This window comes from Bubalus kerabau, chromosome 16 (genome assembly GCF_029407905.1).
Source record: "Bubalus kerabau isolate K-KA32 ecotype Philippines breed swamp buffalo chromosome 16, PCC_UOA_SB_1v2, whole genome shotgun sequence".
Lineage (NCBI taxonomy): Eukaryota > Metazoa > Chordata > Mammalia > Artiodactyla > Bovidae > Bubalus > Bubalus kerabau.
Window position 1 is genome coordinate 58,748,829 of NC_073639.1, and position 70,894 is coordinate 58,819,722.

The 70,894-nt window shown below is 46.3% G+C and overlaps 2 protein-coding genes across 4 annotated transcripts; one reads left to right on the plus strand and one right to left on the minus strand.

Annotated features, from left to right (window-relative positions):
* Window positions 1–18,658: 18,658 nt before the first annotated feature.
* CCDC63 (coiled-coil domain containing 63) lies at window positions 18,659–56,867 on the plus strand. Its single transcript, XM_055550119.1, has 12 exons — window positions 18,659–18,784; window positions 26,666–26,763; window positions 27,162–27,328; window positions 30,751–30,940; window positions 36,133–36,252; window positions 36,890–37,071; window positions 38,880–39,061; window positions 40,234–40,454; window positions 45,199–45,273; window positions 49,762–49,954; window positions 54,142–54,345; window positions 56,734–56,867. The coding sequence occupies exons 2-12, from the start codon at window positions 26,755–26,757 to the stop codon at window positions 56,865–56,867; spliced, it is 1,677 nt and encodes a 558-aa protein (XP_055406094.1). The 5' UTR covers window positions 18,659–18,784; window positions 26,666–26,754.
* Window positions 56,868–58,166: 1,299 nt separating this feature from the next.
* MYL2 (myosin light chain 2) lies at window positions 58,167–66,221 on the minus strand. 3 transcript variants are annotated; one of them, XM_055550117.1, is made up of 8 exons: window positions 66,144–66,221; window positions 64,753–64,842; window positions 62,345–62,494; window positions 61,228–61,366; window positions 60,292–60,370; window positions 60,138–60,186; window positions 58,374–58,491; window positions 58,167–58,256 (listed from the first exon to the last, which is right to left on the minus strand). In XM_055550117.1, exons 1-7 carry the CDS (start codon window positions 66,144–66,146, stop codon window positions 58,393–58,395), a joined length of 609 nt encoding a protein of 202 aa, XP_055406092.1. In that variant the 5' UTR covers window positions 66,147–66,221; the 3' UTR covers window positions 58,167–58,256; window positions 58,374–58,392. The 3 variants fall into 3 exon arrangements, with proteins under 3 accessions (XP_055406092.1, XP_055406091.1, XP_055406093.1); XM_055550116.1 differs by having other exon boundaries at window positions 58,167–58,491; window positions 66,144–66,219; XM_055550118.1 differs by having other exon boundaries at window positions 58,167–58,491; window positions 61,228–61,332; window positions 62,419–62,494; window positions 66,144–66,210.
* Window positions 66,222–70,894: the final 4,673 nt, after the last annotated feature.

Consider the following 70,894-nt stretch of genomic DNA (forward strand, 5'->3'; position numbering starts at 1 on the left):
GCCAAAAAGCAGAAACAACCCCAATGGCCATTGACTGATGAAAGAACAAACAAAATGCAGTCTATCCGTACAATGGAATATCATTCAGTCGTAAAGAAGAATGAAGTACTTACTGATACACATCACAAGATGAATGGACCTTGAATACATTATGCTAAGTGAAAGAAGCCAGGTACGGAAACCACACACTGTATGATTCCATTTATGTGACATCTTTAGAATAGGCAAATCCATAGAGACAGAAAGCAGATGAGTGGTTGCCAGGGGCTAGGGGAAGAGGGTATGAGTAGTGACCGCTAATGGGTATGGCGTTTCTTTCTGGATGATATAAATGTTGTAAAATTGATTGTGGTATCGGTTATCCAACTCTATGGATATACTGAAAAGCATTGAATTGAACACTTTAAAAGGGTGAATTGTGAGATATAGGAATTATATGCCAATAAATCTGTTTTTCTGTTGTTGTTTTTTCACGTTAGTAGTGCCAAGGTTGAGAGACACCGAACTCGTAGGTAAATAAGCTGACAGAAGAAAGTGGGAGGATCAGGTTAAGGGACCATGAAGGGGAGGCTAAGTAGTTTGAATTTTATTAACACTGATGGGTAACAAGATTACTGGACTCACCCCTGTATATCCATCCATAGTTCAAGATTCTTTGAGCACCTACCATGTGCTGGGCATTTTCATGTACATCAGCCCATGTAATCCTCATGATGAATTTGGAGTTAGGTCTGCATATCATCGGGGTTCCCTGGTGGCTCAGACAGTAAAGAATTTGTCTGCAATGCAGGAAACCCAGGTTTGAACCCTAGGTCGGGAAGATCCCCAGGAGAAGGGAATGACTACCCACTTCAGTATTTTTGCCTGGAGAATTCCAGGACAGAGCAGCCTGGCAGGCTACAGTTCATAGGGTCACAGAGTCGGACATGGCTGAGTGACTTTCACTTTTGCTTCACTTCTGCATCCCATTGTTGAGATGCATAATCTGAGGCCCAGAGAGGTCACTGACTTGATCAAGACTGCACAACTGGTAAATTGTAGAACTGGAGTCCGAATGCATTTGGATTTGCCCTTGACCCCATGGGCTTTCCACTGCTGTGTGCTGACTCTCAGTGAGCCATCTGCCTTGGCACTCTCCTGCCTCAGTGCTGGTTGTAGCCTGTGGTCCTGGCGATGCCCCAGGAGGCCCTCCCCAGAGTGCTGACGTTCGTCCCTCTGCCCAGGCTGCAGCTGGCATCTGGATAGGGGTTGGTTGCTTAGCAACATGGGTGCAGATTTTGCCCTGAGCCAAGGGAAGCATTTCCTCAGTCTTGGCTGCAGGAACTTCAAGGAGAACAACCCTAGGAGGGCCTGAGGGAGTGGGGTGTGGAGAAAGCAGGAACAACTATGTCCCCCAGAGGGTCTGGAGATGGAGACCCTCCTTAAGGGGAAGACTCAGCTTCAGGGATAGTGAAAGAGAACTAGGAAACCTGCGTCAATCATGATGATGTTCTTAGGGCCACAGCTACGTTTTGTGAGCACTACCTGTGTTCCAGGCACGCTGCTAAGTGCTTTACAGTCTATGATCCTTTCCAAACCCCATGCAATAGGTTACTATTATTATGCCCCTTGTGCAAACGAGGATCCAGGGCTCATGGAGGTTAATTGACTTGTCATGCAGCCAGAAAGTGGGGAAGCTGGGATTTGAACCCAGGATATCTCAGACACCCCAGCTCAGCTGCCATTACAGCCCTGGCTGTGCACTTGTTGGAGAAAATCCACCATGGGACTCCCCAAGGCCCTGGGGAGCCTGCCCCACTCTGTCACTCTGCTTGCTCCAAACATGCCATCCTGGCTTCATTTCCTCAAACACCCCAATCTCCTTTCAGCCACAGGGACTTTGTACATGCTATTCCTTCTGCCTAGGATGCCCTTCCACCAACTCTTTTCACTTCCTTACTCCAGTTTATCCTTCTGGTCTCCAATGGAACATCACTATAGTCATTCATCCATTGATCCAAACCTAGTAAATGAGTAACTCTGAAGGCTGGGTAAACATTAGTAAACAAAATGTACATGACCCCAGCCTTCTTGGAGTTTCCAAGCTAGTGGAAGAGACAGTAAATGAATAAACAAGCTACAATTGCAGGGAAACATTCCCTGACTGCTCTGTCCTTTGGCAAGAAAAATTATCAATTAATTGTATGATTATTTATTTAATGCTGATGTCCCCTCCTAGGCTGTGGATTCACAGAGCCCAAGGACTGTAAAGCTGTACTGTGATAGTCAGCTCCATTATTAGCCCATTTTACAGATGAGGAGACTGAGGCACAGAGAGTATGAGCAACTTGCCTAAGGTCACAGAGCTGGTAACTGATGGAGCCAGGATTTGATCCCTTGGCTCCATGTTTTCGGTAAGTAGGTTATGAGCAGGTTAGGAAGAAGGAAGAAAAGAAAGAAAGAGAAAGAGAAAAAGAAAGAAAGGGAGGGAGAGAGAGAGAAAGGAAGAAAGAGAAACAGAAACAAAGAAAAAAAAAGAAGGAAGAGAAAGAGAGGCAGGGAGGAAGGGAGAAAGAAAAGTTGAGAGAAAGGTGGAAGTGAAGAAGAGAGAGAAGGGAGAAAGGGAGTAAAGGAGGAAGAAAGAAAACAAATAAAAAGAGACTCCATCGATGGTCTGGTTGTGCCTTCCATGGACAGACAGGTCCCACAGGAAGTTGTGACCTGTTCAGAGCCAGACCCAGCCACGTGGGTCCAATCTTTCCTGCAGCTGTGTGGCAGCCCAGAGTTGCACAACAGGCTGGGAAGATCATTGCTGCTCACCTACTTGCTTTGGGAGATGGGGAGGGAGCAGGAGAAGACAGCTTTAAATGTCAGAGGGAACTTTTGGGATCAGCATTTCAACCTCAGCTTCTCTGCTGGGAAATGGGGGTCTCAAGAGTAAGATCTCACAGCTCCTGAATCCAGCCTAGGGATCTGCCCCAGTATTCTAGAGAGTATATTCTCATAAGTCTGTGTGCCAATAACCTGGGCTTTCTGGAGTCTTCTGTGGTCTCTTATCAAGGAAAGATTCTGGCCAGAGAGCACTTGAGAACAGTTTATACAAGCCTGTGGCCTCAGAACAGAGCCAATATCTTTTTATATAAAATAAGTTTGACATTATTGATTTCATACCAGGTGCCAAGCAGTATGCCAAGAATTTTACGTGGCTCCACACCTCCAATGATACATAGCGAAGACCTTGTTTCTGACACGATTTTGTTCCCCTTCTTACCAGCAGTGTGACCTTGGGCAAGGCTCTTCATTTTTCTGAGCTTCCATTTCCATTTGACATTAGAAACATGAAGGTATTAAACTTTCCTGAGTTCTTAATATAGGAAAACTTATAACTATTTTGGGGCAGGAAGTGGGCAGAGCTGATTAAGACTCTACTACTGCTCTCAAGGAGATTATAATCTCTAGGAGGAATAGCAAATGGGTTTTTTTCTTGACAATGCTTGAATCAGCTGGTAGTGGCTGCCTGCCTGGACTGCAGGCATCCTGGATCTGCAGGAAAAGAGTTCCAGGATCGATTAGTGATGTCTGCCGCAGGATCCAATGTGAGGAACTCATTATTTGCTGTGTTTGGAGTCGGAGATGCCAAAGGCGGAGTTTGGAATGGCCTTTGACGTGCCAGAGGTGGACTACTAAGAACAAAGTGAGGGTCTGCACGAAACTCTGCTGGGGTCGGGGAAGGAGAGATGGGAGACAACCATTTGCACTTCAGAGAAAATTCTGTTGGAGATGATAGAGGTGCCCAGAGGGGAACGAGGTGGACTGTAACTGTGAATAAAGTGTGTGGTGCAGCTACCCAGGCTGGAGGTCTTACAAAGTCTAAAGAGGGCGCAGGCTCTGGATGAAAAGAAATCTGAATTCAAATCCTGACTCAGCCACTTCTTTAATGTGTGACTTACCTCTCTGAACCTCGGTGTCCTCTTCTGTGAAATGGGGGGATTATTGGGTTGATTGCTGAGTGCTTGTTCTTGGCATAGTGACTGCTGGCAAGAGTAATCCAGGGAGGTAGTATTGCCAGTGCTGCTCCTTTCTGAGCTCCAGGGTTAGCGTTCCCTCCATAGCCTGTGAATATTGTCACCCTCTGGTATGATAATGTGAGAGACTGTCTCCCCGTGCTGTGCCACCTGGCTGCCTGGGTGAAGGAACAGAGGCCCAGAGAGGATAAGTCGCTTGTCCAGATCACACAGCTAGGACGTAGCAGAGGTGGGATTTGAGTTCAGGTCTGTCTTGACTCCACAACTCAAGCCTGTGACCAGCATGACCTCCTGCCCACGACCGATTTGCCAGACCTGGAAAACAGTTCGGCATCTATGATGGTTGCTGAAGTTGTGTAACTTTCCCACATGGATTTTCCTGCAGGGATCAATAGCAAATGAACTCATTTTCATGCCTGTGAAAATCCTGAGCACGGTGCCTGGTGCCCAGTGAAAGTAACTCTGAGCAGTGAGCTTGAGGGCTGCTGGGAGATTGAATCCCACTCTGAAACTAAGTGTGAGAAGAGCAACCCTGAAAGAAAGAGAGTGGCAGTTGAAGGTCCAGTGAGAAGGAAGCAGATGAGTCCTGGGGCCTGGGGAAACAGACCTGGGGATGAGAGCCCTGCTCAGTTCTCAAAAGGGCTACTGGTGTATCCATCTGCAGGGGCATCAATCAATTAAGGTCCCCCAGGGGACACAGGGCAACTGATGAGCATTAATAAAAGGCTTGTAACAGCTGTGAGCAGGAGAAAAGGAACCAGCAATGGGTGGGGCTGGCAGGAGCAGAGAGCTCAGGGCCTGAGGGGAAAGGTTGTTCTGGAATCTGGTGAGAGCTGTAGCTTTGAGAAGGAGCCAGGCTGTAGGCAGATGCAGCCTGCATCCAGACAGAATGAGGGCAGCGCCCCCCACCTCAACCTCACAGACTAAGAGGGGTCAAGGGATAAACCTGCAAAGGGAAATTGGGACGCCCTTACCACAAGGAGGCAGGAAAACTCGACAGACGTTCATCACGTGACCCTGACCAGGATGATCTCTGAACATTCGGGCAGCTGTCAAACTCTTTAATTTAATGACCATTGACTCAATCAGCTTTTATTTTCTGGGACATTAAATAACATGGAATCTGGTGGAGCTTTCGAATGATGCAGATTCAGGGCGGGTAGCTGGGGGGATTGAGAATGAGGGTTGAAGAGCTGCGTGTTTATCTACAGCCAGCCTCCGTGTTCAAGCTGAAGAGTTTCCCAGAAGGTGAGGAACATACCATCCCCAAAGCCCCTGCTGTTATTAATCAGCAAATGTCTCAGGAGCAGGTGTGCATGGGTGAATTTTGGGGTCACAGCAGGTAATTGGGCCTGGCCAGGCTGTAGCAGGTGACCCGACTGTCCGCCTGATCCTGAGCCACTGGCTAAGGAGATTAATCTAAATCTAAATCTCTTGGAGGAGAGAATGTTTTTCGAGAAACCCTGGGACCCAGAAAATGAAAGCTGGACTTAGAGACCTCAGACTCTTTCCCTTGGATCATTTAGAAAAGCTGCCACTGTGGTTGAGACCCCCCAGGGATGTGGGGCTGGAAAACAGAACTCAAAGGGGTCCGGGAGGAATGGAGATAGAAAACCAGGGAGACAGAAAATCCGGGGAGCTCATGCCCTTCTCAGGAGGGCAGTTAAGACCCAGTGCTAGTTGACGGTCACTGAATGGAGCCAGACTGGCTGGATTTGGATCCTGGCTCTGCCTCCTATGCACTGTGTGACATTGGGGAAGTCACTTCCTCTCTCTGTGACTCAGTTTCCTCATTGGTGAAATTGGACAATAATAAAAACTCACTTCTTAGAGATGTTCTGAATGAATGAACATTTGTAAATGCCTAGAACAGTGCCTGGTTTGTAGTGAAAAGCTCTGTATATTAAATGTGTGCTAAATAAACAGGTAAATTAGAATATAGGTCCTTTGTTGTCATGTCTTCCAATCTTTCAAGGGAACTAAATCTGGAAATCCAAGTTTTAATAATCATATCAATGGCAAACACTCAGGCAGTTTAGAAACACCTTAAATGTTGACTTAATGTTGTAAGGTAGATACTGTCATTATCTCCTTTTTATCAATGGGGAAACTGAGGGGCCAGATGATTTGCCCTAAAGGTACATACTAGAAAAGATTAGAATTGGAATGTAGGGTGACCAACTGTCCTTGTTTTAGTACTAGAAGGCCCACATCCCAGGAAACTCTACAGTCTGGGAGAACCAGGACTGTTGATGATCCTAGCTTCAAACCTGGTCAGTCCTAGCTCTAATATTCTGCTCTTAGAACCCATAACTCTATTTTCTTTTGCATGAATGCTCCTGATTTTTAAATTCTGGCCACTGTGGGCCAAACAATTTGCAGTTGATGAAAGAATCTGATATTCCTTTGCATCAAATTTCCTGCTTGTTGTAGAGAAATGCCTGTTTCTTCATCTGTAGAATGGAAAAAGAAAAATACAGATCTCATAGGGTTGTGGTGAGAATTCCTTAAGTACAAATGAGTTCATGTACTTAAGGCACTCAGAACAATGCCTAGTATGACAAAAATGATATATATACATCTTTGCATGTATTACTGTTGTTGTTAAACAGATAATCATCAAGATCCTCTCAGACTTCCTGAGTCTGAATCTCCTGGCTTGAGGTCTGGGCATCTGTGGTTGTTGTTGCTGTTGTTTTTAACACCAAGTTCCTTAGGCAACCGGGTTTGGGAGTCGGGAATCCTGGGTCAAGTCTAAGGAGTACAAAAGTGCACTGTGTGACCTTGAACAAGTTTCTTCACCTCCCTTTCCTTTGTAGAGAACCAGGAGTTCTGTCTCACTCAGTGGGTTAATGTTTAGAGGTTTAGAGGCTTCTCAGTTCAATTGCTCAGAAATGTCTGACTCTTTGTGACCCCATGGACTTCAGCCTGCCAGGCTTCCCTGTCCATCACCAACTCCCAAAGCCTACTCAAACTTGTGTCCATTGCGTCGGTGATGCCATCCAACCATCTCATCCTCTTTCATCCCCTTCTCCTCCCACCTTCAATCTTTCCCAGCATCAGGGTCTTTTCCAATGAGTCAGTTCTTCACATCAGGTGGCCAAAGTATTGGAGTTTCAGCTTCAGCATCAGTCCTTCCAATGGATATTCAGGACTGATTTCCTTTAGGATTGACAGGTTGGATCTCCTTGCAGTCAAGGGACTCTCATGAGTCTTCTCCAACACCACAGTTCAAAAGCATCAATTCTTCGGTGCTCAGTTTTATTTTTTCCTTTTAATTTATCTTTTATTGAAGGATAATTGCTTTACAGAATTTTGCTGTTTTCTGTCAAACCTCAACATGAATCAGCCATTAGTTCAGTTCAGTCGCTCAGTCGTGTCCGACTCTATGCGACCCCATGAATCGCAGCATGCCAGGCCTCCCTGTCCATCACCAACTCCCGGAGTTCACTCAAACTCACGTCCATCGAGTCAGTGATGCCATCCAGCCATCTCATCCTCTGTTGTCCCCTTTTGAAGCTCCTTCTCATCTCCCTCCCCATCCCACCCCTATAGGTTGATACAGAGCCCCTGATTGAGTTTCCTGAGCCATGCAGCAAATTCCTGCTGGCTATTTTACATATGGTAATGTGTGAAGAAGGAAATGGCAACCCACTCCAGTGTTCTTGCCTGGAGAATCCCAGGGATGGGGGAGCCTCGTGGGCTGCCGTCTGTGGGGTCACACAGAGTCGTACACAACTGAAGCGACTTAGCAGCAGCAGCAGTAATGTGAGTTTCCATGTTACTCTCTCCATGCATCTCACCCTCTCCTCTCCTCTCCCCATGTCCATAAGTCTATTCTCTATGTCTGTTTCTCCATTGCTACCCTGTAAGTAAATTCTTCAGTACCATTTTTCTAGATTCCATATATATGTGTTAGAATACAGTGTTTATCTTTCTCTTTCTGACTCACTTCACTGGGTATAATAGGTTCTAGGTTCATCCACCTCGTTAGAACTGACTCAAATGCGTTCCTTTCTATGGCTGAGTAATATTCCATTGTGTATATATACCACAACTTCTTTATCCATTCATCTGTCGATGGACATCTAGGTTGCTTCCACATTCTAGCTATTGTAAATAGTACTGCAATGAACAATGTGCCTCTTTCAATTTTTGTTTCCTCAGGGAATATGCCTAGGAGTGGGATTGCTGGGTCATATGGTGGTTTTATTCCTAGTTTTCTAAGGAATCTCCATAACGTCTTCCATAGTGGCTGTATCAATTTACATTCCCACCAACAGTGCAAGAGTGTTCCTTTTCTCCACACCCTTTCCAGCATTTATTGTTTGTAGACTTTTTGATGAGGGGCATTCTGACCGGTGTGAGGTGATATCTTGTAGTTTTGATTTGCATTTCTCTAATAATGAGCGATGCTGAGCATCTTTTCATGTGTTTGTTAGCCATCTGTGTGTCTTCTTTGGATAAATGTCTGTTTAGGTTTTTTTCCCCCACTCTTTGATTGGGTTGTTTGTTTTTCTGGTATTGAGTTGTATGCCGCTACTGCTGCTGCTAAGTCGCTTCAGTAGTGTCCAAGTCTATGCGACCCCATAGACAGCAGCCCACCAGGCTCCCCCGTCCCTGGGATTCTCCAGTCAAGAACACTGGAGTGGGTTGTCATTTCCTTCTCCAATGCATGAAGGTGAAAAGTGAAAGTGAAGTTGCTCAGTCGTGTCCGACTCTTAGCGACCCCATGGACTGCAGCCTACCAGGCTCCTCCGTCCATGGGATTTTCCAGGCAAGAGTACTGGAGTGGGGTGCCACTGCCTTCTCTGTTGAGTTGTACGAGCTGCTTGTATATTTTGGAAATTAATCCTTTGTCAGTTGTTTCATTTGCTGCTATTTTCTTCCATTCTGAGGGTTATCTTTTCACCTTGCTTATAGTTTCCTTTGTGGTGCAAAAGCTTTTAAGTTTAATTAGGTCCCACTTGTTTACTTTTGTTTTTATTTCCATTATTCTAGGAAGTGGGTCATAGAAGATCTTGCTTTGATTTGTGTCATTGAGTGTTCTGCCTATGTTTTCCTCTAAGAGTTTTATAGTTTCTGGTCTTACATTTAGGTCTTTAATCCATTTTGAGTTTATCTTTGTGTATGGTGTTAGGAAGTTGTTCTAAGTGATTCTTTTACATGTAGCTGTTCAGTTTCCCCAGCACCACTTATTGAAGAGACTGTCTTTGCCCCCATTGTATATTCTTGCCTCCTTTGTCAAAAATAAGGTACCCATAGGTGCATGGGTTTATTTCTGGGCTTTCTGTCTTGTTCCATTGGCCTGTATTTCTGTTTTTGTGCAAGTACCATACTGTCTTGACTGTAGCTCTGTAGTATAACCTGAAGTCAGGAAGCTTGATTCCTCCAGCTCCATTCTTCTTTCTCAAGACTGCTTTGGCTATTCGGGGTCTTTTGTGTTTCCATATGAATTGTGAAATGTTTTGTTCTAGTTCTGTGAAAAAAGCCATTGGTAATTTGATAGGGATTTCATTAAATCTGTAGATTGCATTTGGTAGTAGCTCAGCTTTCTTTTGGAGAAGGCAATGGCACCCCACTCCAGTACTCTTGCCTGGGAAATCTCATGGACAGAGGAGCCTGGGAGGCTGCAGTCCATGGGTCGTGAAGAGTCGGACATGACTGAGCGACTTCACTTTCACTTTTCACTTTCATGCATTGGAGAAGGAAATGGCAACCCACTCCAGTGTTCTTGCCTGGAGAATACCAGGGATGGGGGAGCCTGATGGGCTGCCGTCTATGGGGTCGCATAGAGTCGGACACGACTGATGCGACTTAGCAGCAGCAGCAGCAGCAGCAGCTTTCTTTATAGTCCAACTCTCACATCCATACATGAATACTGGAAAAATCATAGCTTTGACTAAGCAAACCATTGTTGGTAAAACCATGTCTCTGCTTTTTAATATGCTGTCTAGGTTGGTCATAGTTTTCTTCCAAGGAACAAGTGTCTTTTAATTTCATGGCTGCAGTTACCATCTGCAGTGATTTTAGAGCCCCCCAAAATAAAGCCTGTCACTGTTTCCATTGTTTCCCCATCTATTTGCCATGAAGTCATGGTACTGGATGCCATGATCTTTGTTTTTTGAATGTTGAGTTTTAAGCCAACTTTTTCACTCTCCTCTTTCACTTTCATCAAGAGGCTCTTTAGTTCTTGACTTTCTGCTATAAGGATGATGCCATCTGCGTATCTGAGGTTATTGATATTTCTCCCAGAAATCTTGATTCCAGCTTGTGCTTCATCCAGTCTGGCATTTCACATGATGTACTCTGCTTATAAGTTAAATAAGCAGGATGACAATATACAGCCTTGAGGCTTCTAGAACCTCTTAGTAAGGGTAGACATTTGATATGAGGCAGGTGAGAAGGTAAAGAAGTAAGAAGGGAAGCCTTCTTCACATTGCACTTGGAGGGAATTTAGGATTCAGGCTTGGGCGCTAGGCTACAGGATAATCAGGATGGACTAGGCTCTGCTGAGTAACAAAGAGCCCCATGAACTCAGTGGCTTAAAACAAGTGTTTATTTGTCACTCTCACTCCACATGTTAGTTATTAAGCTGCTGTCTCTCAGCTCCAAATTTCCCCTCCCATACTTTGCTTTGTGATGCTGGGGCTGAAACCAGCCACATTCCTTCCTGGTAGGTTCTGCCAATAGGGGGCAGGCTGGAGGAAAGAGAAGTGACTTTTGCTCCTTCCTTCTATTGTCTGTTCAGGTCAAGGTCACCCAAGCAACACTTCTGCATCCTGGCAGTGGCTACTGGTTCCAGTCTCTGGTTTTATACATACACCCCTAGAACCAGCCTCCTTATGTCTCCACAGATGCTAGGCATTGCCCACTCGAAGGTCTGAGTCCCAGCCCCGAGGAGGCCTCTCTTCCAAGGCTCTGGGTTCTGACACTCCAATCTACCCTTTGTCTGCCAGCCCCAGGGAGAGTATCTGCTTCCTGCAGTTAGCATCTCTGTGTTGTCTAGTTGCACTCCTTTGCTTTTTTTTGTCCTTCAACATCCATTCTAATTCTGTTAAAATGACTGCTATGGTTTCTGTTTCTCTGTCAGCCACCCTGACCCACATACTCCATGCCTACTCTGAGACCCAGAGTAAGGGAGCAGCCCACCTGGAAGTTGTCGGGTGTTGTGGCAGAGGGGAGAGAGCCTGGTGAACCACACACCAGCTCTTAAAGCTTCTGCCCAGAAGTAATGCGTCACTTCTGTCCAGATTTCATTGGCCAAAGTAAGTCACATGACCACGCCTGAGTTCAACGCGGGATGGGCAGTGAATATTTATGGCCAGTAGTACAATCTACTGGTGTGTCCTTGGAAAGACCCAGAAACTATACTCTGCTCTCCTTCCCCACAGTCAACCCTCATCAGGTCCCTAATTAGATTTTCTTGAATAATAGTAACCAGCAAGTTATTGTGCATTTACTACGTGCTAGCCTAAGGCATGATTTCCAGAGAGTCCATGGGTAGGTATAGTTATTACTCCTGTTTCTCAGAAGAGAAACTGAGGCTCGGAGAGGGGATGGGACTTGCCTCACATTATAGAGCTGTAAGAGGCAAAGCTGAGATTTGCACTTGATCCTGTCAGATTGAAGCCTAAATTTATCATCTGTGTAACCCTGTGGGGTGGCCTTTCTTGCTCCTTTCCAGAAACCCAAGGTGGGGCAGATAAGGAAAAGCAGATATTTAAACTGGCTCAGCCCCTTCTACTGGGAGACCCCGTCTCCCACTCAAAGTTGCAGGCTCTCTGGAGGGCAGCCCAGTTCTGGAGCTCAGCAATCTGGGAAAAAAAACCCCAGATTCTGCCCCAGGAGCCCACTTCTCTGGCCGGTCCTACTGCTGACTTTGGCATTTGGTTTTCACCTTCTAGTTGCCTCACCCTGCACCCCAGTCAGCCCTAGGCTGGCTCAGGATCTGCCCAGAGAGCATTCCCAGTAGGAGAGACAATGCCCAGGGTCTGGGAGCCCATGACCCTGAGCTTACCCAGGGCTGTGTCACCCTTGACATTAAGGGGACACTGGGCTGTGCTTGGAGAAAAGCCACTTGAGTCTTGTTCCAGCAGATTTCCCTAATTAGAATATAAGCCCTTAGAGGGCTGAACTGTGTCTTTTATATCTTCTGTACAATATTATTGCATTCAGCTGGCAAATGAGCCAGGCTGGCAGATCCAAGAAAGCTTCACTCACATGTCTAGGGCCTTGGTGCTCTTCTGTGTGACCTCTTCATGTGGCTAGCTTGGGCTGCCTCACAGCATGGTGGTCTCTGAGTAACTAAGTGTCTTTCACACCTTCTGGGACAAAAGTGGAGGCTGCCAGGCCTTCTTAAGGCCTATGCCTAGAACTGGCACAGTATCACTCTGTGGCATTCTATGGATCAAATCAAGTCACAAACCCAGCTCCCATTCAAGGGGAGCTGTTATCCCACTAAAAGTAAGAAAAGGAAGGAAGGAGGACTTCCCTGGTGGTCCACTGGTTAGGAATCCACCTGCCAATGCAAGAGACGAGAGTTCGATCCCTGGTCCGGGATGATTCCACATGCATGCCTTTGGGCAACTAAGCCCGTGTACCACAACTACTGAGCACCATAAGTAGAGAGTAGCTTCTGCTCACTGCAACTAGAGAAAGTCAACGAAGACACAGCACAGCCAAAAATAAATAAATAAAAATTTGTAAAAAAAAAAAAAAAGAAATGGAAAGAAGGAGAAAGAGTAGACATAGGGGAAGTAAACGTCAGTGTCTCGCACAGTGAAGCTTCAGTTTCCCCGTGAAGAAGAGACCAGACAGAGGACATGTTTCCTTAGAGCGGCTGAGAGACATGCTGGGCGCGTATGCTGCTGGGGCACCAGCGTAATGTAGTGGCATCCAGTGCCCTCTTCCCCTTTCTGTCTCTCTCCTAGCTCAGCATGCCTCCTACCTGTTCAGTGCCTCGCCCACGGGGGTGGGACCATGGCAGGGAAAGGATGAGAGCACATATGGGAAGCAGGGAGAGCCCAGTTATTCACTTTTTCAAAAAGATAGAAAGGTTTGGCACGGCTCCTGGTGCCAAATTGAAATTAATGCTGGCTTCACTCCCGGGCTGGTTCCCATCCTCTCTGGAGGGCAGAGTTTCTGCAGCATTGAATCCAGGAAGGTCACTTGCTTGTCACAGGGGATGGGGCGGGCGGCCTGCAACAGAGTCCTGCAAGAAAACAGACCAGTTCAGATGCTCAAGGGGCTTTAAAGAAGGGACTACTGTCAGAGTGTTCAGGGTTAGGGGATCGGAGAAGGGAGGTAGAAACTCTGAGAGATTAGCATCAGAGGGAAACCATTACTACAGAAAGGCAGGAAAAAACCAGACAAGGAACTAGTGTGGTCACCACCTCCCCCTACCCCAAAATCCTCCTGTTGTTCTTTGTAGAGAGCTGTTTTATTGAAGTGTTTATGTATGTATGTATGTGTGTGTGTGCTCAGTCATGTCTGACTCTTTGCAACCCTTGGATTGTAGCCCGCCAAGCTCCTCTTTCTGTGGGATTTTTCAGGCAAGAATACTGGAGTGGGTTGCCATTTCCTCCTCCAGGGGATCTTCCCAACCAGAGATCGATTGAACCCAAATCTCCTGTGTCTCCTGCATTGCAGGCGGATTCTTTACCCGCTAAGCCATCAGGGAAGCCCATTGAAGTGCAGCATACATATATATTGGGGCTTCCGTGATAGCTCAGTTGGTAAAGAATCGGCCTACAATGCAGGAGACCCCGATTCGATTCCTGGGTCAGGAAGATCTGATGGAGAAGGGATAGGCTACCCACTCCAGTATTCTTGGGCTTCCCTTGTGGCTTAGCTGGTAAAGACTCTGCCTGCAATGCGGGAGACGTGGGTTTGATCCCTGGGTTGGGAAGATCCCCTGGAGATGGGAAAGACTACCCACTCCAGTATTCTGGCCTGGAGAATTCCATGGACTGTATAGTCCATAGGGTTGCAAAAATTCAGACACGACTGAGTGACTTTCACAGAACTTCCCTGATAGCTCAGGTGGTAAAGAATCTGCCTGTAATGCAGGAGATCTCAGTTCAGTCCCTGGGTTGGGAAGATCCCTTGGAGAAGGGAAAGGCTACCCTCTCCAGTATTCTGGCCTGGAGAATTCTATGGGCTGTATAGTCCATGGGGTCACAAAGACTTGGACAAGATTGAGCAACTTTCACTTTCATATATATATAAAAGGGACATGTCAGAAGTGCACAGCTTGATGAATTTTCACAAGGTTCCATGTAACCAGATCAAGAAACAGATTTTTCCCAGCACTCCAGAAGCCTCTTGAGTCCCCTCCAGTTATCACTGCTCCAACTCTCTTTCACCAAAGAGCCTGGATTCTGACCCCAAAAGCACAGGTTCATTCTCCTGTGGAGATAATGTTACAATGAGCATCTTTGTGTCTATGGATTTTTCTTTAATTTTTTTTTTTTTTTTTTTTGCCATTGGCTTATTTTCTTAGGATGAATCTCCAGGTTTAGGTTTCCTGGGTTGAAGAGTATAAACATGTTTATCACTCTTGCTGTATGAGACTGCATTACTTTCTGTAGGGTGTACAGATTCCTTATCTCAGAAGTCTGCCACTGAGATAATAATCAGCAACTCTGGCTTCAGTGAAAGGGAGGCCAGGAGTGGGGCAGTTCTGGATGCCATTAGAGAATAATTTGAAGCTTTTAAATACCAATAATGCCCAATCTCTTGGTAGATGATGTTTCTGACTGCAAATGACAGCAGCTGGTATGTGCAGACATGGAGATTATTACAGGCAATTAGGCAGTCCGTGGAGTCTCGGGTGGGTTTACAGCTCTGCAGCAGGAATATAGTTCAGATCCCTCTGCCCCTGGGCCCGGCACTTCAGCTCACACCTCTATGCAGTGGAGGTTCAGCTAGCATTTGGATCTGTCCCAAACCTCCCAGTGGACTCTCCCTCACATCTCACTGGCTGCCCCCAAGATTTCAGTGGGCTCACCTTCTGTATGTTCAGTGTTCTATACTCAATTCTGGAATACAAATCAGGATTTTATCAGCAAGGAAGACGTGAGGGAAGGGCTTTGTGTGTAGTCAGCCTCTGAGCAGTGCATGTGTGTGCATGCGTGTGCGCCCAGGTGCACGTGCACGCACACGCTGAGTCACTTCAGTCACGTCCAACTCTTTGCGAGAAGTACATACACTTGGGAAAAACTGGCTGCCCCAGCCCTGACTTCACACAGTCTTCTGGCTCTGGCACTCCATACCTATTCATCAGTCTTTTGTTTCCCAGGGACTTTTTTGGGTCTAAATTCTGTCTAACTTGGGCGAGGGATTCTTGTCCAGTCCGTCACAGCAGAAGGCAGGGCTGGGTGACGCCACATGCCACTAACAAGGCCATTAGGCAGCTCAGCAGTGCTGGGCTGGAGGGGGTACCCTTTGCTGAGTTACCCAGAGACAAATGAAAGCATTACCAAGGGCACCAGTAAAGCGGGGACACCCAAAAGTACTTTTCCCCAAAACGACTCATCATTTTATTTAAAAAAGCATCATGGCAGATGTCAGAATCCTATCAGACTACTTGACCCTTATCTTATGGATTAGTACTGTTTTTATTTTCAATGCTGTGGGATGAAATATTTTACAGTCTTTTCAGGCTTTAAAATTCTCAACTTGGCCCTGGCAGGTTCAGAGAGGTCAACTGACTTTCCTAAGAGCACACCACACTTCAGTGGCAGAGCTAGGACTAGAATCTGGATATCATAACCCCTGGTCCAGAGTTCTGTCCACTATACGACTGTGCCCTCACCTGTTTCGAGAATCCTTTTCACAGGCTGTGGAAGGGCAGTTGTGTCACCTGATGGCGGCTCCCTGGCCACAGCAGTGGACAGCAAATCCAGACTGGGTTTGGATTTGGGTTCTCTTTTCTGGGAAGCTGAAATTAAGAAGACCTTGATTTCTTTTAATGTGGACTTTAAAATGGGAATTCATGAGAAGCAAGCTGAGGGGAGGAAAAATTTGTCTTTAAAAATAAGACCAAGTTGAGAGATCAGGTGATTCAAAAGAGAGAGAGAGAGAGCTGGAGAGAGGAGCTATTTTGATTTCTGACAGCTTTCTAGTTCTTGATTCTTGTTCCTCGTGGGGATCTGCCTTTGGTTTATATGCAATAACCATGATATTCATATAATTTAGTATACTTTTGGCTAGAAGAAATAGAAATCCGGATTGGCTTAAACAATAAAAAAAAATGTGTTAACTTCTTTAACAAGAAGTGTGGCTCTTCCCTGGTGGTCCAGTGGTTAAGACTTTGAGCTCCCAGGACAGGGGGCACAGGTTTGATCCTTGGTTAGGGAACTAAGATCACACATGCCTTGTGGGATGTCAGAAAAAAAAAAAAACCCCACCAAAAACAAGAAGTGTGGAACCAAGGTAGATTTCAGGTATGGTATGATTGGAGTTCCAGTTATACTGTTCTGCAATTCTCTTTAGGCTCCCCCCTGTATAACGTGTTGGCTTTGATCTCACATTTCCTTCCCTTATGCTTACAGGAGGGCTGCCAGCAACAGCAGGGCAACATGCTTCCTTGTTCCCATCTGTGGAGCTAGAAAAAAAGCATCTCCTCTCCAGCCGTGGCCTGTAAGTTCTTCCTTTCTGTCTGACTCGGCCACTGTCAGTTATGCGCCAATTCCTGGGCCAATTGCAATCTCCAGGAGAATGCTATGCACAAACTGGCTTAAAATTAGCTTCCAGGTCCAATTATTGGCAAGGAGGATGGGATAGCTGTGATGGGCTAAGAGTAATTGAGAGTGATCCTGGAGATGTGTGTGAAAATCAATTTCTCCTGGCCACATAGGCTGAATGGGAGAGGGATGGTTACCTGAACAAATTGGGATCTTTTTGGAGGGAGAAAGGGGAACAGATGCTGGAGAGAAAAAAAAATCATTTTGAGTTATTTCAGGTGGGTTTCTGATCCCTTGTCAAAGAGTCATTTGGACAATCAGCTTCCTGGTCCTTGGCCAAATGCCTTTTGCCTAGCCCCTCTGCAGCCTGATTCTAATTTCCTCCTCCATTCTGTAGATGCTGCTTTCGCCAACACTTCTCACCGCTGGCTCATCATTTTGGCAAGTTGGCATCTCACTCTGCTCCAAGCCCCACTGACGGAGCTGAAGATCCCTTTAGCAGAATTGATTCTGGCATGTTCTAATTTAAAAAGCCTTGCACTTCTCTGCATGGAGGCTGCTGAAATCTGTGCCCATAAAGGCAGAGAGAGTAAATTCTTCTGAGGAAAGCCTATTTTTAACAAGTCCTGAACCTAATTGAACTTAATCATTTTTCAGTCGTTGACACTTGAAATTATGAGTCATTGGGCTATATATGGAGCCGAGGGCTAGAGCAGCCCTTTAAATATCAGAGAGATGGTAGATACCAGCTACCAGAACTTCTCAGGCTTGGAGCTGTGGATTCAATCAGAATTGTGATGAAGCATGAGTCTCTAGAGACAGCTCTGGGTTCAAATCCTGGATCCTCCACTAACTGTAAAAGTCACTCTGTTTCTGGGAGCCTCAGATTCCTCATCTGTAAAATGAGACTGGTAACACTTGTCCCCAAACACATTGTGTGAGTCATCAAGGCCTAACATGAAGCTGCTTATGATCTTTATTTATTCTACTTCTTATTCATGTTTTCTTGCAGAAATGTCAGTGTGTTTGATTTTGACATGTTGCCCAAATCTCATTTGTGATATACACTGTCCACTAACTTCCCTCACGGTTACATGGTTGCCAGCAACATCAGAGGCAACATGCTTCCTTGTGCACCAAAGCACCTTTCTGAAACCCGAAACACAGTAACTTCTAAAACACATCTTGTCCCAAGAGTTTAGGGATAAGAGAATGGAGAGCTAAGTGAGACTGAGCTACCATTCATTCAAGTGGCTGGAGGTAAGGTGGAAATCACAGGCATCAAAATTACGCTAGAAAACCAGTAATCGGTTCCCTTCAGCAATGTGGCTGCTTCTTGAGTTTAGCCTCAGAGGAAGTGGTTGGCTTGTATTTCAGGGCTATTTGTATGAAGAAATGTTTATCTTTAAACAATCAAACGCAGTTAGGCCCGTGAAAAATGCTGACCACCTATGGTGCTAGTCATAGGTAAACAGGATCAGACTGGGGTGCCCCATGTTAAGCTCACAGAGGATGAGGGTGGGTGCTCCTGAAGAAAATTCACGGACAAATTCCCGTGCACCTGTGGGTATTTGTTTTCAAAGCAGGAAGATCTGGGTTCCTTTGCGTTTGTGTATGTAAAGTATGCACCCAGTAGGACTGCTGTAAGGACGTCGAATGTGAGGCGGGAGAAGATTCGTGTGAATAAGAGAGCACATTGGAGCTTGAATGGCGGTGTGAGTGGCCAAGTCACGGAAGGATAGCGGTCACTGAGTCAAGCAGTGCTGTGAGGGTTCAATTAGTCTGTAAGGGGTGTCTCCGAGGAGAGTGTCGCTACCCTTCTTGCCCTCCCCAAAAATCCCCTTTCTCTGATCGGCTGTTCTGCTTCTCACTTAAGGGTACTGCACCCTCCCAGCACCTTCCAGGGGAGAACGTCCGTCTGTGCGAGTCACAAAGGCGCCGTTCCAGGGGTCCGAGAACGCCCGGACCTGGGGCTGGGGGTCGGCGCGGCCCGGCGCAGCGGTGCAGCTAGCAGTTCTCCCAGCGCCGTCGGACACGCACCAGCGGCCGACGTCGGACACGCGGTGGGAGCCGTCCTGAGCGCCGCCGCTGGTGAGTTTCTCCGCGCTTGCAGCCGCGCCTGCTGCGTCACAGCGCTCCCTGCTGGGGAAATCAGATACCTGGTGGCTGCCCCTGGCCCCCGACTTCAGAGGTTTAGCTGCCCCTAAACTAAAAAAATATCCTGGCCCCCCTCAATTAAACGTAAATAAATTACAGTGTGTAAAATAACTCCAAGAAAGCCCAAGAAACTTTCACTCCCCCCCGAAACTGTTCCAATTTTTAAAAATTTGTGTTCTGCACCCCGCTTAGTGCTGCAAGCATATGTTTTAACATTCCACCAGGTTATGCATCCTTGACTTAATTTTGGTAGGATCCTTCTCTCTCAGACTTGGCATTTATAATCCACATAGTAGACTGTCCGAGGGGCCCTGCAGAGCCCTTCCGGGGTGGGGGGTGTCAGGGCAGATTGTTAAAATTCAGCAACAGAGGAGGAGTCTGCCCCCTCTACCTCAGCTAATTAAATATTAGACAATAAAGTCTCCACCCACTAGGAGACGTCATTCATTCCAATAGTATTTGCTAAGAGCTAATCATGTGCCCAGGATTACAGATACTGTAGTGGGTAGACTGAGGTCCAAGGAGCTGGAGGCACTTTCATGATGCTCCTTGACCCAGACCTCTGGATTTGCTAACACTTTCCATTGCATGGGCAGCTTTGAGATTCCTCCCAAGAACTGCATTCTCAAATTCTTGCTGGCTCCCAATACAGGAAATGTGGGAATTGAGGGGAGGAGGAGTTAGGCAATGGGGAGGAATAGAGCCAGTAGCCAGGAGAGAGAGAGAGCACGACCCACATTCACATTTAAAAACACTGCCTGCTAACCAGAACTGAAGGCAGGTTGAATTTGCCCCTTGGGCCTTGAGTTTGAGAACCCTGACCAAGAGGGTGGTGTGCCAGGGGCCAGGACACCCTGCAGGGCTCTCTGAAGTCCAAGCTGTGTGAATGAGGGTGGATTTCTTCCCAGGGAACAGAATGGGCCCAGCCCAGAGGGCACAGAAAGGTCTGTGTTGGCGTCTAGAAGCTGGAGAAAAGCCAGTGTCCGAGGAGGAGCCTGGTTCTCTGTGTGTGTGTGTGTGTGTGTGTGTGTGTTTGTGTGTGTGTGTGTATGTGTGTATGTGTATCAGCAAAAAGGTAGAAGTTGATGGAGTCTCCAGTTCTTGGGGGAAAACACACAACACAGCCAATTAGCTCAAGGGCAAGATAAACTGATACTTAAAAATCGTGATTCACAGACAAGTACCTTCATCAGGCAGCTATTATGTGCTAGGCTCTGCGCAAAGAGCTTTATATACATTATTTTGTACTGAGCATGTGGATGAGTATCTCCATTTGACAGATGAGGAGACTGAAGATCAAAGAGAGAAATCACATTGTCCGTGAATGTCAGATATCTTTTAGTCATACTTTTAGAAAGGTGCATTACAGATCCACTTAGGATCAAAAGTCTTTAGATATAGAAAAGCTCCTGGACCATATGAAATTGGAGCTGTACAAAATTCTATAATTTAACGAGGTCCTAAACTGAAACCATACTCACAAAAAACTAGTCAATCTAATCACACTAGGACCACAGCCTTGTCTAACTCAATGAAACTAAGCCATGCCCATGGGGCAACCCAAGATGGGCGGGTCATGGTGGAGAGATCTGACAGAATGTGGTCCACTGGAGAAAGGAATGGCAAACCACTTCAGTATTCTTGCCTTGAGAACCCCATGAACAGTATGAAAAGGCAAAATGATAGGATACTGAAAGAGGAACTCCCCAGGTCAGTAGGTGCCCAATATGCTACTGGAGATCAGTGGAGAAATAACTCCAGAAAGAATCAAGGGATGGAGCCAAAGCAAAAAGAATACCCAGCTGTGGATGTGACTGGTGATAGAAGCAAGGTCTGATGCTGTAAAGAGCAATATTGCATAGGAACCTGGAATGTCAGGTCCATGAATCAAGGCAAATTGGAAGTGGTCAAACAAGAGATGGCAAGAGTGAATGTTGACATTCTAGGAATCAGCGAACTGAAATGGACTGGAATGGGTGAATTTAACTCAGATGACCATTATATCTACCCTTGTGGGCAGGAATCCCTCAGAAGAAATGGAATAGCCATCATGGTCAACAAGAGAGTCGGAAATGCAGTACTTGGATGCAATCTCAAAAACAACAGAATGATCTCTGTTCGTTTCCAAGGCAAACCATTCAATATCACAGTAATCCAAGTCTATGCCCCAACCAGTAACACTGAAGAAGCTGAAGTTGAACGGTTCTATGAAGACCTACAAGACCTTTTAGAACTAACACCCAAAAAAGATGTCCTTTTCATTATCGGGGACTGGAATGCAAAAGTAGGAAGTCAAGAAACACCTGGAGTAACAGGCAAATTTGGCCTTGGAATACGAAATGAAGCAGGGCAAAGACTAATAGAGTTTTGCCAAGAAAATGTGCTGGTCATAACAAACACCCTCTTCAAACAACACAAGAGAAGACTCTATACATGGACATCACCAGATGGTCAACACCAAAATCAGATTGATTATATTCTTTGCAGCTAAAGATGGAGAAGCTCTATACAGTCAACGAAAACAAGACCAGGAGCTGACTGTGGTTCAGACCATGAACTCCTTATTGCCAAATTCAGACTTAAATTGAAGAAAGTAGGGAAAACCACTAGGCCATTCAGGTATGACCTAAATCAAATCCCTTATGATTATACAGTGGAAGTGAGAAATAGATTTAAGGGCCTAGATCTGATAGATAGAGTGCCTGATGAGCTATGGAATGAGGTTCGTGACATTGTACAGGAGACAGGGATCAAGACCATCCCCGTGGAAAAGAAATGCAAAAAAGCAAAATGGCTGTCTGGGGAGGCCTTACAAATAACTGTGAAAAGAAGAGAAGTGAAAAGCAAAGGACAAAAGGAAAGATATAAACATCTGAATGCAGAGTTCCAAAGAATAGCAAGAAAAGATAAGAAAGCCTTCTTCAGCGATCAATGCAAAGAAATAGAGGAAAACAACAGAATGGGAAAGACTAGAGATCTCTTCAAGAAAATGAGAGATACCAAGGGAACATTTCATGCAAAGATGGGCTCGATAAAGGACAGAAATGGTATGCACCTAACAGAAGCAGAAGATATTAAGAAGAGATGGCAAGAATACACGGAAGAACTGTACAAAAAAGATCTTCACAAAAAAAAAAAAAAAAAAAGATCTTCACGACCCAGATAATCATGATGGTGTGATCACTGACCTAGAGCCAGACATCCTGGAATGTGAAGTCAAGTGGGCCTTAGAAAGCATCACTATGAACAAAGCTAGTGGAGGTGATGGAATTCCAGTTGAGCTATTCCAAATCCTGAAAGATGATGCTGTGAAAGTGCTGCACTCAATATGCCAGCAAATTTGGAAAACTCAGCAGGGGCCACAGGACTGGAAAAGGTCAGTTTTCATTCCAATTCCAAAGAAAGGCAATACCAAAGAATGCTCAATCTACCGCACAATTGCACTCATCTCACACGCTAGTAATGCTCAAAATTCTCCAAGCCAGGCTTCAGCAATATGTGAACTGTGAACTTCCTGATGTTCAAGCTGGTTTTAGAAAAGGCAGAGGAACCAGAGATCAAATTGCCAACATCCGCTGGATCATGGAAAAAGCAAGAGAGTTCCAGAAAAACATCTATTTCTGCTTTATTGACTATGCCAAAGCCTTTGACTGTGTGGATCACAATAAACTGTGGAAAATTCTTCAAGAGATGGGAATACCAGACCATCTGACCTGCCTCTTGAGACACCTATATGCAGGTCAAGAAGCAACAGTTAGAACTGGACATGGAACAACAGACTGGTTCCAAATAGGAAAAGGAGTACGTCAAGGCTGTATATCGTCACCCTGTTTATTTAACTTATATGCAGAGTACATCATGAGAAACGCTGGACTGGAAGAAACACAAGCTTTAATCAAGATTGCTGGGAGAAATATCAATAACCTCAGATATGCAGATGACACCACCCTTATGGCAGAAAGTGAAGAGGAACTAAAAAACCTCTTGATGAAAGTGAAAGTGGAGAGTGAAAAAGTTGGCTTAAAGCTCAACATTCAGAAAACTAAGATCATGGCATCTGGTCCCATCACTTCATGGGAAATAGATGGGGAAACAGTGGAAACAGCGTCAGACTTTATTTTGGGGGGCTCCAAAATCACTGCAGATGGTGACTGCAGCCATGAAATTAAAAGACGCTTACTCCTTGGAAGGAAAGTTATGACCAACCTAGACAGCATATTCAAAAGCAGAGACATTACTTTGCCGACAAAGTTTTGTCTAGTCAAGGCTGTGGTTTTTCCTGTGGTCATGTATGGATGTGAGAGTTGGACTGTGAAGAAGGCTGAGCGCCGAAGAATTGATGCTTTTGAACTGTGGTGTTGGAGAAGACTCTTGAGAGTCCCTTGGACTGCAAGGAGATCCAACCAGTCCATTCTGAAGGAGATCAGCCCTGGGATTTCTTTGGAAGGAATGATGCTAAAGCTGAAACTCTAGTACTTTGGCCACCTCATGCGAAGAGTTGACTCATTGGAAAAGACTCTGATGCTGGGAGGGATTTGGGGGCAAGAGGAGAAGGGGACAACAGAGGATGAGATGGCTGGATGGCATCACCGACTCAATGGACATGAGTCTGAGTGAAGTCTGGGAGTTGGTGATGGACAGGGAGGCCTGGCGTGCTGCAATTCATGGGGTCGCGAGGATCAGACATGACTGAGCGACTGATCTGATCTAAAGTCAGTATCCTTTGGCCAAATCTTTTCAGTCTATAAATCCTGCTATAGCCTCTAGGCCTACCTTGAGGGCTCTTCCAGAAATAACCAAGCTATAGAACTTTAGTCTTTACTCTACTTCCCTGTATGTGGAAAATTTCCAGAAATAGATATTTTCCTTCAGCTGTGATTTACCAAAATTCAGTTAGTCTCCAAACCCTCTAGAAACCCCCTAGAACATATTAGGGAAATGTCAAAGGTCCTATAGTCTCAGTCACTACTGTCCTGTCACCCAGCAGCTAGAGAATCATTTTCAAGGTAGCGGGTCATGTAAGGCAGGAATGCTGTCAGCTGCATTGAAGAAAATACTCGATAAGCGTACCTTAAACAGTAGTGACACTTAACTATTTCACTTAACAAGAAGCCAAGAGGTAGGCTGTTCTAAGAATGGGGCAGTGGCAAACAGTGTCAGTGAGGACCTAAATTTCCACCCATATTTCTTCTTCTCTCTCTTTAGTGTGACAGTGATATTTCTCCTCATGGTCACAGGATGGTTGCTCCAGCACCAACTATCATTCTTTCACAATAATTTCCAAAAGCAAAAGAAAGGGGAATATGGACAAGCTCTTTTTGTCATAAAGGAATAGGAATAGACTTTTTCTGAAGTCTCATTGGCCAGATCTGGGTCACATGCTCATCCTTTGACCAATCATTGACAAAGGGAAATAGGGTTACTAGGATTAGTGGGAACCAATCATGATTCATCCTCTAGAACTGGGCATATTGAGGAGGGACAAAATGAGTCCTGTTAAGAAGAACTTAGGCTGTCCTAAGAGTCATGCTAGCTATAGCATGTTATAGATAGCTTCTCTAACCAAGATATTGCCACATTTCATTGGCTTAACATAATAGAAATTAATTTCTTTTTTTGGTAACAGTCCAATGAGGATGTTCATGGTTGGCAGGTGACTTCTTCCACAAGTTGGTTTAGGGGACCTGTCTTGTGGCTCTGCCCATCTGTGGTTGCACTTCCCATAAATGTCAGAGTGGAGGAGAGAAGATGGAAATGTCACATCCACTTCTTAAAGTCATGGTCTGGAAGGGACACATCTCTGTGCTCACATCCCATGGGTGAGAATTCATAGGCCTGCATGGATTCAGGAGGAGTTGGGAAGTATAAGCCCTGGTCAGGCAGCTACCGTGGCAACAATTCTTCATGAAGGAGAAGTGGTTGTTGGGAGACAATTGCCTCATCTCTTAAAGGCTGATCTTCTTACACCCCTGCTTTTAAGGAACATACTGGCTTTTCCAAACCTCTTGGCTATTCCCAGTGGGTGCTGCGATCTATACTAGAGCACACACCTGTCTCTGAACACTCCTTTTATTAACTTGCTGCTCAGCCTTTGCCCAGGCAGTTCTCTTTACCCCCAATGTCTTCCCCACTTTTCTTCTCTGCATGGTGAACTCCTATTAATCCTTCAAAACCCAAATTGAAAATCATCTTCTTTGTGCACCTTTTCCCACTATTTTACCTAGGGCAGGGTTCATAGCACCTTGAAGATTGACTTACACCTGAATTCCCTACAATGTTTAGCACACAGTAGCCTCTTAGTTTTGGAGAAGGAAATGGCAACCCACTCCACTGTCCTTGCCTGGAGAATCCCAGGGATGGGAGAGCCTGGTGGGCTGCCATCTATGGGGTCACACAGAGTTGGACATGACTGAGGTGACTTAGCAGCAGCAGCAGCCGCCTCTTAGTTTGTGTGCTGAAGAGATTTAGTTACTTCAGGCATGAGAACTCATTTGGTTGCAAGCAACAGAAAACTCATCTTGGATTACTTTAAGTGAATATGCTGATTCATGTAATTGGACATGACCCAGAGTATCTTCAGGCTTGGCTATATCCAGGGCCTCAGATGATTCCCCCAAGGTTAAATTTCTCCTGAGTTTGTCTTCTGTCCTCCAAGATAGCTTTATTCTTAGGCTCCCTGAAGAGGCAAGATGGTTGCCGGCCACTTGCAACCTCATTCACATAGGTTAAAGTGCAGTGGGAAACAGAATTTCTCTCTTCCTGAATGTGCAAGCTTAAATTCCACCATTTACTCTGCTTGGGGTCATGGACTTATCATGGAATTGATCACTCAGGCCAGGGCCCTGAGATTATGCAGATTGGCCAGAGTTCTGACACTATGACTGGCCCATCCAGAGTCACAGGTTCCAATCCGGAAATGACCAGGAGTGAGGGAGGGTGTGGCTTCCTACTGGAAATTCCAGGTATTGCTACAGGAGACAGAGGAATGCTGGATGCCCCATAAGCCCACATAAATATTTTTTATGCTGAACCGTCATCATATGAAAAGACCCATATCACACCATATCATAACACCTATCATTTACTGCGTTCTTACTTTGTGCCTGTTTAGTGCCTTACATGCTGAACAACCTGAAATGGCTTCTAGAATTTCTCCTATTTCCCAGATGAGGAAACCAAGGCCCAGAAAACGGAAATGACTTGTCCAAATTAATAAGTGGCCATGGAGGAATTTTTGCTGAGATTCGATGGTTGATACAGCAATGCTTTAAACCACTGCACCGTAGGACCCTTCAGTGGGTGGCGGAGCTCAGAGTTTCTAGTTTAGGAATTTAGTTCCTAAAGTCTGGAAGTTGGGGTGCAGTGGATCTTACAGCCCTATGGGCTCATAGTATTAGCATTGTTCCCGCCTCTGAATACCTAATGCCTCTCAGTACCACTGGCTCCTGCTTTTAAAAGCAAGGGGGGTTGTCCTCACAGCTGAAGCTGGGTGAATTTCGATGTAACCCCATCAGAGGACACACTGCCTTGATGCCATTTTGCCCCTCTTCTTTGGGAACACAGGGAGCAAGAGGGTAACCAACATGCCAGAACCATCTGCCTGGCTCCTAATAATAAATTGTGAGAGGAACAGGTTTCAGGAAAACATTGTTTAAAAAAAAAAAAAAAAAAAAAAGCCTCTTCTCACACCCGGGCAGCCATCTGTCGTGTCCTCCTCTGGTGCCAAACTGTGGGAGGAGGGAGAGGGTGCTGCTGGGTCCAGCACCACCAGCAGGGGTGGCTCACAAGTTTTCTTTGTTTTGCCACTGTGGACAGGGCATTGCAGAGACAGAAAGGAGCACTTGCTGGCTTTGAGCTCCCTTGGGTACGGTGTCTGAACAGAGGAAAAGCACAATTCCTTCAAGATGCCAACGGTGGGTAATAATAGCTCCTATATATAGAGGGTTTACTGTGGGGTTAGGCATTGTGCTGTCCACTAAATACATATTAGCTTATGGAATCTTGACAGCAAATCTGTGTGCACCCATTTTATAGATGAAAGACTGGAGACTTAGAGATGTTAAGTGACTCACCCAAGGTCACACAGCAAGACCACCTCTTCAGTATGTAATAATGAGGCCCAGCCTCCTCTCCACCCCAGCAACCCAGGGCAGGTTTTCCATGTAACACACAAGCAGTTGACATCACCCAAGGGTGGTCTTTCAACTCTAGCTCTGCCCCAAGCACCCTTCTTGCCCTCCATCCTTGAGTTGAAATGTGGGCTTTTCTAGTCACCTAATCGGTTGCTTAATACCCACCCTGTATCACCCAGAAGAAGCACAGGAGAAAAGACCCTGAAAGTCCACAGGAACCTTCAGAGAAGACCAAAGAGCAGCTGGTTGAGGGGGAGCTTCGGAAGCTGAGGCAGCAGTTCCGGAAGATGGTGGACAGTCGGAAGTCCTTTAACTTCCGCTCCCAGCAGAAGATCATGAACCAGTGGTAAGTGATGGTCAGAGAAAATTTGGGGTTTTGGTTTCATGGGGCTTGCCTTCTGATGTGGCCTCTGGGGCATGGACCCATTTGGGATAGCTTCAGTGGGGAAAGGAGATATATTCTCAGAGTTCAGGGTGTCTTGGGGACCCCAAGGGGAGCAGAGCACCCATGTTTCAGGGAAGGACCCAAACTAGAAGCCATATCTGGTTCCTGTTTCTTTCAACACGTGGGTTTTGTTTTTCCTTCTCTTAAATCTTGGCTGTGGCTGGTGGGAGCTGGCTTCCTCCAATTCTTGAGCTACCAAGAGCCACAAAGAGAGACTGTCCTTAATCAATTCCAGAATTCTGAGAATCCATCCCAGAATTCTCAGGAGAGGGAGAATCTGATTGTCTCAGCTTGGGTCTGGTGTCTGCTTCTGGCCCAATCACCTGTGGTCTGGGGGGTTGAACTATAGGATGGAAAATAGCTATGGGTATCCCCAGCGGTTCTAGCAGTGAAGGTGGGGAGTTCCCAGAGAAGGGGAAATCACCCGGCAGTGGATACCCCACAGGACGTTTCCTGCTTGTGTGGCCTTTTGGGATCTTCAAGACTGAATATTTGAAATTGAGTTGCCCGAGAAATTATGTATAGTTTTCCTTGGGCAACAGAAAGGTGTTCTCAGGGATTGAAGAAACACACGTTAAACAGGCATTCTTCGATTCCGTCCAAGGAAAGGTGATTCCTTAACTACGTCTAAAATGTTTATACAGAAAGTAACTGCCTGTTGTTAGAAAGAAAATTTGACTGTTAGATGATGTGTGAAGTTCCGAGGCTAGAGGAGTTCTTTAGATTTTCCATGGATTGGCTTACTCAGAGCCACTGCTAGTCAATATGCGATCACTATGTGAATTAGAAAAAGGCAGCCTTTTCTCAAGATTCTTTACTGCCATCTGTTGGAAACATCATTGTTATGAAGAGATTTTGTTAAAACATGACCAAAGATGCTTACTCCTGGGAAGGAAAGTTATGACCAACCTAGACAGCATATTGAATAGCAGAGACATTACTTTGCCAACAAAGGTCTGTCTAGTCAAGGCTATGGTTTTTCCTGTGGTCATGTATGGATGTGAGAGTTGGACTATAAAGAAAGCTGAGCACCGAAGAATTGATGCTTTTGAACTGTGGTGTTGGAGAAGACTCTTAAGAGTCCCTTGGACTGCAAGGAGATCCAACCAGTCCATCCTAAAGGAAATCAGTCCTGAATATTCATTGGAAGGACTGATGTTGAAGCTGAAACTCCAATACTTTGGCCACCTGATGTGAAGAGCTGACTCATTTGAAAAGACTCTGATGCTGGGAGGGACTGGGGGCAGGAGGAGAAGGGGACGACAGAGGATGAGATGGTTGGATGACATCACCGATTCAATGGACATGGGTTTGGGTGGACTCCGGGAGTTGGTGATGGACAGGGAGGCCTGGTGTGCTTCGGTTCATGGGATCACAAAGAGTTGAACATGACTGAATGACTGAGCTGAACTGTCTCTCAGAAAAGTACAATAAATCAGCAAATTGGTGATACGTTTTCAAGTAGATGGTGCTCCCTTGGGCTGTGCAGTCCACAGCCTGCACTTCTGTGCCTGGAGATCTTGAATCACAGTCTGTCCTTGGTGTGGGCATCAGGGAATGCCTGCTTCCTGGTGTGTCTTCAGTTTTTCTTGAATCTTTCTTACTCTTCTGCCTCCTACTCTACCCTACCCCAGCCCATTTGATCTGGTTTCACTGTGATGGAACTGAAGCGGGGGAGGGGAGTGAAAGAGTAGACATAAACACCCCAAAATAGAAGGAAAACTGGGTTGAGGTAAGTGAGGTAGTTAGGGTACAATATTTAAGGAAGTGCTTTTCCCCAGTGCTGACCTTGCACCTATACCACCCTGAGAGTGACGATCTCCTTAATTTTTGAAGCACCTCACTCCCCTCAATGCAGGCCCAGCCCTGCCTAAAGATGGACAAACCTTCCTTTTGCTTTTTTTTCTGACCTCACTACACCCTGAAAGCCTGTCTTTGATGGATTATCCTGCTCTCTCTCTTTTTTCTCTGTACCTTTACAAAGACCCCTCCCATGAGGGGCTTAAGAGGGGCAGAGAAGTCCCCAGGGTCAGGTTTAGAAGACAAGATGCTCTAGAACTAGGTGTTCTCTCTGGTGGTCCCTAGTAGCATGTGGCCATTTACATTGGTAATTAGTTACAGTTAATAGAATTAGAAATTCAGTTCTTCAGTTTCACCAGCCACATTTCAGGTGCTCAGTAGCCACATGTGCCTGGTGGATGCTATCAGATAGAGCAACTAGAGAACATTTCCATCACTGCAGAATAATCTACTGGACAGTGCTGCTTTAGAGCAGTAGTGGCTAATGAGCCAAGTCTTACTGGCTGCCTGTTTTTATGAAGTTTTATTGGCACATAGCCACACCTACTCATTTTTGCGTTTCATATGGTTGCTCTGTTGAGTAGATGCAACAGAGGTCCTCTGGCCCACAAAACCTAAAATATTTGCTTTTTATCATTAATAGAAAAGTCTTTGCAGACCTTTTGCCTTTGAATGTTCTTTACTGTTCTAGAGTGGTGCTTCCAAAACTTTAAAGTGCATAGAAGTCACCTGAGGATCTTGTTGCAAAGCAGATTCTGATTCAGTAGGTCCTGGGTTGGGACCTGAAATGCTGCATTTCTCCAAGCTTCCAAAGGACACTGAGGCAGCAAGCCTGCAAATCACACTGAACAGCAGGAAAAGGCTGCAAGGACTTTGCAAGAAATTCGGCCTCTGTGCCATTTCACGTTGTTCAATTGCTGTGCAGTCTCCTGAGCCTTCTTTTCTTTTCAAAGTCTCCATTTGCCCACGTCCTTGGCCCCCTTTCTTCTCCGGAGTAGACAAGGAAGAGAAAGAAGACTCATGTCAGCCAATTTCGTAAATCATTAGCCCCCGAGTAGAGGAGCTGGTGGGGGTTAGAGGTTCCTGTGCAGCTCTGTGTTGATACACAGTTGAAAGATCCTGTCTGATGGGTTTGCCTGTCATTACCAGAGATAATTGGCTAGAAAGCTGGAAAAGAAGGTCTGCAACATCAGACAGATGCCAGTGAGCTGCTGGTAAAAGAAAACTTGGGGGCTCCCACCATGTCTAGGTAATGGGTTTTGACAGGCACAGCTGCAAATTGTTCTGAGGGAAAAAAAAAAGGTATCACTCAGAGAAGGACGAAGAGCAGTGGAAGTTGCAGTGAACTGGGTCAGAGGTGATGTAAGTTCAGGATCTGGACTAGAGACCTTGTGTGAGTTCCTTCCAACTCTCTGGGTTGGGAAGTACCTCTCTGAGTCTCCTTTCAGGGTCAAGGGGCCTGGAGTGTCCTATCCAGGCAAAGCCAGGGGTTCAGAGTTAATCATGTGCTGCTTTCCCAACAGCAAGGAAATCAAGACCCTGCAGGAGGAGCAGGATGAGATCACCCTGCTTTTGAATCTCATCAAGTCCTCCAGGAACCTGGATCTCAATGAGAAAAACTACTTGGAACTGCGTTTCCTGCTGCAAACTAAGGAGGACTACGAGGCCCTGATTAAATCAATGAAACTGCTGTTGGCTGAACTGGATGAAAAGGTGTGGTCTTTCTCTTAAAGGGTTAACCAGAACACTGAGCAAGGGGAAGGTGTACTCCCCACCACACGCTGCACTGCTGGCTTTTCTAAACCTGTCTCTGCCACCATTGTAACCCCAATCTCTCAGTTCTGTTGATCCATTTCCCCACTGTGGTCTCCAGTGCCTCCCTATTACACTTAGAATAAATGCCCAAATCCTTACTGCATCAGTCAGGAGAGGTTAGGTATGCTGCAGTAACACACACTCCCTCTCCCCAACTCAGTGGTTTAAAACCACAAAGGCTTCTTTTTCGTACATGATTTATGGTCTATTGTGGATTGGCTAGGGGCTCTTAAATCCTCTCATCCTGGGGCCAGGCTGATGGGTTAGCCCCCATCTTGGACATTGCCAGGGGTTGTGGTAGAGAAAAATGAGATCCTGAGGGTCTCACCCTGGCAATTGAGTGCCCCAGTGTGTCACGTCTGCTCATGACCCATTGACTCAAGACAGTCTACAAAACCCATAAATACCCCCAGAGCCCATACTCATCCAAAAATAGTCAACTCTACCCATTCACAAAAGGGCCTAGGAAGTACAGTCCTCATGGATCCAGAAAACAAAGAGCTAGAGACATTTGCTGGACAGCATTCATCCCTTACTGTGGTTTGAAAGTCCCTATGTGATCTAGCCCCTGCCTACCCCTCTAGGCTCATCCCATGTTATTCCTTCCTTAAGTCTTCTCACTCCAGCTGCAAAAGACTTTCTCTTTCCCCCCCGCAAATAATGCTGTCTTTTCTCACTTCAGGGCCTTTGCATATGCGGCCCCCAAATGCCTCACCCTAGTTGCTTATCTTTTTCTCAGCTTGCTGCTGCTGCTGCTGCTGCTGCTAAGTCGCTTTAGTCGTGTCCGACTCTGTGCGACCCCAGAGATGGCAGCCCACAAGGCTCCCCTGTCCCTGGGATTCTCCAGGCAAGAACACTGGAGTGGGTTGCCATTTCCTCCTCCAATGCATGAAAGTGAAAAGTAAAAGTGAAGTTGCTCAGTCGTGTCTGACTCTTCACAACTCCATGGACTGCAGCCTACCAGGCTCCTCCATCCATGGGGTTTTCCAGGCAAGAGTACTGGAGTAGGTTGCCATTTGCCTTCTCCGTTTCTCAGCCTAAAGGTGACTTTCTCAGGTCTCAGGGAGGCCTTCTCTATGGCCTCTTTCCAGTTTAAAGTATATCCCCCTGGTATTAGTTTCCTGGACAGGAACAAATAGCACACTCAGTGGGGGTACTCAGAGAAGTAGGGCACTCTGGAACCTGGAGTAAATACCCCCACCTCCCTTGTCCTCTGTGCTCCATCTGCACTGGCTGCCTTTATGGACCCACACTGCTGTGTCTCATCTCTGCCTTTGCACATGCTGTTCCCTCTGCCTGGAGTGCTGGGCCCCATCCTCTCTGCTTGTGGGAGTCTTATTCATCCTTTAGGTCTCAGCTCAAATGCTGTTTATGCAGGATAGTTGTCCCTTCATTTTTCTCTGCTATGTGCCCCTTCTGTGTGTGTCCAAATTATCTTCTGTCTCCCCTCTTCTAGGACTCAACATGCTTCCTGGGTTGTTTCCAGTCCTAGACTGTAGGTTCCCTGAGGGCAGGGGCCACTCTGTCTTGGATACTGTCATACCCCTGTTGTCTGGCATCAAGCAGCGGTTTGATAAACATTGATGAATGAGTGAATGAATGAATATATGAATGTATGAGAAAAAGGCAATAAACGTGAACAAAGAGGGAACTTCCCTGGTGGTCCAGTGATTAAGACTTTGCTTTCCAACGCAGATGGTGCAGGTTAGATCCCTGGTTGGGGAGCTAAAATCCCACATGCCTTGCGGTCAAAAAACTAAAACATTAAAAAAAAAATCATAATATTGTAACAAATTCAATACAGACTTTAAAAATGCTGCACATCAAAGGAAAAAAAATGCTTTAAAAAGTGAACAAAGAAAAATTGAAAAAAGAAACAGGGATGTGGATTCTCAGAAACATTAGAAAAGGCAATTTAGTTTGCTAATCCTCCAAAGAGTATGGCACTCACTGCCCAGCACAAAAACCCTCTTGGTCTAATTCCATCCCAGCTCCCAGGATCCCCTCCTGCTGTGTCCACCACACAGTGTCCAGAACTTTGTCCTTTCAAGGGGTCACTGGAGGCAAGGATACCACTGGGCCCTGCTTGGCCTCACAGAATAATTAATAAGCTGATGCCTTCCTGCTGGGCATCTCATGTAGCAGGGCATTTCCCCTTCACCTACAGGCTTGGGTAATGTCTCCCATTGGGCTGAAGCCTAATTACTTTCATAATCACAAAAGCAGTGTCTGACATAAAGGTGCCAAAGGGAATACAGCTCTGAATTTAGTCACAAGAGCTGATGCCATAACTTCTTTGGCAAGGAGCTGGAACCTGAGGACTCTAGGGGTCAGCTCAGGCAGGGATAGGCAGCCCTTCAGAGCTGCAGAGGCCACACCTGATATATGGGGGAGGACGCTACCCTCCCATAAATCAAAACAAGTCATTTGTTTTATATCAGAAGAGAGCTGGAGTGGGTTTGTGTTGAAGATGTTGCCTTGTGCATAGAACAGGAAAGGAGAGCCAAGTGGAAAAGGAACCTGGCTTGACTTGAACCTGACTTTGTCAGCACTGATGAAGCAATTTGATTTTGCTCTGAGGGAATTTGTGGGGGAGGGAGACAGTGTGTTCCAGCTAAAGTCCAAAACCTGGCTGATGTCAATCATAAGCAGCATTTCTATACCTTGCCAGTTTTGTGTGAGATCCACTTTTCCTTTGTGTGAGATCCAATCTTTCCTAGCATCAAGGTCTTTTCCATTGTCAGCTCTTTGCATCAGGTGGCCAAGTATTGGAGCTTCAGCTTCAGTATCTGTCCTTCTAATAAATATTCAGGGTTGATTTCCTTTAGGTTGACTGGTTTGATCTCCTTGCTGTACAAGGGACTCTCAAGAGTCTTCTCCAGCACCACGGTTTGAAAGTCTCAGTTCTTCAGCGCTCAGCCTTCCTTATGGTCTAACATCCATACACGACTACTGGAAAAACCATAGCTTTGACTAGACAGACTTTGGTTGGCAAAATGATGTCTCTGCTTTTGAGTATAATATCTAGATTTTTCATAGCTTTTCTTCGAAGGAGCAAATGTCTTAGGAATAGATTCTACCCTTCATCCATATTTCTTCCTCTGTTTTCCTCCATGGAACATAACTGTGAAGGCTGGTGCTGTGGCAGCCATGTTTTGAGGGAGAAGTCAGGTAAATTATACAGATCTTGTCCTTACATCCTTCTGTTACTGAACCTAAGCCATCAATGTATTATGAGAGAAAGATAAACCATAATTTGTTTAAACCACTATTTAGCCAGGCTTTCTGTAATTTGTTGTTGCATGTGTTCCTAATTGATACAAGCTGCTACCCCTTAAGGGAGACTGCTGAGATCTGTGCCCATAAAAGCAGAGGAAGTTCTTCTGAGGAAAGCATATTTTTAACAAGTCCTGAGCCTAAATGAACTTAATCATTTTCTAGTCATTGACACTTGAAATTATGAATCACTCAACTGCCAGCACCTCTTTTTAACAGCAAATATTTTATAATACCTCCTTTAAAATCCTGAAGTAAAATTTATAGATGATATAATCCTTTACCCTTCTTCTTTTAAATCAATATGATGCTATAACTATAATATAAAGGAAACATAAAGGAAAGCTATTTATACTAAAATTATATGTATTTCGATATGTTCATATTTTGGCCTGACTTATCTAGAACAGGGCTGGCAAATTGCTGCACAGAGGGCCTGATAGTAAATATTCTGGCTTTACAGGCCACGTGGTCTGTGCTGCAGCTATTCCATTCTGCCTTCATAGCCTGAAAACAGCCATAGACAATGCAAAGAATGGGCATGGCTGTGTGCCAGTAAGACTTTATGAGAACAGGCAGTGGGCCAGATTCCACACTGCACACTGATCTGGGCTTGTTGTATCCACAACTCAAAGAAGATGATCCATGGGAATTCCCTGGCCGTCCAGTGGTTAGCAGTTGCTGTGTTCACTGCAGTGGCCCAGGTTCAATCCATGGTCAGGGAACTAAGAGGCCCACAAGCCTCACAGCATGGCCAAACACAAACCACAAGATGATCCAGGTTGTGCTGGTGTCAAGATTTCCAAAATGATGGCCAACTCTTGGTTAAGTTCCAGAAAAATCAATGAACATTCTCTTGATTTATACAGTGACTCCATTCCTGGATACTTGTCTATTAAAACTGAATGAAAGGACTTCCCTGGGGGTCCAGTGGTAAAGAATTCATCTGCCAATGCAGGAGACGTGGGCTTCACCCCTGGCTGGAAAAGATCCCACCTGCTGCGGAGCAGCTAAGCCCATGCTCCTCAACTGTTGAGCCTGTGCTCTACAGCCCAGGAGCCCCAACCACTGAAGCATGTGCACTCTAGAGCCTGTGCTCTGCAGCAACAGAAGTCACAGCAATGAGAAGCCTGTGCACCGCAACTAGAGAGTAGCCCCTGCTTTCTGCAACTAGAGAAAGCCCATGCACAGCAACAAAGACCCAGCACAGCCAAAAATTAAAAAAAAAAAAGAATGAAAAATGTTGTGTGTGTATATGTAAAAGACAATTTGATTCTAGGTACAGAAGATTATAGAGAGGATTTTCACCTGCCTGACATCCAAGGCACACTGGACAGTCACAAGGGATGGGGGTCAATTTTTTGGATGTCTGGTGCTGTCTTACATGTTGCAGGGTGTCTGACACCTCATGACCTGCTCTTTAAGGGTCGCTAGCATCCCCATTATTGTAAAAGTCAGAAAAAGAAACAAACAAAAAACCTGCCAACCAAACAAAAACAAGGTTACAGAAGGCTTCTTGAGAGAATCAATGCCATTTCTCCAGGAAAACAGTGGCTTTAGGGTCAGGTGAAATTTTTGCCCATATGTGAGTGAAATTTACATGCACAAGTGAGAATAAAAACTCTTAGTTGCTCATTTTGTCCCAAACTGACTAAGATTGAGTCCACACCCAAGAGAGAAATTAAAATTCTATTCATAGGAAAAGAAATAACATGGTAGTTTTTGTTTTAGCATGCTTGAGTTAGTGAACTATTGCATTTGTCCCCATACAGATGTTAACACAGCTGGGTTTTCCCTCTCTCTCTTTTTTTCAGATTGTTCAGATGGAGAAAAAAATTGTAAACCAAAGACAGATCTTCACAAAAATACAGGAGGCCAATAACCCCCGGAAATTGCAAAAACAGATCCACATTTTGGAAACCCGTTTGAATCTTGTACGTAAGGTGTCTTCTGGGGGAATTCTCTGGCTGTCCAATGGTTAGGACTCCCTGCTTCCACTGCAGGGGGCACAGGTTTGATCCCTGGTTGAGAAACTAAGGGGTTTCCCTATGGTTCAGTGGTAAAGAATCCACCTATAGTGCAGGAGACATGCGTTCGATCCCTAGGTCGGGAAGATTCCCTGGAGAAGTAACTTTCCAACCCACCCCAGTATTTCCCAGTATTCTTGCCTGGGAAATCCCATGGACAGAGGAGCCTGGTGGACTGTAGTCCATAAGGTTGCACAGAGTTGGACACAACAGCACGTGTGCATGAATGCACCTGGAACACATGGGGAATTAAGATCCCACATGGTGCAATGCGGCCAAACAAAATCTCTGCAAACAGCTCTCCCTCCCTTTGGAGAAGGAAAGAATGATGTCCGTGAAGCCATTAGCAGGCATACATTTCATTGGTTGAGTCAGGAGAAGGTGAACCATGGTGTATACACAGGCCAGGCAGTGCTCCAACCGTGGTTCTGTGGGCCTGGGGTGGGAGGCGCGGGGAAGACACTTCAACGCTCCGGCTGCCTTCTGGAAGCTTGTCTCGCGCCCCAGGAGTGGGCCTCGTTTCGAAGCGCAGCCCTCCTCGCAGGTCACTGTACACTTTGACCAGATGCTGACCACCAACGCGAAGCTCCGGAAGGAGATCGAGGACCTGAGGCACGAGAAGGCTGCTTACGACAACGTCTACCAGCATCTTCGTCGGCGCCTGTTGACGCAGAAGAAAACAATGAATGTGGCTATTGAGCAGTCTGCACAGGCCTACGAGCAGAGGTAGGCTGGGGGAGAGACTCTTGGGGGCAGAGATGTCTCAGCCACCTGTTGGGCTTCTTACCCCTCTACCCGCTGTGCTTATGCGTTGAGGAACCTGAAACCATCATCATCGTAAGTCCGAGCCCTGGTTGTGTGTCTGCCAAGCATGATGCTAGATGCTCTGGGTAGTATTTCAACCCTCACCACAACCCTAGGAGTTATTATCCCCATTTGGGATAATGGAATGGAGGCTTAGAGATGTCAAAATGCTTACCTGAGATCCAGGTAAGTGGCAGATGTGGTGGAGCTGAGATTTAAACCCCTATTCTGTATAATCTCCACCAGGTGTCCCTGCCTGTAGTCCTAGGGATCCCTCTCAGTCTGGACTGTTTTCCAGCTTCACCCCCGGAGGGGCAAAAGGCATGCAGTTCACATGTGAAGAGTGCAGGTTTTGGAGCCAGAGAGCTCTGGGTTTGAATCCTGGCTGCATCACCACTAATTTATTGTAGGACTTCTTTGGGTGGAAGTGAAGATTAAATAATATTAGTATAAGGAATTCCCTGGTGGTCCAGTGGCTAAGACTTCACACTCCCAATGCAGGGAGCCAGGTTCAATCCCTGGCCAGGGAACTAGATCCCATATGCCGAGACTAAGAGTTTGCTTGCTGCAGCTAAGAGGATCCTGCATGCCACAATGAAGATCGAAGATCCTACATGTGGCAACTAAGACCTGGTGCAGCCCAAATAAATAAATATTAAAACATATGAGTATATAAGGGAGTGGCTGGGGCGTAGTATTCTACTTGACAAGGGGTGATGATAATGGTAATAGTGATAATGGTGATGTTTGATGATGCTGATGGTGGTGATGCTGATGGTGTTGGGAGTGGTGATAGGGGTGATGGTGGGGGTGATGGTGGTGCTGATGGTGGTGGTGGTGGTGGCGATGGTGATGGTGGTGATGATGGTGTTGGGAGTGGTGATAGGGGTGATGGTGATGCTGATGGTGGTGCTGATGGTGGTGGTGGTGGTGGCGATGGTGATGGTGGTGATGATGGTGTTGGGAGTGGTGAACGGGGTGATGGTGGGGGTGATGGTGGTGCTGATGGTGGTGGTGGTGGTGGTGGCGATGGTGATGGTGGTGATGATGGTGTTGGGAGTGGTGATAGGGGTGATGGTGGTGCTGATGGTGGTGGTGGTGGTGGTGGCGATGGTGATGGTGGTGATGCTGACGGTGTTGGGAGTGGTGATAGGGGTGATGGTGATGCTGATGGTGCTGATGGTGGTGGTGGTGGTGGTGGCGATGGTGATGGTGGTGATGATGGTGTTGGGAGTGGTGATAGGGGTGATGGTGATGCTGATGGTGCTGATGGTGGTGGTGGTGGTGGTGGCGATGGTGATGGTGGTGATGCTGACGGTGTTGGGAGTGGTGATAGGGGTGATGGTGATGCTGATGGTGCTGATGGTGGTGGTGGTGGTGGTGGCGATGGTGGTGATGCTGATGGTGTTGGGAGTGGTGATAGGGGTGATGGTGATGCTGATGGTGGTGCTGATGGTGGTGGTTGTGGCGATGGTGATGGTGGTGATGATGCTAAGGATGGTGACAGAGATGATGATAGAAAATCATTTCCTGAGGGTGGTCTAGAGTTGTGAGCTCCTGTCACTCAGGTGAGGAAGGTGGTTCCTCTACTCCCAGGAATCTCCATGATTAAAAGAAGGGATGATCACTGCCCAGGAATGAAGTCCATCTGGACTGGTAGGGAGAAGTGGGGGAGAAGGAAGGAGCCTCTGGACACTCAGACTCTGTTGTGCTCCCCTCCCCCCACCCAGGCTGGAGGCCATGGCTCGAATGGCTGCCATGAAGGACCGCCAGCAGAAGGACATCTCTCAGTACAACCTGGAGATCCGAGAGCTGGAGCGTGTCTACGATCATGAAACCAAACTCAAATCCTTCTTGCTCATCAAGCTGAATGATCGTCTTGAATTCGAGGAGCAGTCCAAAAAGGAAGAAGGTATCTCTCTTTCTCCACTGAAATACCTCTTTCTCTCAACTGAAGGTGCCCAAGTCTCCTTGTAGCAAGGTTGCCAAATTTAGCAAAGAAAAATACAAGACACCATTAAATTTAAGTTGCAGATAAACAAAGAATAAAATTTTAGTCCCATGCAATATTTGAAAGATACTTACACTAAAGAATTATTTGTGGTTTATCAACAACTGGGACATATTTATACTTTTAAAAATACACTGTTTGTCTGAAATTCAAATTTAGCTAGATGAGTTGGATTTTATCCACCATCCCTAACTACAGGATATGTCCTCACCTTGTGGCTCTGCTTCCATTATTTAGAGGAGGAACTTGTTTTATTGGAGGTTGCCACAGCCCTATCCATGTTTGGAGATTCTGAAGGAGGACTCACAAGACTCAGCACATCATTGCAAACATGGCTATGATGTAGACACATCAGCAGGGAGAAAAGGTTCACGGGCCAAGGTCCAGAGGAAACCGGGCACAAGCTTCCCGGATCTTCTCCCAGTGGAGTCACACAGGATATGCTTAATTGCTCCAGCCTCTAATTTTGACAACACATGTGAAGAGTCATCTATTTGGGGAGCTCATTAGAGACTCGAAGCCCAAGATTCTTACTGGGGGCTGGTCGTGTAGGCCCTCTCTCCCCAGCACATCCCAAGATTCCAGCCTCCCAGCAGGAAGGCAGGTGTTCGGCCACACTGTCCATACAGTCAGGGCACAGGAGCCACTCTTAACCATTTGCGGACAGTTTTATATCAGTGTAGGGAAATGTTCACCATTTAAGTTCCCAGATGAAGGTGAAGGGCCAGCCTTGCAAACAGACCTTTCTAAGCAGAGCAGTCTCAGGGCTGCTATGTTATCTCTGTCCTGAACAGGTTGAGAGATCTGAGCGCTTCAGAGGGCCCCCTGTGTAGTTGCATTTGATTTTTGGTCTTTTAGCCCTTCTGTCCCTTTCTACCTTCTCATTTGCAACTGTATGGCTAGAAGTGTGTTTCTGGGAAACTCCATCTCTCACTTTTCCCCTCCTTGTCCTGGGAAAGTCTAGCCCCCTCCCTGGGGCACAGTGATAATGTTATGCAGCTCTTTCCTCTGCCAGGCTGTGCTCCGAGCGGCTTCCCTTTCAGACTCAGAGCTGCTGGTTCTTCCTTTTCTAGCTCTCAAGGCAAAGAAGCATGGGAAGAAGAGCAAGGGTGCGAGTTTTGAGAGCTACGAGGTGGCTCACCTCCGGCTGCTGAAACTGACAAAGACTGGGAACCTAAATCAACTCATTGAGGAGTTTCTGGCCAAGGAGGAGAAGAACTTTGCTCGGTTCACATATGTCACAGAGCTCAACAATGACATGGAGATGATGCACAAGAAGATCGAGAGAATCCAGGTCGGGGCACCTCTCCTTTCCCAGGCCAGGGGCCCACCTGCTCCTGCAGTAGCCTTCCCCAAGGCAGGTTCCTCAGAATACTCTTTGAGCTGCTCTGCAGAAAAAAGGACTTCAAGTCAAAAAACGTTTGGGAAATACTATATGCCCCCAGTGTTCTCCCCTCTACATTTTAACCTTCCTGAAACTGGTATTTGTCTTTCAGTTGATACATACACTTAATAGGTTAATGTCCCCTCACCCCTGATAAGTGACATTTAAAATCCATGGTATGTCTTATAATCCAGAGTTCAGTAAACTATACCACAGCCAGATATGGCCTTTGACCTGTTTTTGCACAGCCCATGAGCTGAGAATGATTTTTACATTTTTAAAGGGTTGTCAGGGAAAAAACAATGCAAGACAGACCATATGTGGCTTGCAAAACCCAAAATACTGACTATGTGGCCCTTTGCCTTAAGAGCTGGCTGACCCCTGTCAATAAACAGCTTTGTAGAATTGAGGAGAGATGGTAAATTGATCTTGGAGAGAACTGATGTACGTGAGCATAGTAAAGGCTCTGATCAGTCCTGCAGTAAAGAAACTATTTACCTTTGTTGAACCTGTAATTTCCCAAACTTGACTCCCTGAGCTGCTGACTCCCCAGAACACACATAAACAGCCTTTGGAACTCTCTGCACACAGAGAGTCTAAACTTAGCATGACACTCCAGTCCTTTCTGAATTTGGCTTCAACCTGCCCCTGCAGGCTCAGCTCTCATCGCGACCCTCAAGGCACTCCCATCAGCTGCCAGTCTCAGCTGCCCCCTGTGTTTCCCTTCTCTGAAACTTTCCTCATGCTGTTCCCCACCCCTCCCACTTTTCTTCTGATGCAGTACCACTCATTAGTCCCGACAAATGTCCCCTCCTCTGAGAACTCATCACTCTCCCCTCTGAGGCCCTGTGCTGGGTGGGAACCTAGGGGAGCCCTTCCTTTTGCAGTGTCACCATTTCCTGAATGTGGGGCCACACACAAGTAGACAGTAGCTAGAAGACAGGGGAAAACATTTTAATTTTTTCAAAATGAGTGATTAATTTAGTTTTAATGAGGATTAGAAAGAACAGCTTGCAGAGCATTGTGATTCTATAGAGAGGATTCCTTAGGGTGGTAAGTAGTAGTAATGTCTGTGCATGCTCGGTTGCTCAGTCATGTCCAACTGTTTGCGACCCCGTGGATTGTAGCATGCCAGGCTCCTCTGTCCGTGGGATTCTTCAGGCAAGGGGATCTTCCTGATCCAGGGATCGAACCTGCCCCTCTTGAGTCTCCTGCATTGGCAGGTGGATTCTTTACCACTGCACCACCTGGGTAGCCCAGGTAGTAATAATAACAGTAAACAAATAGTGATAAACAAACTACACAAAATTTGGTCAATTTAAAGAAAGCTTCTAATAGTAATAACGATAGATAATAATAGTACAGCTGACACGTGGAAACGGAGGTGGGCTGTCACAGGAAACAGATGGCATGCCCAAAATGGGTAAAGAGAGGTGAGCTTTTAAAAAAGAGACTATTTACAAAGGTCTAAAGAAATTAAGGAGGGAATGTGCAGAATCGCATAGCTGAGCTCAGAATGGGTGAAGGTGAGTGAGCAGTTTCTGGAACCAGGAGGCAGGTATGTGGAGAAGGCTGTCTGTGTTTCTTTCCTGGTGGCCGGTGGCCAAACGAATGACTTGTCAGGAGGGTGGGCAAGTACCCCCAATCTCACTCTCCTAAGCTGGGGTCCCCCTTTGGCTGGGTGGCCCAGAGAGCTAAGGGGAGAGGAGGCCCGTCTTTCAGAGGACAGGCGCCCTCATGGGTGCCCTGTCCATTCCCAAAGCCCAGGACTGCCCTGCACACAGTGGGAGGCAACAGCAACTGACCTTGACCTTCCCAGTCACCTTGAGGGCACTCTCCTTTCTTCTTCAGCCACACAGCCTGTCTCTGTTGTGAGGACAAGTGTGTCTGAGGAAAGATGGCCAAACTCCCGCCTTCTCTGGGCCTCAGTTTCCCCACCTGTAGAATGACATATTCGGACCGGAGTAGTAGCTGCCAAGCTTTCGTTAAAAGCTACCGAAGTTTTTCTTTAAACTAGGGTATGGGGAAACATGAATATATAAAACAGATGACATGGAGTGGTTCTGGATGAAGGGGGTGGAGGTGAGATGGGTTACTGGAGGGGGTGTTTGAGATCTTATCTCTGCCCTCTTGTGGCACCTCTGCCCAAAGTAGGGTTCAGATTTAAGTCAAAAACATTTAGGATTCTAACATCTGACTTCACTCTTACCTAGAGGGCTGGGGTCAGAGGTCATAAACTGATGAATGCAGCCTTCATTGTTCTGTTGCTTGGCCTCCTTCATACCCAAATTTTAAAATTAGTGAGTTGCCAACATTTAAAAGTCAGGATATTCCACATGAAAATGTGGATTTCTGGTTTCTCTAGGAAAATCAGATCTGACAACTCCAGCCCACATTCTCACAGGAAGCTGAGTGCACTGCCCCTATAAACTGGTCAGACCATACTCTTCGTCCTTTGCTGAGAGGAGCTGGGGTCTCATTTGCTCTGAAGAGACCAGACCAGCCTCAAGCAAGAGGAGCCCAGGTGGCCTCTGAGTGTGCCACCTCCCGATTGGGCGCTTCGCCACTTCCCTCTGGTGGCCATCTCCAGTATCGCAGGGAAGGTTTTTGAAGGACACTGGTAATGTGGCAGCGAACAAAACGGTTTGCTGTTTTATAAACTTTTGTTCTCCAACAGTTTTGCCCAATATCATCTATGATTCTCTCCCCTGGTATTTTAAGTAAATTTACATAATTGTAAAAAACTTTTTATTCCTATGTTCTTTATAGTGGCTTCTGGAGCCCCTAGATGCTCTGTAGTAATAATATCACAAGATGCTTCTTAAAAAAGAAGATTCCTCAGGCCCTGTCTCATACCTACAAACCTAGATTCTCTGAAAATAACACTGGAATATGCATTTAAATTGTATTTTAATTTGAGACCCTTTCCCCCCATGATATAAATGTACCATTATTTACTTAACCAATCAACAACCAGTAGACATTCAGGTTGTTCCTAATGGAGATAATGAATAATAACTCAAGGGATAGCCTTGAGTGGCCACCTTTGCCCACGTGTCCTACTATTTTCTTGGGACAGATTCCTGGAAATGGTATTGCCCCATCAAAAAGTGCATGCCTTTTACATTTGGATACACTGTTCTAGCCCTGGAGTTCTCAGATCTGGCCCCTGGGCCACCACTGTGGCAGCATCTCCTGGGAACCTGCGAGAAATGTGCGTTCTAGGGCCTCACCCAGGCTTCCCAGGTAGCTCAGCTGGTAAAGAATCCACCTGCATTGCAGGAGATCTCAGTTCCATTCCTGGGTCAGGAAGTTCCCCTGAAGAAGAGATAAGCTCCATATTCTTGGGCTTCCCTGGTGGCTCAGACAGTAGGTGGCTCAGACCCAGGAACTTCCTGGGTCAGGAAGTTCCCCTGAAGAAGGGATAAGCTCCATATTCTTGGGCTTCCCTGGTGGCTCAGACAGTAAAGAATCCACCTACAATGCGGGAGACCTGGGTTCAATCCCTGGGTTGGGAAGATCTGCTGTAAGAGGGGATGGCAACCCACTCCAGTATTCTTGCTTGGAGGATCCCCATGGATGGAGGAGCCTGGCAGGCTATAGTCCATGGGGTTGCAAAGAATCAGACATGATTGAGCGACTAGGCATAGCACAGCACAGGGCCTCACCCAGACATACTTAATCAGAAGCTCTGGTGTGGAGCCCAGATATCTGTTTTCACAAACTCCTAGGTGATTCTGATTCACGGTAGAGTTGTAGAACCCCTGCTCTGGAGCTGTCTGTCCATTACCGTAGCCACCAACATGGGAGATTTTAGTTTAAATCAATTTAAATTAAATCTAAAAATAAGTTCCTCATTGGTCCTAGCCACATTGTAAGAGCTCTGTGCCTGTGCGTGGCTAATGGCTGTGGTACTGGACAGTGCAGATAGAACATTGCCACCATTGCAGCAAATCCTATTGATTATAGGCAATTCTCCAGAAAGGATGAAGCACCCACCCACTCATGCCCTCATCCTCCTTTTTATTTAAAAAGCATCAGAAAACTTCCATGGACCTTAGAGGGGTCCAGGGGTTCTGGGGTTTCTTGAAATGGATAATTTAAATCCTCACTGCTGCTGCTGCTGCTGCTAAGTTGCTTCAGTCGTGTCCGACTCCGTGCGACCCCATAGACGGCGGCCCACCAGGCTCCCCTGTCCCTGGGATTCTCCAGGCAAGAACACTGGAGTGGGTTGCCATTTCCTTCTCCAATGCATGAACGTGAAAAGTGAAAGTGAAGTCGCTCAGTCGTGTCCGACTCTTAGCGACCCCATGGACTGCAGCCTTCCAGGCTCCTCCATCCATGGGATCCTCCAGGCAAGAGTACTGGAGTGGGGTGCCATTGCCTTCTCCGAAATCCTCACTAGGGAGGGGATATATATGTACTTATAGGTGATTCACATTGTGTACAGCAGAAACAAACAGCATTGTAAAGCAATTATCCTCCAATTAAAAATAAATTAAAATATATTCTAGATATTAAAAAATTTTTTTTAATATATTCTAGATATTAAAAAAAAATGAAATAAGTCCTCATTAACTCTTCAAGGCTCGTTTTGAGGTGTGCTAGGAAGGGGGACACCACTTTCCTTATGGTCTGGTTCTCTCCTGAGCAGAATGAGATGTTGCGCTTGCGGTCCCAGCAGAAATCATCCCATGACGACAGCTACTCCAAGCTGAGAGAGCTGGAGGTAAGAGCAGCCTGGGAGGGAGGGCTTGGGAGTCCCTGCTGTCTGTCTGATGGCCTGTCAGTTGATTCTCAGTAGCGGTAAGATGTCTGTCCTGTGACTACTGGCCTGAGTCATGTCTTGACATGTTCTGACCCCTTGTCACAGGCAGCCTCTGCTACAGATGTTGCTGCAAACTTTTGCTCCTAAAAAAGACAAAGGCTTGCTTTTTCCATTTGAAAGACTCTCCCACGTCAGGAAGCCTATCCCAGGCCCTTGTGCCGGTAATTTCATCCCTGAGTTCCAAACAGACCTCTGCCTCTGTCTTTACTTCTCTCTCTCCCTTGTCCTAGCTGTGGCCTGTTCTCAATCAATAATAGTAATTATGAGCATTTCCTGAGCAAGTACTATGCGCAAGACACTGGGCTAAGGGCTTGGCTTGCACTATCTCATTTAATCCTCACAACAACACTATGAAGTAGGTGATATGATCTATTTTACAGATGATGAAACTGAGGTTCAGAGAAGCAATCCTCATCATCATGGAGTTGCAATACTGTATGAGCTTTGCATTGCATTCAGCTAATAATAGGGACCCAAAATAACTGTGGTCTGTGCAACGGAAGTTTATTTACTTTGTTAAAATGTAAATCTGGAGATTAGCACTTTAGGGCTGGTCATGATGTTATCAGTAAATCAGGCTTCTCCTTCCAGTTTTGCCATCTTTAGTGTGTGGCTTACATTCCCAACGATGCCTCATGGTTGTATTATGGTCCAGCCATCACATATACATTCCAAGCAGAAAGAAAGTAGGGAAGGAAAAAAAGGCCTTGCTAATTGATTTAGTCAGCTTAAAAATTCTTTCCTTGAATTTTCAGTCAATAGCATCTGTATCTGTGTCTTACTGGCCATTCCTATTTCAAAGGATGGTTGGAAATACAACTTTTAGTTGGCACATTGCTACACTGAAATGATAACCATTTTGTTATTAAGGTATAAGGGGAGAATGGATAGCAAGTGTCTGAGAAAGATATGAACCACAGAGTTTGATTGCAAAGCCCTGTTCTAATCCAGTAGTTCCTGTCGCTACTACGCTCATGGGTCATTTCCCTTCCTTTTTCTGTAGCTGATTTCTGTTCTTGGCATTGGAGGTGGTAGACAGGGATGGCCATGCCATTCTCTAATGCACCACTGGAGGGCAGCAAAGCACCTCTCAGGCTCAGCAACTTCTCCCAGGATTCGGGAATGGGGAAAGTAGACTTGCAGGCAGGGCCCAAGTTCAAGGAGACCCCCCTCAAGTTGGACACATGCTTGGCATCCCACATCCTTGACTCTTGGCCACTCAGTGTCCACATGCTTCCTTGGGGTTGGGACTGTTGCTGCTCTGCATCTTGGGGTTTTGAAGGCCTAATGGGGGGTAACAGCTTGGAGAGGCTGACCAGACAACCCCAAGCATCGCCCAACCTCTGTCTGAAGTCCTCCAGTAACTCTTTGTTCATTGGGCTTTCCTGGAGCCTCTTTTCAAATGCAAATACTCTTAGCAAGAGAATTTGTCTTAATAGCAATGGGCTCACCTAGAACCCACTTTTCTTACCCCCTACTAAAGATCACGCCCATCTCCTTTACTCTTGGAACCTTTCTACTTATCTTCCATTTGTTGTCTCCTCTGAGACAAGTGGTGGAATCAGTCCTTTCACAGGAGGTTTAGCATAGAAATTAAGCAACCAGGTCCTGGGAACAAAGGCTTGGGTATGATTCCCAGAAGAGTTACTTCCTGACGTTAGTACTTTGAGAAAGTTGACTTAACCTCTCTGAACCTCAGTTTTCTCACCTGTGAAATGGGAATAATACTTGTACTCACTTTGTACGGATGTGAAGATTGAATAAAATCCTGCAAGTACATGCTTGGCATACTGCAGGGCAGAGAACTATAAACATAACTATCATTATTGTTGTTTATCCTGTAAGTCAATAAAGCCTCAAGTCACCATCATCTTGTTACTAAATAATTGCTTAAATAAAGAGCCCAAGGTCAGGTTCTTAGACAACTCAACACAGATGAGGTAAGCACAAGTTCACTTTTCTTCTCTGACTTCAGTATTCCTCATCTGGAAACTGGGGCAATTGTGAGGATTAGTTAAGGTGTGTGTAAAGTGCTTGGAACATTTTAGGTGCTGGACACGTGTTATCAGGCCTTCCAGGTGACACAGTGGTTAAGAATCTGCCTGCCAATGCAGGACTCACCAGAGACGAGGGTTCGATGCCTGGGTCGGGAAGATACCCTGGAGGAGGAAATGGCAGTCTACTCCAGTATTCTTCCCTGGAAAATTCCATAGACAGAGGAGCCTGGTGGGCTACAGTCTAGGGGGTCATAGAGAGTTGGGCATGACTGAGCATGCACACACATACATGTGTTATCAACATCACATCAGGCTGTTAAAAAGCGTTTTTAACCATGTGATCTTTTACTGCACCTTTAGAATGAGAGGAGGGGCTCCGGCTGACATATGAGGAAATTCAGCCCTGGGAACTGAATATTCCAGTGGCTGGGACAGAGGAAGCTGCCCGGTGTGGTGGTTGAGGGACAGTTCAAATCACGGCTTCCCTCTCCCTTGCCTCAGAACCTCAGTTCCCTCACCTGGAAATGGGAGTGAGGGTAGGGCCCTCTGGGATCCTTGTTTGGAATGGTCCCTATGGAGCTAGTAGGGACAAGGCTGATCCTTCCAGGGCCCAGTTCACCTTTGCAAGCTGAGAACCAGGGAGAGAGGTGGGAAGCCATCAAAGCACTTACCCTAGAGCAGCGATTCTCAGTCTGGGCTGCAAGTCACAATCACCTTGGAGGCTTTAAAGTTCCCAATGCCGAGGCTGCACGCCAGACCAGGATGTCTGAATGTCTGAGGCTGGGGTCTGGGCAGCCAATGTTTTAATGCTCCCAGGTGATACCAGTGTGAAACTAAAATTGTGATCCAGTGGACTCACAGAGGTTCTCAAACTTTACCATGTGTCAGGACCATCTGGAGGTTCATTAAACACAGATTGCTGAGCCTACACCTAGAGCCTCTGATTCAGTTGGTCTGGACTGGAGCCCGGGAACCTGCATTTCTGACAAGTTCCCTGGTGGAGCTGCTGCTGCTTGTCCTGGGACGCCACTTTGAGAACCACTGGTCTCTAGTAATGTGACTGAAACTGAATGGTGAAATCGGTTTGTTGGATTGCCACCAGCGTTTAAAGATAACAAGACGGAATAGAACAGAACAGAATGGAAAATATTAGAACACACAATAAGAACACTGATTTGTGAAACTTTAATTTCATTTGATTAGATAAATGTCTATAAATACACACATGTAAGGAAATGGCAACCCACTCCAGTGTTCTTGCCTGGAGAATCCCAGGGACAGGAGCCTGGTGGGCTGCCGTCTATGGGGTCGCACAGAGTCGGATACGACTAATGTGACTTAGCAGCAGCAACACACATGTAAAATTGGAGGCGAAAGGAGAAGGCGGCAGAGGATGAGACAGTTGGATGGCATCACCGACTCAATGCACATGAACTTGGGCAAACTCTGGGAGACAGTGGAGGACAGGGAAGCCTGGCATGTTCCAGTCCATGGGCTCACAAAGAGTTGGACACAACTTAGCGACTGAACAACAGTGTGTGAATGTATTGGACTGCAGTGTAAATACATTTCTTCCCGTGGGCCTTAATTTTTAAAAAATGAGTCAACAGCTTTTAAAAAATGCTGCAATCCAGTAGACATGCAGACACACATACACATATGTAAGTGAAACAAATCTTTACATTAAATAATATCTATCCTCACTACTTCCAGTGCATACTAGCATTTTCTCCTCTCTTTATTTTCTGATCTATTTTATTTCACTTAAAAAATGTGGATTGAGGCCCATTAAATTGTTCTTGCAACCCCTTATGTGAAAAGTGTTAGTCGCTCAATTCAGTTCAGTTCAGTCTCTCAGTTGTGTCTGACTCTTTGCGACCCCAGGGACTGTAGCCTGCCAGGCTCCTCTGTCCATGAAATTTTCCATGTAAGAATACTGGAGTGGGTTGCCATTCCCTTCTCCAGGGGATCTTCCCGACTCGGGGGTCGAACCTGGGTCTCTTGCACTGCAAGTGGATTCTTTACCATCCGAGCCACCAGGGAAGCTCCCTTGCATCCCCTTGCTGTGCTTAGTCGCTCAGTCGTGTCTGATTCTTTGAGACTCCATGGACTGTAGCCAGCCAGGCTCCTCTGTCCATGGGGATTCTCCAGACAAGAATACTGGAGTGGGTTGCCATTTCCTTCTCCAGGGGATCTTCCCAACCCAGGGGTCGAACTTGGGTCTCCTGTGCTGCAGGTGGATTCTTTACTGTCTGAGCCACCAGGGAAGCCCCTTAGAGGTTTGCAAACCTGCAGTTTGGAGACCCTGGTTTCAGACTCTCACATGTGAGGGCTGAGCCCAGCCAGAGTGGCCACCTGGCTGACCTGGATGGGAACTGGGGGTCTGCCATAGGAGAAACTAAAGAAGACCACGGAGGAGGCAGACATGTACGAGAACAACTACAGGGAAATCACCAAGACCTTGGAGTATCTCAAGAACTCAGTGGAGAATCTGTTTAAGAAGATAAATTGTGATGCCACCAAGATCCTGGTGCAGTTAGGGGAGACGGGGAAAGTCACGGATATCAACCTCCCGCAGTACTTTGGTGAGTCAAGCCCACTAGACTCTTAGCAACCATTTCCAGAGACTTCTATGAGCAGGCACAAGGACTTGTTCTTTTGGAGGTAGTGAGCCTGGTGGTGAAGCCTGGCACTAAAGCCTTGGTGCTAAAGCCAACCTGCTTGAGTTCAAATTGTGGTTGTACTCTTACTAGCTGTATGACTTTCGGCAACTGTTTTTTTTTTTTTAAAACCTGGATTTTTGAGTCTGTGTGTGTGTTTCATGTTTCTTTATTGGCTGCATCGGGTCTTAGTTGTAGCATTTAGTTGCCCCTTGGCATGTGGGATCCTGGTTCCCTGAACAGGCATCAAACCTGCGTCCCCTGTATTGGAAAGCAGATGCTTAACCACTGGACCATCAGGGAATTTTCTGGGCAATCTTCTGAACCTCTCTGTGCCTCAGTGTTTTCATCTAAAAAATGTTGGGAAGGTTAAATAAATAAGTAGTTCTTAGAGAAATAGTTACATGATCATGTGAATAGATACAGAAGTAAGTATTTGACAAAATTCAATATCCATTCATAATAAGAAAACTCGCAACAAACTAGAACCAGAAGGGAAGTTCCCTACCTGATAAAAGGCATCTCCAGAAACACCTGCAGCTAACCTCATAGTTAGTGGTGAAAAAAAAAACTGAATATTTTTCTTCTAAGATCAGCAACAAGGCAAGGATGTCTGCTCTCACAACTCCTATTCAATATTATGTTGGTGGTCCTCGATAATGCAGTAAGGCAATAAAAGGAAATGAAAAGCATTCAGATTGGGAAAAAAGAAATAAAGTGCTCAGAGCAGTGCCTGGCATGTAGCAAATGCCTATTAACTGTAATACACATTTCTAGGCCTTGAGCTCAGGAGAGAGAGGGAGATGCACCCACAGAGATCATGCCAGTTTAGAATGAATGACTTCCACCACTCTTAGAATAGAATTGAAGGTTCTTAATACCATCTGTGTTTGGGAGGTTCCCAAGACACCTCCCTCCCGTCAGTTTCAGGGATTCACTAGGAGGGCTCCTGGATTCAGCATATAGTCATATTTTCATGGCTATGATTTATTACAGCCACAAGGTACAATGCAAAATCAGTAAAGGAAAAAGGAGCTTGGGGGAAAGCATGGAGGAAATCAAGAGCAAGCTTCCAAGGGTCGTCTCCCAGGATGTGCTTAATCCCCCCAGCCATGAGTTGTGACAACACACGTGAAATGGGTCAACCAGGGAAGCTCACTGGCTACTCATTGCTTAGGGGGGGCTGATCATACAGGCACCTCCAGCCTGGCACATACCCCAGTTCCAGACCCCAGAAAGAACAGCAAGTATTTATAGCATAAGCTACATTTTTTAATAGACAGATTAAGCATGCTGGCATCACTGACCCAGTGGACATGAGTTTGAGCAGACTCTGGGAGATAGTGAAGGACAGGGAAGCCTGTTGTGATTCAGTCCACGGGATCGCAAAGAGTCCGACACGACTGAGCGACTGAACAACAACAAAGGCATGGTGAGCCTCTCTTAACAGTTAATGGTGGTGGGGACCTTCCTGAAATCCAAGTTCCCTGATACTGTCCAAGGACCAAACTGCTAAGCAACCTTTTCGAAGGAGAGCAGTCAGACTTTGCTGTATTAACTCTTTCTTACCCACGGCCTATCAACTTCTTTATAGCCTGGCCCCTGCTTACATTTTTTAAAAAATTATTTACTTATGGATTTTTGGTTGCCCTGGGTCTTCACTGCTGTGTGCAGGCTTCTTGTGGTGAGCAGGGAGCTCTTCGTAGTTGCAGTGCACGGGCTTCTCATTGCAGTGGCTCCTCTTACTGTGGGGCCCAGGCTCTAGGGTGTTCAGACCCAGTAGTTGTGGTGTACACGCTGAGTTGCCCCAGGCATGTGGCATCTTCCTGGACCAGGGATCGTATTGGTGTCCGCTGCATTGGCAGGTGGGTTCTTAACCAGTGGACTGCCAGGGAAGTCCCCTTGCTTACACTTTTCATCATCTTTTGTCCTGCTCTTCCTCTTTGCTCACCTCCTGTGGCCACACTGTTCTCCTCTCTGTATTTCCCAATCTCTCCCCCAACTAATTCTACCTCAGGGCCTTTGCATGGGCTGTTCCTAGGATACTCATCCCACACCCAGTTCCTCATTCTCAGATCTCAGGTTAAATGTCCTCTCTCCAGCAAGGCCCCTCTCCGCTGCTCCATCTGAGGCTGGTCCTGCTGTACCCAGTATTATTCACTCTCATCAGTTACATTCAGTCACTCAGTTGTGTCTGACTCTTTGCGACCCCATGGACTGCAGCACGCCAGGCCTCCCTGTCCATTGCCAACTCGCGGAGTTTACCCAAACTCATGTCCATTGAGTCAGTGATGCCATCCAACAATCTCATCCTCTGTCAGCCCTTCTCCTCCTGCCTTCAGTCTTTTCCAGTATCAGGGCCTTTTCACATGAGTCACCTTTTCCCATCAGGTGGCCAAAGTATTGGAGTTTCAGCTTCAGCATCAGTCCTTCTAATGAATATTCAGTACTGATTTTCTTTAGGATGGACTGGTTGGATCTCCTTGCTGTCCAAGGGACTCTCAAGAGTCTCCTCCAACACTACAGTTCAAAAGCATCAATTCTTCAGTGCTCAGTGTTCTTTATAGTCCAACTCTCACATCCATACATGACCACTGGAAAAACCATAGCTCTGACTGGACGGACCTTTGTTGGCAAAATAAAGTCTCTGCTTTTTAATATGCTATCTAGGTTAGTCATAGCTTTTCTTCCAAGGAGCAAGCGTCTTTTAATTTTGTGGTTACAGTCACCATCTGCAGTGATTTTGGAACCCCAAAAATAAAGTCTCTCACTGTTTCCATTGTTTCCCCATCTATTTGCCATGAAGTGATGGGACCAGATGCCATGATCTTAGTTTTCTGAATGTTGAGTTTTAAGCCAACTTTTTCACTCTCCTCTTTCACTTTCATCAAGAGGCTCTTTAGTTCTTCGCTTTCTACCATAAGGGTGGTGTCACCTGCATATCTGAGGTTACTGATATTTCTCCTGGCAATTTTGATTTCAGCTTGTGCTTCATCCAGCCCAGTGTTTCTCATGATGTACTCTGCATATAAGTTAAATAAGCAGGGTGACAATATACAGCCTTGATGTACTCCTTTCCCTATTTGGAACCAGTCTGTTGTTCCATGTCCAGTTCTAACTGTTGCTTCCTGACCTGCATACAGATTTCTCATGAGTCAGGTCAGGTGGTCTTGTACTCACTCTCATAGCAGTTCTATTATTTAATCCTTGCCTAGTTTGTCTCTCTATACAGGTAATTCTCATTGTGTGAATTGAGGAGGTTCTTGAGAACCAATAGCAAGTTTCAGATGTGAATCTTTTTGGTCCCTGATTTTCAGAGAGAAGAGAAATGGTATGTGTTATATGAAATTTCAAAAAAAAACAACACAAAAAAACTTAAACCCAATAGTTACTGAATTCAGATGACAAGCATCTGGATAGTGAGGAGTGTGTGTGTTTATTTGCTGACTTGCCCTTCTCTCCTTCTTCCCATTCACACTAAAGCTCATGAGCTTCATCAGGGTTTGCATCTCTGTTATTGTTTATGGTCATTGTTTTCCCTCCATGCATCGTGGCGTCTCAGGCACCATGCCTGGTCTGATAAGCATCCAATAATCATTTGTGCAATGAATGAATGAATGAATTATTCTGATGACTCCATGGGGCTGTGAAACACAGTGGGAAGGACAGGTCCCCCAAACTCAGAGCACTGAGGAAAAGATCAGTAATTTAAGGCAGAGTTTGCCCACGGCTCCCAATTTTTAGTGTTAAAAAAATGTTCCTCAACCTTCTTTTTATTATTGTCCCCTATGGAGCCTTTTCAGACATACTTTTCCTAACTGCTCTTCTTTATGGAATTTTCATACAGTTGATATACCATATAACTGTTCATGTTTTTTATGTATATCATGCCTTATACATCAAAGAGTCAGATTGGTTTTGCCTCTTAAAAACCAAATTGTGCTCTCTAGGGAATGAATGATGTAACCCAAGAGAAAGCCCTTGTCCTTATAGGCATTCATGACCTGCCCCCTTCCTGTTACTTCCCTTCCTCTCCAGCAGGGAGCGCTACCTCTAGTTACCCTAGGGCCCAGGTCTCTTTGGCAAACTTCTTGGTTACGCCTTTTTTCCAGCCATCATTGAGAAGAAGACCAATGACTTGCTGGTGTTAGAATCCTACAAGCGGCTTATGGAAATGGAAGTGGCAGAGGCGGAGGTCCAGCCATCCTTCCTCAACCCTTTCTGGGGTGGCTCCGCCCTCCTCAAGCCTGCAGAACCCATCAAGGTCATCCCTCCAGTGTTCGGGGCTGACTCCCTTAGTGACAAGTTGGATGAAGGTGAGTTCTCTTCTTACCTGGAGTTTTCTTTCTACAGCGTGATGACAAAGCCACAGATTTTGAAGTTTAGTTATCTCGGATACTTTAAAAAATTACAACTACTCTGTGACCATTTCATGAACCTTAAAGTAGCCAAAATTTCCAAGTTGGCAAGTTATGAGCAGACGAGATTCCCTGATGCCGTCTCCTACCCTCACCGTATGCTCTTGAGTCTCGCTCCACCTGTGACCTCCTTTCCCCAACCCCATCTGTGTCCCCCCACCCCATGATTGAAGCAGCTGAGGCTTGGTTCACACCAGAGATAAACTGTGGCCCTGCGGGCGCAGGCACGTGAATCTTCTTTGCTTTTGGAGGCAGAAGCTGGTGGTACTGTGGTTTGCGAGGGTTGAGGGAACTAGCCCTTCTCTCTGGAGGTGGGGGTAAATTCTGGCCCCACGTAGTGTTTGGTGGGCAGTTTGGCAACATGTTTGGGAAGGTTGAGGAGTGGTTATGTTCCTGAGCCAGGTTGCATTTTTGCTATGCTCAGCAAGCCAGGCCAAGACACGGAGAGTCATCAGAGAGGGTGCTTCATTCTCAAGTCCGCAAAGCCAAGGAGAGGAGATGGGGAGACAAATCTCCAAGATCCGCCTCCCAGAAAGCAAGGGGCTCTGGTTATGGGATAAAGAATAAAGATGCCTGGTGATCTGAGGCATGGAACATGTAGGGAAAGGCGATTGGAAAGTGGTGCCCTAATCCTGGTTCTGTAGAGGTATAACTAAGTATGGGCCTCTGTGTGTTCAAGATGTCATCCAGCGACACTCGCGTGTGCTCAGTGGAAGGATTGTGGCTCTATCCAGGGTTAACCTGCTCAGCTGGAACCAGACACAGCTGAACCCAAGCTCCTAGAAAACAACTCAGGCAGACACATTGTTTAGGCTACAGGTTGCCTGGAGGACAAGCGAGATGTTTGTACCAATAAGAAAATGACCTTGATTAGTGAAGGCAGGTTACAGGTGAAATGGGCTTATCTAATAATTACCCTGGATTTCAGACACATGCGTAGAGTCTGTAATCTTGATTGTGGGGATTGGTCCTTCAGAGAAAAACTTACTCAAGGGTCGAAGGTGGAAGTAGGAGGGCAGCCGAACTGGAAATGACTGAAACGCTCGCCCGTTAGAGATTGGTTAAATAAGTTACAGTTCATCCATGCATGTGATGGAATACTCTGCAGCCACTAAAAAGAATGCTGTGGGCTGACATGAACTGACATGTGTGTACATGGCATCTAGTGTCCAGGGATGCTGCGTAAAACCTACAGTGCACAAGACAGCCTTTCACAACCTGGTACATAAGAGAGAGAGGAGGGGAGAGAGAAAAGGAAGGAGGCGGAGGAGGAAGGGAAGGAAAGTGTCTTGATTATACATATAAAAATGAAGAGGATGTATATGCTGACTTACAGTGGGTATTTCTGGGTGGTGGGTTGCAGAGAACTTTGTATTTCTGAGTTAATTCTGTCATTGCTTAGAATTTTCTTTTACAGTGACCTTGTGTGATTTCAGTAACCAGAGGGGAAAAAATTGGTTTTTAAAAAAGTTTCCCCTCCTCTGTGAGCAGCATTTCAAGTGTGCAGGTGTGCCAAGAATGGAGGGAGGGAATTGCCAATATGTGCATATGCAGAGATGCACAGGTGTACACACATCTGTTTGACTTATTCAAGGCAACTGAAAGTTAGCAGGAGTGAAAACCAGGGCTGGTGTCAGCCACCTTAGCACAGCTTCCCTTGACCCTTTGAGTTCTTAAATGAGGAGGGTGTCAGAGAACAGCCATTGATAACACTGTCCTCACAAGGTCAGGAATATACAGATGATATCTTCATTTCTGTTCAAGGGAATATTGATAAGGGTTTTCTTAGCCCACTCGCTTCTATGGCTTGCATGTATAAATTAGAAGAGGGAAGCCCCTCTAGGCAGATTAATTAGGAAAAGCCACCCCTGCTGGATAGACGTGGCTTGGCAATCACATGTGTGTGTGTGGAGGGGGGGCGGCGGGGGCGTGGGTTTCAGTCCTGCAGAAACAGGTGTCTTTGTGCAGTCTACATCCTGAGCAACTGCACGTGGTTGCCCTATCTCCTTGATATTAAATCCAACTCACCTTCACATCCTCGTCTGGGAGGAAAAAGACAGTTATTGTCTGGCCATCCCTGAGCAGCACATCCCTGCCTGTCCTCCCTCTCCCTGAACTTGGAGAATGTTCACACTCCCACCCCCCAGTGCTGTGGAGCATCACCAAACCAGGCTTGGAGTTCCTTGAACAGGGCAAAGGGGCGCTAGCCCTGGGAAGGAAGCCCACCCTCCTGCTGTGCTGCATTTGATTTTTGAACTCCTCACACGGGTCCCGTCTTTGGTGCAGTGGAGCAGCCCCTGGACCACAGCAGCCTTCGGCAAATGGTGCTCAGCCAATACGCCGCAAGAGAGTCTCGAAACAGGGACAGCATGCCTGAAAAAGGGGACGAGCTGAAGTCCAAGAAGAAGGTAACAGTCTGAGGCAGCTCTGGCCATTTGTACATAACTAGAGAGAGTAAATGTTTTGTTCTGTAACCCCAGTGCCTCTTCACACTCATTACTAAGAGACTGGGGCGCTAGCACCTCCCCAGGATGGTGTAGAGGAGCAGGAGGGTGGAGATGCAAAGCTGGCACAGGTGGCAAGAGTGGTGTGAGGTCACCGTGGCCCTTGAGAACCCTTGAGATGGTAACCCCCCATCACGGCTCACCAGGTGAAGTGTAGGGGCCACATGGGAGCCAAAATACTGATTTCACGTCCTAGAACCACATAGGGTGCAGCAGACTCACAGGTGGGAACCGGGAGCCGTGGAGGCCCTGTGTCTGTATCTGTGTGTGTGAGGGGCACATGGATGAGTGTGTCACTGTAGAGCTGTGTCCAGGATGTCTTGTCCTGAAACACAAACTCCATTGAGTGCCATGAGCTGGGGCCTCTCCTAGCCTGGCCTTGTCTCTGCAGGAGGCCCAGGTCACAGGTTCTGGATGTGAGGGGGGGGGGTCATCACAGGGTGTGGATCGTGAAGGGTCATCATGGTATGGCATGGGGTCCTGAGTCCTTGCCTTCTCAGTTGGCTTGAAAGGAACCCCATTTCCCAGCAGGTGATGTCATTGGAGCAGACCCTAAGCTTCTCCTCTGGGGGTCTCTGTTATTGTTCTTGAACCTTAAAGACTCACTTCAGTTCTGGCTCCTCCAACCACCCAGACCCTCTCATTCCCTCTAAGTGACCCCAGCTGCCACTTTGATCCCAGCTTCAGCCCTTTGTTCCCAGTACATCTTTTGCTTTGGCTAGGTCCCAGATTCTTGGGGTTCCCTTGAAAACTTAGACTACCTGACATCTACTCCCCCTTCCTCCTAAAATACATCTGGACTTTCCGTTGGGAATGGTCCTTCCCATCCTCAGGCCATGTAAGTTTTGGAAGGGGCTGATTTCAACCCCTGTGCGAGGGTTGATCATATGAGCAAGTCTGCTAGTCAGAGTGCTGCACCTGTTTCAGGGTTGGTTCCCGCATTGCACAGGCCCTGTTTTGGGATTTGTGTGGAGCTGGGAGAAAGAGAGAGAGGTGTCCTCTTTCCACTAGGATTGCTGAAGGGATAGACAAGAACCAGGAACTGCTGGTGACCCCACTGGACCACCAGCAGAGTCCCAAGTCCCTGAAGATCTGTTTTAAGTAAAGAGTCACTAAAATTCAATAATAACAACAGCAGGGCCATCCCTAACTCATATACTGCCTCATGGGAACTAGCAAAGGGTCTTCCTTACTCAAGGACACACCGTGAACAAATACACGACCTCCTTTTTATTTGAACACGGACTCTGGGTGAATTTCCATCTGCCAGCTGTGTTGTCACGTGGTAGCTCTAAGCTACCCAGGCTGCAAAGAAGATGGAGGTGGATAAATGAGGCAGCCACATGACCAACTGGCCAGGGTCGGGGGTGGTGCATTGCTGGGAAAAATGAGAAGAGGGCAAGGATGCCCCCATTTGCCCACCCAAAGGCAAGCCACTCCCTTAGTCCTTCTCTTCTCCGTGGGTGATGATGTGCACCAGGTTCTTATAGTCCAAGTTGCCAGTCACATCAGGGGGGAAGGCGGCGAACATCTGGTCAATCTGCAACGAACCAGCAAGACATACTGAGGATTTGGGGGGGAGGGCGGCCCACGTGGAGAGGCAGCTGGGGCCTGGAGCATATGGGGTGCCATGGGCATCTCCCTCCCTGCCCTCCTGCTTCCTACCCCAGGTGCTGACCCCAAGGGCCATCCTGCAGGGATGTTCCTAGGTACCCAGCCTGCAATGGGGAAAGCAGGGATTGCAAACTCAATTGTGTGTGCAAAGGGGTGGGCAGGTTATGTAGGGGAGCACAATGGGCCTGGTGGGGACTGTGGTTAAATGGAGACATAGTCCATCTACAGAGATTGTAACTCCTCAGGGCCAGCCATTGTGGCCATGTGGGCAAGGAGTCAGACTCTTTGAGGAATTTGATTCTTCGAGGGGAATTAGAATTTTAATTTTTTTGAAATGTGTAATTTCTACATTAAAATTTTTTTTAGTTGTTTAGCTGCTAAGTCATGTCCGACTCTTTTGCAACCCTTTGGAATGTAGCCCACCAGCCTCCTCTGTCTACGGGATTTCCCAGGCAAGAATATTGGAGTGGGTTACCATTTCCTTCTCCAAGGGATTTCCTGATTCAGGGATCAAACTTGAGTCTCCTGCATTGGCAGGAGGATTTTTTACCATTGAGTCACCAGGAAGTCCTTAAAGAATATTGGCTAATTATTGTTTTTTTAATTTGGGGTTAATAATAGCTAACACATATTACCTTTTTCATGTATCAGCACTTTATACATTTGAACTCATTTAATCATCATGTGTACTCTGGAGTAGATTCTATTATTGTCTCCACTTTACAGATGAAGAAATTGAGGCACAGTGAGGTTAAGGAGCTTGTCCAAAGTCACAGATAGTGGGAGTTTAAAGGCAGGCTCTTGCAACTGCTTGCATTTTAAGGAGGAAATTCAAATACAATTTTTAGTAAAATGTGAAACTTCACGGAATCAGGCCTGAAAGGCTGCAAGGGACTATTTTAAATAGATTCATTAAGATTAATTAGCAATGTTGACAAGACAGTTGCTTGTTCATACAGGGCCTTTGATGAATTATTGATAACAATAGTGCCCCTTCTTCCAGGCACATTACTGCCACCTGCCAGAAAGTCTTATGTTCTGATTTTTAGAAAATTATAGCAAGACACTTTACTGCCATCTGCTGGAAAAAACTTGCAACGAATAGATACTCTGCAGTATATATTATTAAGGGCATCCAGGAGGATTGTGTGGTGTACAACCTACACAACAATACGTGGTCACCCTGCATGACACCTTCAGCCCATCAGGAAATGGCTGCCGTCACCAGGTCTCAATGTGTTACGGGGAAGGCAGAACCTGGAGTCAGACAGGGGTTTGGGTCTGGGACCCGGCATTTCCCATTAGTGCTGTCCTTTTAGGCTAGTAACTTTGCCTCCCTGAGCCTCAGTTTCGCCATCTGTGAAATGACCATAGTGCTAGTCACTACCTCACAGGGTGATGGAGGGAATGAAATGAGATAAGGGCTCAGTAAACCAGAGCAGATTCTCTCTCAGTGTGGGGTCAGGGGTATCTTATGTAAGAGAGTCTGGGGGGGAGCCCCTCTCCAGTAACTGGGGCCAGTAAGTGAGGCCAGTAACTGGGGTACAGAGGGTGTCTGAAGGGGCCTGTTACCTCCTCTTTGGAAAACCTCTCCGCCTGCGTTGTCAGCATCTCCTTGACACTGCAGAGAGAGAAAAGCAGATATTGACCCCGGCTTTGTGGGGAGGGCTGTGGGGAGAAGCAAGGAACCCCCATGTCCCCCTCCCACCACTCACATCCCACTCACTAATCAGCCTTGAGCACTCCTTTGCCTTCAGGGTCAAACACTTTGAATGCATTGAGAATGGTCTCCTCGGGGTCTGCTCCTGAAACAGAAAATGGGGTAGATGTGCCATGGGTGGCTGAGAATCTTAGGTAAGGAAGAAAGGCCTCACCACTTCTGAGCACCGAGCCTTGGTGTTTTTGAAAGCGTGGGCTGAGAATCCAGTTATTTCTGGAGCAAACCCAAGGTCGGGCATGGATCTAGACTTAGAAAGACTGGGATTTGAATCCTGACTCCAGCATTTGTTAGCTGTGTGGCTTCAGGCACGTGACTTTCCATCTCTGAGTCTCAGTTCCCCTTCTGTAGACGAGGATAAGAAGAGAAGCTACGTCCTAGACTAAGGTGATGCATGCTGCTGCTGCTGCTAAGTCGCTTCAGTTGTGTCCGACTCCGTGTGACCCCATAGACGGCAGCCCACCAGGCTCTGCCGTCCCTGGGATTCTCCAGGCAAGAACACTGGAGTGGGTTGCCATTTCCTTCTCCAATGCATGTAAGTGAAAAGTGAAAGTGAAGTCGCTCAGCCGTGTCTGACTCTTAGCGACCTCATGGACTGCAGCCCACCAGGCTCCTCCGTCCATGGGATTTTCCAGGCAAGAGTACTGGAGTGGGGTGCCATTGCCTTCTCCGAAGGTGATGCATATAATGCATTTAAAGTGCTTGGTATGAGGTCTGGATGAGGGCCAACCTTGGAGCACTATTAACTGCTCTTTTTATTCTCTCCCTCTCCTATGTTACCTTGCCTTCATCTGCCAACTCCTGTATGTTCTCCTAGTGCTTTTAATTGATGCCCAAAGATGAAGACACATAAAGACAGACACACTCAGGTGCACAAACCAACGCACACATACACACATATGTACCTATACAGACATAGATGAACAGAAATACACATGAACTTACCCTTAAGTTTCTCCCCAAACATCTGTAGGAACACAGTAAAGTTAATGGGACCTGGAGCCTCCTTGAGCATTTCATCAATTTCCTCATTTTTCACGTTCACACGCCCTAGACCAGGAGACAGACACTCAGCGATTCTGAGCTGGGACAGAAACAGCTGTCAGAGCACTGGCATTTGCCCTTGTAATCCTACTTCAAGGAATCTTGTCTAGGAATAATCGGAGACACAGTAGACGGGGCCAGAGATTCACGTGAGATGTTCTCAAAAGTGTTATTTATAATAACCAGACAACTGGAAACAACTCACAGAGGGTTTAGTTATTTTTAAAACTGTGCGTTCAGGACCTGAAACATTTTATACAGATGTTTTAATGTTTTACTCAAATAAGAAATCCTCATATTATAAAATTAGCCCTTCTCACTTGGAGGTAGGAGAGACAGATCAGAATTTGAGGAAACTTTTTCAAATTATAGCTGCTGTAACCCACACAGCCTTGGAGATTCTGATATACCCGTCCTAGTCACTGTCACAAGCCCATATAGTACATGTGTATAAATTAGAAAAAGCCACCCCTTATTAAGATAACTTATGTTTTAAATGTAATAATCTACAGTGGCTACAAATACAAATAGTACTCTGTATAATTGCTCAGTACAAAACCTGCCCAGCTGTTCATGGACCTAAGGTCTGGGGGTAGGAATGGAGGAGGAGGTGACAGATTGGACACTTATATTTTGAAACAGTTCCAGGTGCTCATGATCACCCTACTGAGATGTTAAATTTTAAAAGCTGAATCCAAAATAGAATGAGTCTAACTATTAAGCATGCACACACACGAGATGCCTAGGAGAAAAATTAGAGGCTCAGATGTTAACAGTGGAATATTGCCCTAGTGGTCAACACTGCCTACTCCTTTATACTTTTCTGAATTTTCCAAGTTTTCTGTTGTAAACTGCCATTGTATTCAAAAACATATAAAAATGATTTTAAAAGAAAAAGATATGTTAAGACACTCAAAGACTAAACACTTCTTTCCTGTCCTCTGAAATTTGCCTTAAAGATTGATCTTGGTTGAGCTGTTTCAAAATGACAAGCTCTTGACCTTTTTGATAGCCTCACCTCCTGCCCCTCACGGGAGTGGGATAAGAAGACCTTCCTAAGCTGGTGTTGGGTGGTGGTGCGGGGCGACGTACCAAGAGCCGCAAAGGTGTCCCTCAGGTCATTCTTGTCGATGAAGCCATCCCTGTTTTGATCCATGATGGTGAAGGCCTGCAAAAGGGAGGCGATTGTCTGGTCAGCCCAGGAGAAATTGTGGGAAGTAGCCCCAGAGATTGTGCCAAGGGCTGGGGGAAGTGGGATTCTGGGATTTTCAAGGAGCATCGAGGGATATTAGGTATTAGATCTGGAGTTACTACAGGACCCAGCAATTTCATGCTCCCGTGTATTCCCAAGAGAAATGAGAGCATGGACCCATACAAACACCTGTGTGTGAACATCCACATCAGCACTATTCACAATAGCTCCAAACTGATAAATGGATAAACAAATGTGGTCTCTCCCCACAATGGAATGTCATTCAACGATAAAAAGGAAATTCTGACACATGCTACAACATGGATGAACCCTGAAACATGATACTAAGTGAAAGAAGCCAGACACAGAAGGCCACATAGGGAACGATTCCATTTCTATGAAGCATTCAGAACAGGCAAATCCTTAGAGACAGAAAATAGACTAGTGGTTGTGAGGGGCTAGGGGGAGGCGGGACTCGGGAGTGACTGCTAATGGGTATGAGGTTTCTTTTGGGGGCGATGAAGATGTTCTAAAATTAGATAAGTGATGATGGTTGCAAAATGCTGTGACTGTATTAAATAACCACTGAATTGTACACTTACTTTAAAAGGGTGAATACATGGTATGTGAATTATAACTTTATCAAGCTGTTGTTGAAAAAAAAATGAGTTAAAAACTGGAGTCTGCTCACCAACTTGCAAGCCCACATTATCTGTAAAATGAAGCCAGTGATCTTTTCCAGCTGGCTCTGAGGGAGACTCCAGAGCTTTGTGAATGCCCAGGTATTTTACTAATGACGTATCATATCTGCGTTTCTTGAGTTCTTTTAACAACTGGTTCCTGAAAGTATTTGCACCCCCAGGTCATGCCCCCAGCAGCTGATCTCATTCCAGAAGTTGGGACAGAGGGAGGGAGAAGGGAGGATGTAGTCTTCTCCAGGGAAGAGAACTATTTCAGGTTCAGATGTGACATTTCATCCCAGGAATTCCTCTCTCCCTGGCAGCCCGTGGGGCGTGATGTTCCTGTGATCTGAATGCTGGTGGGGACAAAAGGGGCCAGTCTTCATGTCCCATTGGAAGCCCCCAGTGGTTTCTCCTTTCATATAAAATACTGTGGCCTCTCCGGCATAGCTTTAGAGTGTTTTCCTCTGAAGGGCCAGGTGAGAGAGTGGATAACTCAGTGTGAGCCATCAGGATGGCTGGAAAATTAATTCAGTGTATCCTGAGCCCGCAGCAGTGGTTTAATTTTACGTAATTGGTACTTAGGTTTGCTTACGAAGGCACATCCCCATAGACTGGGGTAGGGTTTCAGACCCAGCTAGCATTCAACAATTAAGATGGTAAAAATTAAAATCTCAGATACTCTCAGACCTCTCTCCGACTGGCAGAAATCATGTTTGAGATGTTAACACCCAGTGTTGATGGAGATGTGGCAGGAAAGGCACCTTCTTTTGGGGCTGATGGGAGTCAGAATGAGCACAGGATTTCTGGAGGGCAGCTTGGACCAGTGGTTGTATTTGGTTTTAGTTCCTTTTGTAAAAAAAAAAAAAATGTTCCTTCGATCCAGCTGTTTCACTTTTAGGAATTTACCCCAAGGAAATAACCAGAGATAAAAGCAAAGGGAATTGTAATAGTAAAACATTCTAAACATAACATCTAACCATAGGAGGTGATTTAAATAAATGATGGAAAATGTTGGTGCTGAATTGCTCAAGAAAAAATAACAGGTACAGATTAGTGTGCATAGAAGATGGTCACTATGTTTAACAAATATGTGCATACATAACAAAAACCACTGGCAGGGCATATACCAAAATGTTAAGGGATCATCTCTGGGTCATACAATTATAAGTCAGGTCATTTTTATTCTTCATGCATTTTTGAAATTCATTCCTACATTTTCAACAAGACATAGGCTTTATTTTGATGATCAGCAAAAGTTAATTTCTTTAAGTCATTCACACACATGTTCAGACCAAATTTGGGGTGTTTTGGGGAGGATAAAGACAAGCTAGGACTTCCTTGCTGATCCAAGGGTTAAGACCCTGTGCTTCCACTGCAAAGGGTGTGAGTTCGATTCCTGGTTGGGAAACTAAGATCCCACACATGGCATGGGATGGCCAACAACAACAGAACGAAAACAAAGACAACATAACTGAGAGGTCCTTGCAGGGAATATGGAATGAAGGAAAGGCTCCTTCTAGCATGTGGGAATCTCCACCCAGTTGCACCCACCTCCTTAAATTCCTGGATCTGGGTCTGTTCAAACATGGAGAACACATTGGAATTGGCTCCCTCTGCTCTCTTCTTGGCTTTCTTAGGTGACTAGAGGGTAAAAAAAAAAAAAAAAAAAAAAAAAAAACAGACCATCAGTTAAAAGAGTCAGAGGCTGGGAATTAGAAAACTAGATCAGGTTCCATCTCTGGGTAAGCCTCGGCCATTCATCTGTGAAATGGGGGTATGGTGCTGACACTCATCTCAAAAGGGCGGTGCTGGAAAGTTAAAAGGACATGGAATAAGACTTCTCAAAATCAACCTGGTTCTGGTGGATTGTAAGACTGTGGGCCTTGCAGCAGCTCCTTTGCAAACTAGGGGAGGTAGAGGTATGTCTCCAGGGATGGAGGCCAGGCTTTCAGATCAGCTCCAGCAGGACTCAGCTGCTTTTGTTCCGATGCATTTCACAAAAAAGTTCAGTAATGCACAGAAGGAGAATTGATTGGAGGCGAAAAAAAAGTCAGGCTCACTAAACCATGAAGAATGCGAGATGAAATGACACATTTTCAGGGTGTTAAAACCCAACTGCTCTGTCCCCCTCGATTTTCCCCTGATCCAAATGGCAGCAACATCTCCTCTCTAAATGTTCTGTCCTTGCACCATGCAAACAGAGCAGAGGGGAGTGAGTTAACATTTCCCCACCTGCTTCTGACTTGAGTTACAGCAAACGCTTGAACACTGCATATGTTATTGCATTCAGTCCTGATAACTGCTCTGTCAAGTGGATGCTATTATTACCATCGCCATTTTCCCGGGGAGGCAACCGAGGCTCAGAGAGGTTGGCTCGTTTACCCAAGGTCACACAGTCACAAAACGGCAGAGCCAGTGTCGAACTCGGGCAGACTGACTCCAGAGTCTGTGCCCCTAACCACAGCCTTACACTGACCCTGATTTTGGGGGCTTCCTGCTTCTGGAGAGGGACACCTAACTAAACAACACAGGGAGAGAGGTTTTAACTTTGCAAGTTCAAAAGGTGAAAACAAAAAGATTCTTTTCCCCAGCTGCCTGAACAAGAGAAAAGAATTACAATTTGATCCTTAAAAGCGTTCAATCCCATTTTGCAAGCCCTGGGAGTTATTGATTCCTCAAGAGGTCAGTAGACAAGCCATAAAAAAGCCAACTCTCTTATTTTGTTTTTGCGAGTCCCCGGGAGCTGCTGTTATTTGTGGCTTATCGGGGGCATTGATTGGGGTTCCTCTGTGTGCACGCAGCAAGCAGTGCTTTTTCCTCCAGGATCTGGGGCCCCAGAGAGCTGCCGTGCTCCCCCTCCCGCCTGGTCCTTTGCTTGTAGGTGGTGTCCCCTTCTTGCCACCCAGCATCACTTACTTCCTCCGGGGGCCCTGAGTACTCACCATGGTGGAAAGGACACAGCACTGCTCCCCCAGAAGAATCCCACAGTCTGCCCAGCTCTCTTCAGCCTGGGAACAATAAATACTTCCTCCCCAAGTTTAAAAATAACCCCATGACCACTTTTGGCAGTGGTAGGTGAGGCGGACACCACCTAAGGCACCCCCACCCCATGCCGTTCTTCTGAAGTAAGGGCAGCTCAGTCGCCACCCGGTGACACGTGGGACCCAGAAAGGCATTCAAGGTTAAAGAGCCGGGCGGCTGGTGCACAGGGAGAGATGCTGCTCGCTTGCTGCAGCGCTTGGGCAGTCGGCACTTGTGCTTGTCAATTTTGAGGAGGAAAATGGCGGGGAGGGCAGACTTAAAATTCTCTTACATTATCAGTCACGGGTCTCATCTCAGGGCCTTCGCACCTGTGGTTTCCTCTGCCAGGAATGCTTTTCCATCTGCATCTGTGAACCTCCTTCCCTCACCTCCTTCAGGTCTCTGCTCACCTTCTCAATGAGACCTCCTCAGCACACTATTTTAAAAATAACCCTTTAGGGACTTCCCTGGAGGTCCAGTGGTTAAGAATCCGTCTGGCAATGCAGGGGACATGGGTCTGATCCCTGGTCAGGGAACCAAGATTCTGCATGCTGTGGAGCAATTAAGCCTGCTCGCAGCGACTACTGAGCCCGTGGGCCACAACTAGAGAGACAGAGCGCTCCCGTAACTCGAGAGTCTGTGTACTGCGATGAAAGATCCTGCATGACGCAGCGAAGATCTTGAGTGCCACAACTAACCTGATGCAGCCAAATAAATATTTTTTAAAAACAGCCATTTAGTCCCTGCCCTGCAGAGCCCTTTCTCTGCTTTGTGTTTTTCCCCAGCATTTACCACATCCTAAAAGCCTGGCATGCTGCAGCCCATGGTGTCGCAAAGAGTCAGACACGACTGAGCTACTGGACAACAACAACATACCGTGCAGTTCACTTATTTTGTTCACGCTCAGTGGGCCGCTCAGGAGGGTGAGTCCTCACCACACTCTCCTTGGCTCCAAGCTCTTGACTGGCCAGCACACAGCAGCTGCTCAGCAAGTCTGTTAATTGACTGAAGAAGTAACAGCTCTCATCAAGTGCCTGCTGTGTGCCAGGAACCGTGTATACGTTTTGTGCTCCTGTTTAAAATCTAATCACCCTGTGTGGGAGAGACCCCCTTGTTTTCTGTGTCCCCGTTTCACAGATGAGGAAACTGAGCCTGAGAGGCAAAATGAGATGCCTGGGATCAGACAGAAGCTGGGAGTGGATCTGAGGCCCATTCGCTTCCAGAGTGCAGGCTCTTAAAGGGCCTTGGGAAAGGTAGTTTGCTCTCAGAACTCAAGGCACTGTGGTGGTTAATCTCTCTCAGGATGTTTTTCCTCCTGTGGCCTTGCAGGCAGCCTTGGGATCCAAGGAGTGAGAAGGGAGGGCTTGGAATAAAGTCGTGGCCTTGTTCAGTGGCTGTGGGTGACGGGCTTCAGAGTCCAAGAAGCAGAACATCTGCCTCTAAGAAGCAGAGCATCTCCTCAGCCACCCCAGTGGTATGGCCACAGAGTCAATGGTTGGGTGGGTGGTCACCGCCTCGTGGAGCCCTGCTACATGCCAGGCGTGGGGCTAGTGTAGGGGAGACAGCCGCCTAGCGACAAACTGCATGCCTCATGACACGGTGCAAGGGGTAGATGGATGAAAAGATGCAAATGCACAAGGCAGAGAATTTCCAGTGGTGACAGATACGACAGAGGGACGAAATAGAGGGTAGTGCCAGGCAGCAGTGCTGAGCAGAGATGGGGAGAGTGCTCCTGGCCCCAGGGATAGCAGAGCCTCAGAGGAGGACAGATTGGGAATCTTGAAGAGCAGAAGGAGCATGTGACCTGAGCTGAGTGAGTGAGGGAGCCAGGGGCACAAGGTGAGGCAACAGCAAGGTGTGCAAGGCAGATCACATGGTTTGGCCTTGGAATTTCATACCAGAAACGAGGGGAGTAATAAGGAGTTCCTGGCAGGAGACACTGTGTCGAACCAGCCCCTAGGGTGCCCATGACAGGGGCAATCTGACTGGGAGCAAGGCCAGCAAACGAGATCCTATCAACCAAATCAGTCTACCAATATGTTCTCAGTTGCTCTGATGTGCTGAAACCTCTGTGGATATTGCTGGAGAAAATTGGAAGATCCTTGACCCCTAGGAAAGAACAAGGTAGTTAAAGAAACAAGTAACACAGACTTTGCTTTCCTTGTCAAGGGCCTGAGTAGAGATTGTTATAAAGTGTTCATTCAACCTTAGGCAGTTTGAGGCGGTGGAGTGGAGTGATTGAGCCCTCAGGCCGGGAGGTCAGACAAAATTGCACTTGAACTGGGGGTGGGGGCACTGTGTGACCTTGGGCAAGTGACTTTACCTCTCTGAGCACATAAAGTGAGAACCATAAAAGACCATCCTTATGAGATTTTTCCAGAGTGAGTAACTATGAGGCCCAGGCAGGCCCTCAGTAAATGGCAGTGATCACTCAACTTCCTTTCTCAGAAAAAAAATTTCACTTTTGGGGGTGCAAACCCAAGAATCATTTATTGCCATGGCAAAAAAAAAAAAGGGTACGTTATTTCCTCTCTGCAGTCACATCTGGGTTAGAATTACCTAGGAGCCAATTCTAAAGAATCTTGAATAACAAAAAATGTATTTTCCTGTCTGTGTGTAGGCACAGGTACACACACCTGAGTGGGCACATGCGCCCACACCCATGCCCGCCCACACGGACAAAACCCACCCATGCACTTGTACAGAGGCACATAATAACACACATCTATGCACACTCACACGTGCAGGTACCTGGACGCAGACAGATCAAAAAGAGCTTTTCTGCTCAAGATTCTCTGACAACACCAGAACAAATGTTTCCCAAGCTAATAGGCACACCATGGATTTCCATTAAAACGCTTGTGTGAGCAGTCAGTAGCTATAAATGGCTAAACAAAGAGTTTGTTGCAGCCACAGGAGATGTACAGAATGCATGGTAGGGGTAGAGGTCCCTGGTTAAGGCCCCTCCAGAGGGGCATCTGCACAGCTGGACCCTCTAAGAACATATTTTATTCAACTGGGCCTTTGGGAGAAGGTGCTGGGGAGAGAGTTCCGGCTCTATTAACTCAAGGTGGGTGAGGGGGTCTTGGTCAGGGTGATAAGTTTCTCAGGGCCTCAGTTTCCTCACCTGGGAAATGGAGACCATAATAGTACACACACCTTCATAAGGCTGTTGAGAGGATTAAATGAGATTATGTGTGTCAGGGAAATCCTGGGAACATGGCACCTTGAGTAGGTTATGGTGCCATGTGGCCACCAGGATTTGGGCCCACAGGCTATGTTAGACCTTAGGTTCTGTTGTTGGAAAACCGAATATCCCCTCTTCTCAATGAGCTGGACTGGCACTGGGGAGTCCCCTAGAGCCCTGGGAGTGGCAGTCTGAGAAGACCTGGGGTTTGGATCTGTGTAGGTGGTCAGGGGTAGGATTCAGCCCCAACCTCAAGGGTATATTGGGAGGGAGCTTCATGGGTGGGCTGAAGCTTCTCTGTCCTTGATGCTGGTGTGGCTAAGGCACCTTGCCTGAGAATGCAGCTGTACCAGGCCTGAGAGCTTTTCACTGCTGGTGGGATTCATATGGTCAAGAAGTATCCAACAACCAGGCCTAAGTTCCATGGAGCCAAAGAGAAAAATAACTGCCCACCTGAACAGAAGCCAGAGAGAAGAACATCGGGCAGAACAATCAGAAAACGAATCTTGTGGATTAGTTTCTTATTGCAGCTATAAAAATATTACCATAAATTTGGTGATTTAAGAGAGCACCAATTTATTCATCTCATGGTTCTAGAGGTCAGAAATCAATTGAAAATGCAGGGCTAACATTCCTTCTGGAGGGTCTTGAGGAGAATCCATTCCTTGCCTTCTCTAGCTCCTAAGGCCTGTCCACACTCCTTGGCTCGTGGACGCATCACTCCAGGCTCTTGGCTTCAACCTCTCTGATCCTCTTGCTTCCTTTCCATCTTCTGAGGACCCCCATGATTATGTTGGGCCAGCATGGATAATCCAGTAATCTCGGTGGGGGAATCATCTCCCCACTTCCAGACTTTTCATCACCTCTGCAAAGTCCCCTTTGTCAGGGGACCTTACATGTAAGGTAACATACTCACAAGTTACAGGGACATGGACACTTCCGAGGAGTTTTATACTGTCCTCCACATCTAGTGAGCACAGGAGGAAACAGAGCAACAGCGAAGTAATATTAATTACAACAATAAAACTTAAGTGTATTAAAATTCATGGAACTGTACATGAAAAAAGGTCAATATTATCGAATGGTAATTTTAAAAATTACCCATTGACGATTTTAAAAGAAGGCGTGAGGAGAGGAGAAAATATAAGTAGTGCTTAGAGATGTACATTGTTTTAAAGCAAGAATGGTATCAACCCCAATTTCAAAGGACATGAATTACTTAAATATTTATTGGTGCCCCACTCAGTGTGGGGTCCTGTTCTTAGGGCTTGATGTATGTCAGTAAAACTTTGTTTGGTTAAGGAGAGAGATGTACATACTAAGCTTCAATTTGAGAAAAGTAGGAATTTATGTCCAACTGTCTATGGCATAATAGTCTTCTGTTTTGAAAATGAAGCAGTGTGTTAATTTGATTATTTTTTAAAACCCATGTATTGGCTTACTACATAAAACAAAAACTGAAACAAACAAACACACAGAAATGCC

Excerpts from the sequence above, each read along its gene's own strand:
- MYL2 (XM_055550117.1), bottom strand. Across the intron at positions 61,367-62,344 it reads ACTCCCGTGAGGGGCAGGAG|CTCAGAATCGCTGAGTGTCT; the intron begins GTGAGGCTATCA and ends TTTCTGTCCCAG. Across the intron at positions 60,187-60,291 it reads GGAGTGCTCAAGGCTGATTA|TGTCAAGGAGATGCTGACAA; the intron begins GTGAGTGGGATG and ends CTCTCTCTGCAG.
- CCDC63 (XM_055550119.1), top strand. Across the intron at positions 27,329-30,750 it reads CAGAAGATCATGAACCAGTG|CAAGGAAATCAAGACCCTGC; the intron begins GTAAGTGATGGT and ends CTTTCCCAACAG. Across the intron at positions 36,253-36,889 it reads TGGAAACCCGTTTGAATCTT|GTCACTGTACACTTTGACCA; the intron begins GTACGTAAGGTG and ends CCCTCCTCGCAG.